The sequence below is a fragment of the Schistocerca piceifrons genome, chromosome 6 (assembly GCF_021461385.2).
Source record: "Schistocerca piceifrons isolate TAMUIC-IGC-003096 chromosome 6, iqSchPice1.1, whole genome shotgun sequence".
Taxonomy (NCBI): domain Eukaryota; kingdom Metazoa; phylum Arthropoda; class Insecta; order Orthoptera; family Acrididae; genus Schistocerca; species Schistocerca piceifrons.
Genome location: NC_060143.1, coordinates 34,225,971 through 34,298,059, shown reverse-complemented (window position 1 = coordinate 34,298,059; position 72,089 = coordinate 34,225,971).

The window sequence follows — 72,089 nt, the reverse complement described above, 5'->3', positions numbered from 1 at the left end:
TCGTATGCAGTCCTGATTGTGACGCTCACCTGCACGGCGCCAAACACGCATACGACCATCATTGGCACCAGGGCAGAAGCGACTCTCATCGCTGAAGACGACACGTCTCCATTCGTCCCTCCATTCACGCCTGTCGCGACACCACTGGAGGCGGGCTGCACGATGTTGGGGCGTGAGCGGAAGACGGCCTAACGGTGTGCGGGACCGTAGCCCAGCTTCATGGAGACGGTTGCGAATGGTCCTCGCCGATACCCCAGGAGCAACAGTGTCCCTAATTTGCTGGGAAGTGGCGGTGCGGTCCCCTACGGCACTGCGTAGGATCCTACGGTCTTGGCGTGCATCCGTGCGTCGCTGCGGTCCGGTCCCAGGTCGACGGGCACGTGCACCTTCCGCCGACCACTGGCGACAACATCGATGTACTGTGGAGACCTCACGCCCCACGTGTTGGGCAATTCGGCGGTACGTCCACCCGGCCTCCGATATGCCCACTATACGCCCTCGCTCAAAGTCCGTCAACTGCACATAAGGTTCACGTCCACGCTGTCGCGGCATGCTACCAGTGTTAAAGACTGCGATGGAGCTCCGTATGCCACGGCAAACTGGCTGACACTGACGGTGGCGGTGCACAAATGCTGCGCAGCTAGCGCCATTCGACGGCCAACACCGCGGTTCCTGGTGTGTCCGCTGTGCCGTGCGTGTGATCATTGCTTGTACAGCCCTCTCGCAGTGTCCGGAGCAAGTATGGTGGGTCTGACACACCGGTGTCAATGTGTTCTTTTTTCCATTTCCAGGAGTGTATTTATCGTTTCTTCACCAGAAGCGAGATGTGTACATGTGCGGCCAGAGGTAAGGCAACGAAAGATTGTGCTCCCTCGGACTTCAACCCCACACATATCATCTTTGTTGGCCTCACACAAAGAAGTGTCAACTATTAAATACCTTTTCACTAGTATTTACTATCGCTCCAATTGCAGAGACGTGGAGGAGTTCGGCATCGTGAGGAAATAACGAAATGATGAGACAATATCATCTAAAAGGTTTCATATCCAGAGAAAAATGGGAATCGCCGCGCGGGATTAGCCGAGCGGTCTCAGGCGCTGCAGTCATGGACTGTGCGGCTGGCCCCGGAGGAGGTTCGAGTCCTCCCTCGGGCATGGGTGTGTGTGTTTGTCCTTAGGATAATTTAGGATAAGTTGTGTATAAGGTTAGGGACTGATGACCTTAGCAGTTAAGTCCCATCAGATTTCACACGCATTTGAACATTTGAACAAAAATTGGAATCGGAGCTCGAATCCCAGTCCAGTACCAATATTTTCAAAATCTCAAGGTCACTTAAAATTAGCTGTGAAGGTCCTATGACCTTTCATGATGATTGGTTCGAGAACTAAAATAATATTATTAGTATAAGAAAGCTTACTAGAGACAGAATTTCTGCAAGGAGCAACTTCCGCCTCTGACAGCCAAAACTACTTCACCTCCGTTCTATTCAGTAGCGAGTGGACATATTTAACCTTGATTTGGAAACGTGACACATTCCTGTGTTCTTTACGTGGCGTTACTGGAGGTGAGGAGGGTATGTTTGTGGCTGTTAAAAACTGGCATCGCATGGTAATCGAACCCACACCTAAGGCACTACAAGCTAGCCTCAGTCCAACCATCCACAGAATTTCACATATATTAGCATCACGTTTTCTCATAATGGGATACGCAGCACATGGTACGAGAAGTGCTGACTTCCAGTTGAGCTGTTGTTGAGAATATCTATTTGTTGTCTAGTAGTGAATGTCATGCAATGCGACTAGAGAGCCGTGATATGAAACCCGCCCTTTTCCTTACTTTTTTAAGCTGTATTCCGCGTATCTGCTAAGAGCATCAGTCTGACAGTAGGTCAGAGACAGTTTCATTCATTTTCTAACAAGCCACTATAAAAAAAAATCTTGTGGAAACGTGGTCTGTGAAAGGGCTCGTTGGAGTCTGTCACGGTAAGACCAATTTCAGCGCCAGCAGCCAGCGGTAACTTGATACAGACTGGTGTCCGCCCGAGCGATCGCGACGCATCGGGCATAGTACCTATGATTTCCAGCGAACTTTCATGCGCTCGAGTTAGGAAGTATAACGTTATGTAACGTAGCGTATGATACAGTACTATGTTTCAGTATGCTCATTGGCGATTTTGTATGGCATGTTGCGATAAACATATTTAACTATGGTCTTATGTTGTTCAAGTTTTTAGTGTAGCTCGTACCACGACAACTTGAATATTTCTCGTTTTTGACGTCACAAGCAGCGTCGTTTATGCATTAGAAAACAGAGTCTAAAACGGAGTGAAGTCTAAAATTTGTGACATCGTGTTCTGTCTGTGTTTAATAAAAGGGTGAAAGCAGTGGAGGCAGTTCAAAACACCTGTACGCTGTGTGTAGTGCGTTTTATCGACAAGTCAAGTTGTACCATTTCAAGTACGATCGTTTTGCGATAAATTAAACATGTTGTACAGGAAGACAAGTAGGCGTTGATGAAGGACGTTTCGGCGACTTACTGCTATGATCAGTGATGGTGTGTCTGATGCTTGATAAGTCTGATGTCCAATGAACCTTCATGCGACACTTACCTTCAGTAGTCATATTGAAGTTAAATGAAGAAAAAGAAGATTACGTCAAACTTCTCGTCGAAAACCAAAACGAGAATCTCGAACTGAGAAAGATGGGGAAGGAAGTCGTCTGTGCCCTTTCAAAGGATTAATTCTGGCATTCGCCATAACGGATTTAAGGTCACTGTTAACCTAAATCAGTGCAGCCTGACTGCGATATGAAGTACCGTATGGTAATTTCATAAGGAGAAAATAGTGAGTAAACAATAACAAACATTATCTCAAACGCATACGTCCAAAAAATGTATTGTTATTGATATACATCTGGTGGCACAAAGAAGATATTTTGTGTTACGAACTGCTTCACACGGCTGTGTCCTTCGCAGCTGGCATTTGTTGCCAACAAATGAGTTGCCTTGGAGTCGCAAAGTAACAAATGAGACCAGGAAGACGACACCAAGCAGCTTGGTTGGCAAACACGCCTACCGCATGTCTTCTAATTTGGCAACCACAGTGTTTACCTATCTGGCCCCTTACCGATAAACCACCAAGAAAGTTAGTCTTTGTTTTCTTTTGTTTGTTTTTGTTTGGCAATTGTACTTAAACGTGACTCAACTCAGATTCAGCAAGTTACTATAAGCATGGGATAAAAAAGCTAACTGCGCGTCATCAGACAGTTTTCGATTACGAGACGGATTATATTGTTGACAATTTCTCAAATATTTGTGTCTGTTTTGTTCTATAACCTAATGGGAAACGCTATTGATATGCGCTACACTAATACAACTGGTGTCATCTTAATACTACACAACGAATGGCTATCTTAATTAAACGTGAAATGTTTCGACATACTCAAGTAGCTTTACCGGACTACAACGCAAATACGACAATGTGGCTGTGAGAGCAATTGCTGAATGAAACACATTTAACAGAGTATTCAGTGATACGATTTCGTTAGCAGATTTGTCCATTTTAAGTAGTATTTCCGCAGTATTTTACGTTTCTTCCCTCTTGATCTAATGGTTCCTAAACATAGCGTTACTAAACATAGCGAGATGCCTTATGACGACAAAATTTCTGAAGATGTTCTGAGTTCGAAGTAGTTGGTTGTAGATCTGTCACAGGAGAGATAAAATGTTATTCTCGCGCCAATTTGGAACTGAGAGCTACTGTCTCTTACTCTCTACAGTGTGGGGACATTTTCATGGAACAAGCGACCAACTGCAGCGTTCATAGCCTCTTTATTGCCCTTGTGATGGCTGATACAGATAATTCGCAATGTATGCAACGAGATTAATTGTAGTTGCTGCCGGCCGTAGTGGCCGAGCGATTCTCGGCGCTACAGTCTGGAACCGCGCGACCGCTACGGTCGCAGGTTCGAATCCTGCCTCGGGCATGGATGTGTGTGATGTCCTTAGGTTAGTTGGGTTTAAGTAGTTCTAAGTTATAGGGGACTGATGACCTCAGAAGTTAAGTCCCATAGTGCTTAGAGCCATGTGAACCATTTTTTTGTAGTTGCTGCATGACAGCAATCTCCCGTGTCTGTAAACATGTATTTAATAAGTCGATAACACATTAAAGTGGAATTCATTCTGAATCTCTGATTGGTATACTACGAATATATCAAGCGATTCTTGCAAAATAATTCTCTGTCTTTCCAGAATGTAATAAAACTATCACAGCGTCACCAGACATGTTCACTATGTTGTCATGACTCTATTACAGTCGTAGCAGGACGATTGAGTTTCTACAGCCCATGTCTTTCTTGAGTGGGCTACCACTTTAGGAATGCGTCTTGTGCAACAACGATGCAGTGGCTTAATAACTTTTCCTACGCCGTCATGATGAGTATTCTAGTATTGATGGTGATGGAGAAGAATGGAAAGTTGCAAAGACCACCACAATACATACGAAAGAAAATATATATAATCCACTGAGCTACAGATCCATTTCATTGACATCGACGTGTAGCAGGATGTGTGTACAAATTATTTGTTCCAACGTTATGAAATATCCAGAAATATATTACCTATTGACATCAAACCAGCATGGATTTGGAATGCATCGCTCTTCTGAAACACAGCTGGCACTTTATTTGTGTACTGTGTACAAGGGCTTTCGGGTTGATTCCGTATTTATAGAGTTCCAAAAAGGCTTTTGGATATCATTCCTCATAAGCGGCTTCCAACAACATTGCTTTCCTGTAGACCATCGTCTCAGTTGTGCGACTGGATTAGTGATTTCCTTTCTGGAAGATCACGGTTGGCAGAAACTGATGGGACATTACCCTGTCAAACAGAAGTGATCAGTGTGATTCCGAAAGTAAAGTGATGTAGACATTCTGCTATTTCTAACATACATAAACTAATTAGCAGACAATCAACATTTCTCTTAGATCTGTGGCAGGTAATACTGCCGTCCAGTAAACTCCTCGAAAGAGAATAGCGTATTGCAAAATACTGTTGACAATATACAGGGTGTTACAAAAAGGTACGGCCAAACTTTCAGGAAACATTCCTCACACACAAATAAAGAAAAGATGTTATGTGGACATGTGTCCGGAAACGCTTAATTTCCATGTTAGAGCTCATTTTAGTTTGTTCTTCCACCCACGCTCAATGGAGCACGTTATCATGATTTCATACGGGATACTATACCTGTGCTGCTAGAACATGTGCCTTTACAAGTACGATACAACATGTGGTTCATGCACGATGGAGCTCCTGCACATTTCAGTCGAAGTGTTCGTACGCTTCTCAACAACAGATTCGGTGACCGATGGATTGGTAGAGGCGGACCAATTCCATGGCCTCCACGCTCTCCTGACCTCAACCCTCTTGACTTTCATTTATGGGGGCATTTGAAAGTTCTTGTCTACGCAACCCCGGTACCAAATGTAGAGACTCTTCGTGCTCGTATTGTGGACGGCTGTGATACAATACGCTATTATCCAGGGCTGCATCAGCGCATCAGGGACTCCACGCGATGGAGGGTGGATGCATGTATCCTCGCTAACGGAGGACATTTTGAACATTTCCTGCAACAAAGTTTGTAACACCCTATATATTCACGGTGCAAAACGTGACAGTTGACCCTAAACAATGAAATGTGTGAGGTTCTCCATATGATTACTAAGAAGGTTTCGTGAAGCTTCGAGGTAAGTATTGGAACAGGGCCGGTACCATTCCAAAATACCGTCACCAACCCCCCCCCCCCCTCCCGCCTACGTATACGCGCTAGACATGAAATGTTTTCATAACACCGTCACCTTTCCAAAGCATCGTTAGTCGACAAGGTCGCACGCAATGTATCCGGCATGTGTTGACTCTCTAGTCTTTATTACCGGCGCGGGGTTGTGACATAGAGAGAGAGAGTTAGCGCCATCTCTCTCTACGCACGCAATGTATCCGGTGGGGTGGTGGAAATGGCTGTATCCAATATGATCCCTTAATTGAGTCACAAGTTCGACTTCTACCAATAGGATTCAACTATCCTATGACCTCATTGTAGGACATATATAGGTTAAGTTCCAGGACCTCAGTCTTGGTCACTCAGTCAGCGGAAGACTAAGAAGAACAATCATGAAGCACCAGTCAACCTCCAGTGCAGTCACTCAGAACAGGATCAAACGGAAATGCTAGCGGTAGTTCTCTCACCCGTCCTATCGATAACGAGGTCGATCAGAATAACGGCGTAATGACTCCCTTAGAATACTCAGCAGTTGCTAGAGCGTTTGAGGGGCGAATCTCTTTCACCAGAATAGAGAATCCAGGCGGGAGGTATCGCGATCCTGTAAGGTTTTTGGAGGCATGCCTCCCCGTCTTGGAGACCGAGCTCCTCAAACTCCTAGAAGATCCGGAATTTAACGCCTTTAAATGCAGTGCTGTGTTATGCTGTGAACTGAGTCACCCCCCTAAACATCAAGGTGACGCGGAGACGGCTACTCTGCATTATATATGGGGTGACAATGGCGTTATTTCTCGGAGCACATCGATTGCTGAGTGGTATCGAGAATCCACCTTGAGCGCTATTATGGCCCGATTTTCCGAGATGGAAGTACGTGGATCAGCTAAAGCGCTCAGCAGTATACCACACCTCGACATCCATATACACGTCTATGATCCAATGAATGGAGGGTCCAGTTATATTAAACTCCCTATAGATATTGAGAAAAAGCAGGCGTGCATTAATGTCCAAAATAACTATGACAATGCGTGTTTTACATGGTCAGTCCTGGCTTGCGAGAGAAATTACAATTACAAACATCATCCCGAGCGTCCCAGCAGTTACAAAGTCAAAGATATTAAGAGACAGTATAACATTGACGGAATAGAGTTCCCTTTAAGAATCCAGGACATACCTAAGTTTGAGGCTCAGAATACCGCAATATCGGTCCACGTTTATGGCCTGGAGAAGAAAAGCAAGTCAGATGAGCAGAACAAGCATACAGTAGTAGGCCCCCTCCATTTCTCAAAATTTGCAGGTGAACGAGAGTTGCATGTCAACATGCTGCTCTTCTCCGAACGTGATAATTATCACTACGTCTGGATCAAAGACATGTCCCGACTCATTTCCTCCCAGTTAAGTAAAAATGATCATTAACGACATATTTGTATAAGGTGTTTGAATTATTTTTCATCTCAAGAGTTATTAGCGACACATCTATTAGATTGTGCATGCAAGGACCCGGTACGTGTTGTTATGCCCACTGAGGAAAATAACTTCATTAAATTTAAAAATTCTCACCACCAGCAGCGTTGTCCTTTTGTTGTGTACGCCGATTTTGAATGCTTGCTGGCTCCTATTACTCGTTGTGAAGGGAATCCCTTAGCCTCACACACAACCTTCACACAAAAACACGTACCTTATGCGGCTGCGTTCCAAGTTGTATGCGCATATGATTGTAAACTTAATAGCTATCAGTCTTATGTAGGGAACGACCCGGCGGTTTGGCTTCTCACAGAGCTTGAAAAACTTTCTTGGCAAGTTCACAAGCTCTACAGCATCAATATTCCCATGACCAAATCAAAGGAAAATGATGACTTGTATGAAAAGGCTGTTAATTGTCATATTTGCGGGCTGGTCTTAGATAGAAAAGCGGAGACTCCTCGTAGAGACCATTGTCATCTTACGGGTAAGTTCCGCGGTGCAGCCCACAATGCATGCAACTTGAAGTATCAGTTACCTACACACATACCCGTCTTTTTTCATAATCTGAGCGGGTATGACGCTCATTTTCTCGTTGAGCACTTGGCTAAGTTCGGTATGAAGAAGGATCAGGTCAATATCCTGCCTGAAAGTGTTGAAAAGTACATTTCTTTTTCAAAACGAATGACGCCGAAAATTACGCTCCGCTTCCTTGACTCTCTACGATTTATGCAAACTTCGCTCCAGAAACTGGTTGAGACTTTACCTCGGAATGATATGCATATCACTCGATCTGCATTTACCGATGAGGAAAAGTTTCAACTTGCGACGAGGAAAGGAGTTTTCCGGTACGAGTATCTTGATAGTATGGCAAAACTCAATGAAACCAGGCTTCCCGACATAACTTCTTTTACCAGTACTCTCACTGGCGATACCATAACTATCACAGATTATGAGCATGCCGTTAATGTCTGGCAGGAATTCAACATCCCCAATTTGGGAGAATATGCAAGGTTATACATGGACACGGACGTTCGTTTGCTTGCAGATGTTTTCGAAAAGTCCCGGAGTGTATGTATGACCACGTACTCTCTGGACCCTGCCTTTTATTACACGGCACCTGGGTTGTCCTGGGACGCTATGCTCAAAAAAACGGATTGCAACATTGAACTTTTGACTGATGCTTCAATGCTTCTATTTTTTGAGCGAGGGATCCGCGGCGGACTTTGTCAATGTGTTCACAGACACGCCAAGGCAAATAATCCGCGGATGGGTGTCGAGTACAACGCATCCCTTGATTCTAGTTACATTTTGTACTTAGATGTTAACAATTTATATGGGCATGCTATGAAGCAACCGCTGCCGGTTGCCGGGTTCCAATGGGTGCCTGAAGACGAATTGAAGGGATTAGGTGGACAGATAATGGGTCTTGCGGCCGATTCTGATGTAGGGTATGTGCTTGAGGCAGACATCGCGTACCCTAATAATTTGCATGGAGAGACAAGCGACTTGCCGTTATGTCCAGAGCAACAAATTCCACGAGGAAGCACCATCCCTAAACTGATGGCCACTGTTGGGGATAAGCAGAGGTATATTATTCATTATCGTAACCTCCAGCAGTGTCTCAGATTAGGAATGGAGCTCATTAAAATCACCCGGGCAATCTCCTTCAAGCAATCCCCCTGGTTGAAGGAGTATATTGAACTAAACACCGAAAAGAGGGCGGTCGCGAGTAATGATTTTGAAAAAGACTTTTATAAATTAATGAATAATTCCATTTTCGGGAAAACTATGCAAAATGTAAGAAATGAACGCGATATTGTTATTAGAACCGCATGGGAAGGGCGTTACGGCGTGAGAAAATGTATAGCCAGGCCAAATTTTAAGCGTGCCACCATCTTCAATGAAAACTTTGTTGCTGTGGAGATGTCGAAGACTGCAGTAGAGTTTATGAAACCCATCGATTTGGGGATGTGTATACTCGATATCTCCAAATTCTACATGTACCGATTCCACTATGAGTTTGCGAAACCTCATTTCGTAGATCCAAAATTACTTTATATGGATACAGACAGCTTTATCTACTGGATCAAGAACTGTGATCCATATGAAGTAATTAGGTGCAATGGTAAAGAATTCGACACCTCTTCTTATGAGATCAATAATCCTTATGGTATTGTTCCACAGAACAAGAAGGTTATCGGTCTCATGAAAGACGAGTCGAATGGTTTACCAATTGTAGAGTTTGTGGGACTGAGATCGAAAATGTATGCATATCGCACAGTAGACGGGAGCACTCTGAGGCGGGCAAAGGGTGTTAGACGGATCGCGTCTCGTGCGCTTACGGTCGAGGACTATTTGCAGTGCCTGTACGGTCGTAGCGTTGAAGGCGCTCATCCACACATGGTTCAACAAACTAGCAGTCGATCACGAGCTCACGAGGTGTACACTGTGCTGCAGTCTAAAGTCGGACTGTCTCCTCATGACGATAAAAGAGTCATTTGTGAGGATGGGGTGGGAACCCTCCCATACTCACACTATTTACTTGAAACGAAAGTAGGGGTGGGGGACTCTGGTTGAGTGATAGAGAGGGAATGAGCGTGTGAATGTTATGAATGTGGGCTGTGCGTGGAAATAGTATGGCTCTTTTATCATAGTGTAAATAGTTGATGAGAGTGTTTTGTTGCGTGTATCAGTTTCCGTGCTTCCATGCATGTCTGAGTGTGCGAATGAGCGCGAACTTGTGTTAAGTGTGTGTGTGTATGTAAATATAATCATTATTTTTTCAAAGAAAATCATAATAAATAAAATAGTCTTTATATCTACATATTGCTGACCATTATTAATATATATATATGAAAAGGCTATAAATTTAGCCAATTAACTTCTGTATGAACAAAAAAAATAATAAAATTTTCTCACTTAATATATCCATCACTTCTAGTCATTATAGAGCTTAGATTTTAGTTTGTAAGTTTCACCTACCGCTAGCCACCCAGTCAGAATTAGTTTTTAAGTGTATGAGTTCCACTAATGAAATTCTTTCTATATGTTCAATTGCTTGTTCTAGCGGAAAATGTTTCTAGACGTCCACTTTAAAGAAAAATATATATGTTCACCTTGTTCTTGTAGTTGAAAATCTTTAAATCGACTTACTTGGAAAAAAAATATATCTTCAATTTGTTGTTGTTCTTTTCGAAAATGTTTAGAGCCATTGACTTGAAGCAAATAGGTTTGGTATTAATTAAAAGTGCTTTGTTTTTCTAGTGGAACTTCATTAGCGATATTAGTTACTTTGTAAGATAGGGTAGTACCTCTGCATTAGCTTTAAAATTATATATATAATTTATCTGAAGAGAATGCTTATATATACTTCTTAATTATATAAAATTGTTAAAAAATTATCTAAAAAGATGTGGAATTTCAGATTTTTGGTTAAAAACCAATCTTATATCTGTAAACTCATATTTATATATAATGTGAAAAATGTTAAATTCTGAATTCAATAATAAACTCAGTTATTTCCTTCTAAAAAAATGTTGTTATTATTTGATACCCTAATAATGATTATTCTTTTTATTAAAAATATTATAAATTTATTTATGTGTGTATGCAGAATACGTACATACAGCCACATCGCACTGCATAAAGTTATAAGGTTTCCTGCTTTTAATCACAAGTGCCGGACTTCTGCTAGTTGTCACGAACACACACAGCCCACTGCAGCGCTATCTCTTACAGTCCCACGTCAACAGATACTTTAGAGATCGTAATCTGACGCATCGCTTTCCAAAGTGGCCGCGAGGCCGGCAACTGGTGCAACCCCCTACCAAGCGTCAGCGGCTGCGCGTGTCTGTCGATTTCGACGGAGGCCGCGAGATCGGCATCCGCGCCAAACTATGACAGTAGGCTCATTCCACGTCAAAGGCCGGGGTATGTGTCTCTCTCGGACAGTTCCCTTCATACACAATATAAAAAGAATAAACTTACAATACTAGGGACGTTGGATGTCATAGAAAGTAAAAACACTCAATCTTATAAATTATTATTTATTTCTAATAAAAGTGAAAAGTAATTTTACATTCTCATATGCAGATACAAAAGCACTTTTTTGGTAATCGTTCTTCAGTCGATGGATGGATGGACATCCGTACCATTCAAGGTCTTGAATAGATGCAAATTTAAATATTTGACGCATCCAGGAGGTTTTGTCCTTTCCCTTCACGTAAACGATGGTGTCCTTGTGATCGAATAATTTAAGTGCGATCACCACATCTTTATAGGGTATGCCGGGATCATCCCAGTGAATTCCATGATAAAAATTAGTTAACCACAATGCACTGGTCCGTGTTTTACAAGATTTCACTTGCGTGAACGGTCTTGGTGATCGAATATTTGCGGAGAAGGTTTCAATTATTCCTGCGTCTTGTGTGTAGGTCACAAAAGCAACTTGTTTAAATACGAACTGTCTTCGCTCTCCATCATGGAATCCTTGAACATCTGCAATGATCTTCACAGGCTGAGTTGCCATCGTCAAATGATCAATGCACAGGACAGCATATTTTCATTTATACAGCTCGTTGCACAACACCTGTGAGCGGAGAGTAATTGATTATTCTGTCGTGTAGGACTAAAGCATATGCAGCGGTGTGTTCTGGGAAATTTGTCGATGATTCAAATTCAATTCGAACGTCTATAGGTCCAGACTTAATTATCTCATTCTGTTTAGAGCAGTCTATTACAATGATCGGTGAAAGCTCTTTGAACTTACGAGGACTCAGTAGACACCCCCCTCCCTCTCCTTCAGCAATTTCATAGTAAGAAGGACGAAACCTTGCATACATGTCATACGCGAGGCTGTATACATTTTCATTCCATTGCAGATGTAGATTGTCATATGGGTAGAATTCTGAATTGAGGTAGACTTTGGCGTTAGTTAACTTGCAGTTATCGAACACGGTGGAATCGTTTGATGTATTTGCTCTTCTATCAGTCTGAAACGCAAGTATAATGAATCTGGGTGTCTCGATATGACTGGAGGTCTTAATAGCCCATGTTTGTCTGCTCGCGGTCGGTAACACTGGATACTCAAAGATCTCCCATGAGCGGAAGGTCAGTGACAGAAATGTATCTGAATTCAACACTTTCAAAAGCTTTAATCGTTCCTCGTCGGATACACTGACGTGAGGCATTTTCCATATTAATTTGTTGATTGTGATCCTATTCTCTTCTTGAGCTCCTTTAATGTACGAGTTATTGTCTGTCGCACTCCGCACGAGAATAAGTTCCTGTTTAGCGTTCATAATAATCTGTCTCATATCCTCAAAATATCCCATAAGTATTTTTAGAGGTATGCATGCAGTAAATCGCTTGTACTCCTGGGGTGTTCTACCCTCCGCATCGTCTATGAACCATCCAGCATTTTCTAAACTGTGCAGATCTGCTGGTGATGCCGAGACGTATGTTTTAAGGGTCGATGTTAGACCAACATTGCGTGTACGATCAACCTCAGAACCATTCAGTTCATAGCGAATCTCTTGGAAGAGGAATGCCAATGCGTTGCGTGTCAGCTTGGACCCCACTGTATCGGTGCCATCAGTTTTCTTGAATGACCCTTCGAGATATATGAAACTCTTGCACGGAAGAGTGAGTGTGTCCTGGTGCTGTATGACAATCCTGATTTCATCATTCTTGTTAAACGTGGTTGAAGAGTAAGATTTATGAGAGAAGTATTCTTGACGTATAATTCTGTCATCATACTCTACTGGAGTTATATTGAGTGATGACGTCATTGCAGGGTTTGAGACGAACTGATTTAAGAAACTCGTAGTTCACAGGTGTTATCAGTTTGCTGTTCAGTAGCGAAGTGGCGCGCTGTGTATTGCGTGCACTTGTTTTATACCGCAAGCCCATCTTGTTTTAGATGTAATCGTGTAATGATTTCCTCACCGCGAAAGTCGACAAGTTTATTATTCTGATCCACAATACGCAGCTCCAAATAGCCCAATGTCTGAGCAGTCACTGGAAGGTATATTGCATTGGCAGGTGTCTCAACAATCTTATACCCTGCCGCAACTGAGGGGAAGAATCCGTAAATAGTGTGAATGAGAGTATCGTTGAGATAGGAATTCGTAGCAATGTTACACTCGACACGTATTGTGCTGACTGGGAGTATATCCACAGACTGATTGGACTTGTAAAATTTAGTTGGATCTTTCTTCAAAATCTGCCCTTTTGTGAATCCAAGCAGGGGTCCTATTGAATGTTTCTGGCTAAAGTCAATCGTTGCATTTAGAGTCCTTATTTCAGATTTAAGTGTATTGATGTTTGCACGTAGTTCAATACCTTTTCCAGACTGTTTTAAGTGTTCGTTTAAATCGTCAATATCGTATGCACCAGATTCTATTTCAAGAATATCTTTTTCACCATTAATATCGAGATGCAGTTTATTGTTAGTGTTGGTGATATTCGGGATGCTGTTGTACGTCTCCAGTCCAATAAATGCAACACTCCATTGACCTGCACTCAAATCAATTGGTGGGAAGCAATTTGCACGCAATACAGATGACCGTCCTTTCAACGTCAAAGTGTACGACATTGCATCTGAACGTCAACTGATGAATGAAGGTTTAAACATCCTGCTTATATACGTTAGTTCTTGTTCTTCTTCTTCTTCTTTGTGAACGCCAAGAGAAAGATGATGCAAAGATGCCCGCAGAGGTATGTATTAAAGTCCTGATACCGTTGATAATTGTATAGCACATGTCTTCTGTGAGTGAAGTATTGCTGTAATTCTTCGGGTGGTTGCAGGTCACCAAAGGAGTCGAAATAGTAGACTACCCCAGCGTCTTTCATAACGTACGCCACCCAGTGGGTGCCAGGACCTCCGACAACATCTAAATTCACAATACCGCATTCACCAGTTTTCCACATAGTCTTAGGTAATGTATCCCTCATAAACACACCACGGAATCTTGGTATCTTGAATTTATGTCTAACAAACTTAAGAAGGTCTGTATTTGTGAGTGGTCGATCTGGTAGGACCGCTATGGGGATTTTTTTTTTAATTTATGAATAGACCAAGACCCTTCTTGTACGGTTTCAAGTATAGGCCTTTTCCAATGACTGCTGCTTCCATCATGCGGTTATGTCTTCTCGCCTCTTCTAACTGGGTTTGCGAGTTTTGCGCATTCTTGACTGTTCGAGCGATAGCTGCAGCCCCACCGGCGAGCGAACCTACCGCTGAGAGCGCGGAGAGGGCTGGGATGAGAAAAGGAATAAAACCGCCGAATCTTTTGGGTATTGGTAGAATGCGAGGTGCTTTAACGGATCTTCTCGTTGGTGATTCTTTGTCCTTCATTGCGTTTTTAGCTGCATACATCGCTGTCAGGATACATTTCTTCAAACAACCCTTCTTGTTCTTCATGTTTAGTGCGCGACGTGCAGCGTTCATAACGCGCTTGAAATTCATCACTCCTAATCCTAACTTGATTTTTCCGCGCATGGTTTTATCAACTGCGAATCCCGCGATGCGTTGACCTATACCAATATCTTTTCTTTTCCGTATCGCCTTAGCTTTATCAGCTAAAATCCTATCTGCAATGTGACGATTTGGTAGATCTTTATTTGCTTCGTATGCAATGTCGTGTTCCATGCACGCTTCGTCAAGCAGACTCACTCCCTTATCACCTCGCGCCAAGCGTTTCTGAAGCTTTGTCCCAGGTCCGCAGTAGTTGTACCCCGGGATGTGTAATTCCAAAGGTAGTTTGTCCAGAACACCACCGCCTCCTCTAATGTGCCCTCGATCGCGCATGTCAGGCTACTGTGGTGGTTGTGGACGATGAATGTTCATTATATAGCAAATCCCTGGCATCAATCCAACTGTTTTGTGTAGCAGGAAAACCAAGCCATTTGACTAGGGCTTTATTTCCAAGTCGTCTTATGACTCTCTCCACGAGAAAAAGATCTGGTTGTGAGCTCTTCTGCATCTCCTCAGTGTAGAAGGAGCCTGCAATTTCTTCACCTTTACTGTCTTTCAATAAATAAGTTCTAGGATTCGTTCGCTTCACATTTGAAACTGTAAATATCTCAGTTGACCAGTTCGGTAGGTATGATTTCTCAAATGCGGTCTTGTGTTTTGAGATACGCACCAAATCACCTACATTAAATTTCTGTTTGCGTGGATCCAGTATCTTAATGTGAAAGTATACCGTATCCATGAGTGTGTTATCACGAACATCAATTGGCCGCATTTTTATTGTGCTATGTTTGGTTCTATTATATTGAGCAATTATTTCTGGGAGGATATCTGTCCATTTGTATGAGCCACGAAGGTTAAACCGCATCAACATTCTGCCTTTTATTGTTCTGTTCAAGCGCTCTACGATACTTGCCTTCAGGTGAGTGAATGTCGAGTAGTGATGTATTCCATACCGCTGCATCACTGTCTTGAAGTACCTATTGTAGAACTCACCACCATGATCGGTTTGGAGATTGTCAGGGCATCGATTGGTTCCTATCTGTAGCAAGCGTTCAAAAGCATCTGCGACATTTGGTCCGGTTTTTGTCTTGACTGGTACTGCCCATGCAAATTTGGAGTATGTATCAATAACAATTAAAATGTATTTGAAGCCATTATTCTCATGTGAATATTGTCGCATATCTACAAGATCAGCTTGCCACAAGTCATCCATCCCTTTAATCATGGACATGCCTGCGCGGGTATGTTTTGCGTGCTGGTTTGTGTAGTTCTCGAACTACGGTCTCCATACTTATTCGATGATACCTCTCTCTCGAAGCTCAGAGATTATGGAGATAACTTCATTCGAATGAGCTGTATTACCTGCAGCAGCTGATGCCATGAGCAGGCGTAGTCGATCTATTAGTTCGTTGGGGTCGTCATAATATATATACTGAGGGACTCGATTGTTCACTGTCTTAAGACCAATGTCAATACCATCTCCGCTGCTGGCACCGTTGTTGTTGTTTTGGTCTTCAAGTATTGGTTTTATAATGGTTTTATACTTCCTGTTGGTTAGGCTTTTGGTGATCTTGTGTACACCAGTCATGTGTAGTATTTGACGGTACGTGTCCTTATCACTAACTGAATAATTTATAGGTTTTTTAGTTGGTCTTAGGAAAATAAGATTCATTAAGCCTGGTGTTCGGTCAAACTGTCTATCAGCTATTTGTATTTTGTCTTCTGTTACAGTTATGGGATGCGTGCCCAACATGTATGGTCTTCCCGGGCTAACGCCGAATGTTCTATCTATCTGGCCTGGTGCGTGACTAATAATGAATTCATCAATGGCTTGACTGTCGTTTTGGGTCGTTTTTGTTTTTGGTGAGAGCTGTCGGAGAGACTCAGTAACGGGCTTAAAGGTCTCTCTTAGTGTTTGCTGACGATCAATATACCCTAACCTAAGCAACCGTAATTTCTCTCGGACTGCTTTACGGGCTTGAATGATTTTCTGTTTGGTCGTCGACATCTCAACGTATACTAATCAGACGTCTCTGCGACATGAGGCTTTATATATCCATTCATTTTCTTCAGCTTCTTAGTATGATCACGATCGCCCTTATCGACAACAATGAGGTCTACATCTATTTTTCTCTGAATATGATCGACCTTTTCAGTTAAGTCGGTTACTTTCTTACTGACTTGATTAACTAGCTCATTTAACTGATTCACCATTCTCAGAAGGGTTTGGTAATAGGTCTCTAGTTCCCTGCGCATACTTGCAACTTTAAGAGCCATAGCTTGAATTTTCGCATCCATGTACAAGCGAATGTTCTGTCTGTGTACACCAATCATCTCAGGTTGAGAGGTGGACATGCGCGCGAATTTGTCCATGGTATGACGTAGACTGATGTGCTAACGTCTATTACCTTGTTATATATGCAAAAATTCTTGAAAGTTTCGTCTGTATCTACCATCATACAGTTTTCTTGTTTTATCAATAACGAGAAACCCATACTGTGAATGGTTCCAACAGTCTGCACATATCTTTAAGAAATCATTGAACGACATATCCGGCCCCACATGTGCTTGGTAAATGTGTCTTAAATTAAGATTGTCTTGCTTGAAGGTTATAATGAGATTTGCGTTATCCCTAACAAGTTGTTTGGGCATTATCGATAGGACGGGTGAGAGAACTACCGTTAGCCATAAGGAAATTACTATTATTACTGTTGCTACAACTAGGAGTCCACCCGATAGACGAATGGGCTGGTGATGGGTGATCGTAATCATCATCATCATTTGCGGGGAGAGGTATACGTCTCGGAACGCATACCTTGCGTGGTAAAAAGGCGTGGATAAGCAATTTTTATAGAGAGAGAGATTCAAAAGGGTAAAAAACGTAAGCCGGAACACACACAGAACAAGTGGAGGAGCGATCTTTATAGAGAGGATTATAAAAGATATGTAGCACTCATACACAGAGTTAAAGGGTGTAGATATCAGAATTCTGAAAATGTACTTACCAGGGTAGAGAGTCAACACATGCCGGATACATTGCATGCGTAGAGAGAGATGGCGCTAACTCTCTCTCTCTATGTCACAACCCCGCGCCGGTAATAAAGACTAGAGAGTCAACACATGCCGGATACATTGCGTGCGACCTTGTCGACTAACGATGCTTTGGAAAGGTGACGGTGTTATGAAAACATTTCATGTCTAGCGCGTATACGTAGGCGGGAGGGGGGGGGGGGGTGGTGACGGTATTTTGGAATGGTACCGGCCCTGTTCCAATACTGAGGTACCGATAACTAAAACAAATTTGAGGGTTATAGATCTAACAAATTCCTCGGGGTTGCAAATATAAACAACGTAACTGGGAAACACGTGTGTTTCGAAGGTGGAACAAATGTTGGGTTATTGACTTAAGCCTTAGAAGATCAAACAAGTCTATTGAGGAGACTGCCGGCACTGTGGTTCTCCGACCTCTTCTGGAATACTGCTGAGCAGTGTGCGATCATTATCTGACGGGCTTTATAGAGGACATCGAAAACATTGAAGAAGTCAGCTTATTTTGTAGTGTAGTAACTTACGGGAGAGAGTGTCGCGGATGTTTTCTCCTTTTCTTCGCTGTTGGAGTGGGCAAGTGGCTTGGGGACGAGTTGGGGACGCACTATTAAAACAAAAGTCTTTTCACTACGGCACGTTATTTCCACGACATTTCAACCATCATCTTTCTCCTCCGAACACAAACAGTTTTTGTTACCACCGCCGCACATAGGACGTTATTACACGCGTAATAGCATAAGAGAAATTAGAACTCGCACATTCGTTTTTCTCAAGCTTCATACGTGAGTGGAACGGTCGAGAAACTGAAACAATTCTGCGATTCCTTTACGAAACACTTAACTGTGAATTACAGAGTAATCGTGTATCATTGCGATGTAATTGAAGTGCCTCAGCAGCATTTATTGTTTCAGAGACGATGTGTATACTTTATAAGTGCTCGAAATGTGTATTATACACAAGTATTTAGCAAAGTTGAAACCAAAACTGTTTACATTTAAAATCCGCTTTGTTATCTTGGTAGAGCACATATGTATTTTCTTAAAGCGAGATCAGATAGAGAACTCTTACAAGAAAGAGTAGTTTCCTACGTCGTGCTATGGCTAGCTAGTTGAAATATTTTGTGGTAGTGACTTTTATTATGAGTGTATTCTTTAACTTATTTTTCGCTAAATATTTGCATGAAACTTTGAACGTAGATGTACCTGCTTACGTTATAGCAAAATAGCTCTAGCAGCATTAGTTTATGCAACACACTTAGGTGTGGTAGATGACACGTTTAATCCTTCAACGGTGTGCTAACTGCAGCTCGCAAGCCACAGGCCAACGAGGTTGGATGGCCGAAAGTCTAGTCGGCCAGTTGCAGCCTGGTGCCGAGGCGAAACCAAACCAAAGCGAGTGAGCTGGCCATTGGCGGGCCAACAACCCCCCCCCCCCCCCCCCGCCCCCTCTTAACCACAAATCACCTGCTCTGGAATAGGACAGCACGGCCGCAGTGTATGGTTCTGCCTCTGTCACTCTTTTTGACGTAAATATGTTTACTTCGCCTCCTGGCATCAGTATAAGAACAGCAAGCAGAAATACATATCGGGCCGTCTGTTGAAATGGCTCACTGGGCGAGGTCAACTCACAACAAGCCGTCACTCCTACTGAAGAAAGTGGACATTCTGTCAGAGAAGCTGGCAGAAGGTATGGCGTGCCACATACCACTGCAACGAGATGGTAGGGGAACTACCTTGAAAGAGCCACTAGCAACAGAGATCCTGGCTCAGGCAGGGAGAGAGTGAGCTCACAGCAGGAGAACAGGGAGCTAGCGTCTATGAACAGAGAAAATCCCTCTCTGAATGCGAAGCAGCAGCGGTGGGAGACCAACTTCCCCAGCTGCGGTGACACTATTCGCCAAAGGCTGAAGGACGCTGGACTGCGCACATGGCGAGAGCTCAGCAAAGACAATATATCAGCTGCCATTTGCAAGCTCCATCTGAGTGTGTCGTGGGAAAATGTCATTTTCACTGGTGAGAAGATCTTTTCCGCCAGTAACGACAGTCCAAGAATCGTTTACAGGCCGCAATCGATTCGCCATTGAAGTATGAGTATTTCTCATCAGTGTGGGATCCGTAGCAGGTCGGGTTGACGGAGGAGATAGAGAAGATCCAAAGAAGAGCGGCGCGTTTCGTCACAGGGTTATTTGGTAAGCGTGACAGCGTTACGGAGATGTTTAGCAAACTCAAGTGGCAGAGTCTGCAAGAGAGGCGCTCTGCATCGCGGTGTAGCTTGCTCGCCAGGTTTCGAGAGGGTGCGTTTCTGGATGAGGTATCGAATATATTGCTTCCCCTTACTTATACCTTCTGAGGAGATCACGAATGTAAAATTAGAGAGATTCGAGCGCGCACGGAGGCTTTCCGGCAGTCGTTCTTCCCGCGAACCATACGCGACTGGAACAGGAAAGGGAAGTAATGACAGTAGCACGTAAAGTGCCCTACGCCACACACCGTTGGGTGGCTTGCGGGGTATAAATGTAGATGTAGATGTAGAATAGGTAGGATAGAAGGAACACTTGATAGTGAACAGTCAGTCCACGTATTAGGAATGTGATGCCTCTATCAGTGCGAATACTGTATGGAGAAGGGTCTTCATGTTGCAAGACGAGCACTCTTCCATTCATAAGTCTGCATTGGTCATTAGCAGCTCTCCACAGTTGGCGTCAATGTCATGGACTGGTCGCCACATGTGAGCTGGATAACACCACAACCTTTACCGATAACTGGCCGCAAAACCAACCAACTAAAGCTGATGCTCTTTGGGACTGCGTTCTTTAAGCCTGGGAGGAAGTTGCTTCTTGAGGTTGTTACATTAAACTGCTTATGGATTCTATGACACGACGCATGGTAGAAGTACAAAATTATGGAGTTCTTAAAACCTTTTGTTATGTCGTCTTTTTCTTCATTGTCCTCTTTGGGAGCCAGTGGAAGATCACCTGGCAACAGATAAAATAAAATATGAGTTAGCTTTCCTCTGAATTGCCTTTTTAATTGAAGTGAGTGTCTTTTGAATATACAGTTTGTTAAATATTCTATTCTTATTTCATTTATACCCTATTTAGATACTTGCACGCATTAGGAACTATCTCATCTATGATAATGTTTTGTAGCATTTGTTGTATCATAGTACTAGTTTACATATCGACTGACTGCCATAATGAGCAGTGATTTCTAATGGTCTCTTGTGGTAATCATTGTGCACAGTTAAACGACTGTACCCCAAGATGTTCGGTGTTTAGAAGACCTGCGAGACAGCTACAATGTGTTGGTTGCATTCAGCAGTGGCCCACATTTTTTGCTGTCTAGTTTACATTCTCAGAAATTTCTTCCTCAAATTGCGGCCTATGTTTGATAGTAGTAGATTTCTTGGGGACAGAAATGCTCTTTTTCCCAGTGTTAGTCTGCTTTTGATGTCCTCCTTGCTCCATCAATCATGGGTTATTTTGCTCCCTAGGTAGAAGAATTCATTAACTTCATCTACTTTGTGATCACCAATCCTGAGGTTTATTTTCCCACTGTTCATTCTCATTTCTACCACTTCTCATTGCTTTCGTCTTTCTTCGATTTACTCTCAGCCCATATTGTGTACTCATTAGACTGTTTATTCCATTCAACAGGTACTGTGATTCTTTACTTTCACTGAGGATAGCAATCTTAACATTGATATCTTTCATCTCTAACCTTTCTTTCATTTCCGTCATTGCTTCTTTGAAGAATAGATTGAAAATTAGGGGAGAAAGCCTACATCCTTGTCTTACACTTTTTTAATCTGTGCACTTCGTTCCTGTACTTTGTATATCACCTGTCTTTCCCTAGAGCTTACCCCTATGTTTCACAGAATTTAGAACACGCTGCACCATTTTACATTGTCGAACGATTTTTCCAGGTCGACAGATCCTCTTGCTTTTTCTTCCGTCTTACTTCCACTATCAACCGCAAGATCAGAATCATCTCTCTGGTGCCTTTACTTTTCCTAGCGTCAAACTCATCGTCATCTATCACATCCTTAATTTTCGTTTCCGTGCTTCTGTGCATTATTCTGTTCAGCATCTTGGGTACGTGACCAGTTAAGGTAATCGTCCGAGTTCACTTGTTGGATCTCGCAGTCTTCGGAATCCTACATCTACATCTACATGGATATTCTGCAAATCACATTTAAGTGCCTGGCAGAGGGTTCATCGAACCACCTTCACAATTCTCTATTATTCCAATCTCGTATAGTGCGAGCACTGATTTCCCTTATTTTATCTTGGTTCCTCCCTATGTAAGTCGGTGTCAACAAAATATTTTCGCATTCGGAGGAGAAAGTTGGTGATTGTAATTTCGTGAGAAAATTCAGTCGCAACGAAAAACCCATTTCTTTTAATGATTTCATCCCAAATTTTGTATCATTTCTGTGACACTATCTCCCATATTTCGCGATAATACAAAACGTGCTGCCTTTCTTTGAACTTTTTCAATGTACTCCGTCAGTCCTATCTGGTAAGGATCCCACACCGTCCAGCAGTATTCTAAAAGAGGACGGACAAGCGTAGTGTAGGCAGTCTCCTTAGTAGGTCTGTTGCATTTTCTAAGTGTCCTGCCAATAAACGCAGTCTTTGGTTAGCCTTCCCCACAACATTTTCTATGTATTATTTCCAATTTAAGTTGTTCGTAATTGTAATACCTAGGTATTTAGTTGAATTTACGGCTATTAGATTAGACTCATTTATCGTGTATCCGAAGTTTTAACGAGTTCCTTTTAGCACTCACGTGGATGACCTCTCACTTTTCGTTATTTAAGGTCAACTGTCGCTTTTCACACCATTCCGATATTTCTTATAAATCGTTTTGCAGTTTGTTTTGATCTTCTGATGACTTTATTAATCGATAAACGACAGCGTCATCTGCAAACAACCGAAGACGGCTGCCCAGATTGTCTCCCAAATCGTTTATATAGATAAGGAACAGCAATGGACCTATAACAATACCTTGGGGAACGCCAGAAATCACTTCTGTTTTACTCGATGACTCTCCGTCAGTTACTGAGAACTGTGACCTCTCTGATAGGAAATCATAGATCCAGTCACATAACTGAGACGATATTCCGTAAGCACGCAATTTCACTACGAGCAGCTTGTGTGGCACAGTGTCAAAAGCCTTCCGGAAATCCAGGAATACGGAATCGATCTGAAATCCCTTGTCAATAGCACTCAGCACTTCATGTGAATAAAGAGCTAGTTGTGTTTCACAAGAACGATGTTTTCTAAACCCATGTTGACTGTGTGTCAATAGACCGTTTTCGTCGAGGTAATTCATTATGTTCGAACACAGTATATGTTCTAAAATCCTGCTGCATATCGACGTTAACGATATGGGCCTGTAATGTAGTGGATTACTCCTACTACCTTTCTTGAATACCTGTGCAACTTTCCAGTCATTGGGTACGGATCTTTCGTCGAGCGAGCGGTTGTATATGATTGTTAAGTATGGAGCTAATGCATCAGCATACACCAAAAGGAACCTAATTGGTGTACAGCCTGGACCAGAAGACTTAATTTTATTAAGTGATTTAAGTTGCTTCACTACTCCGAGGATATTTACTTCTACGTTACTCATGTTGGCAGCTGTTCTCGATTCGAATTCTGGAATATTTACTTCGTTTTCTTTTCTGAACGCATTTAGGAAGGCTGTGTTTAGCAACTCTCCTTTGGCAGCACTGTCTTCGATAGTATCTCCATTGTTATCGCGGAGAGAAGACATTGATTGTGTGGATAATGTTTTTCTGTAAGTCAGATGGTATATGAGCCGTGTTCCCGCCATCATGTATTTTACACCATGCTTTTAACGTACTTCCACCTCACTACTTTAATTTAAATTACTGCTGTCACTGAGTTGCTGCTTAGCCTTGTAGGGAAGCAGCCTACTCACGCCTTATAAATTTCACATCAGTCTTTCCATTGTGTGCCAGCCAGTCCGCTGTAACTAGCTCTGACGTCATAAATGTTGCGCAATACTTTAAAAATGATGCAAATAACCTAAAACGTTTCTAGCATGTCAGGAGTAATACTAAATTAATATGTGTTGAACATCAGTTCGATAACTTTAACCATTTTCGAAATTTTGACGTTTTTCTGTAAAAATCATTGGCGCAACAGAAAAGAGCTGGAGATTTAAAAGTTTATATTTAGATTCTTTTTCCATAATAATTTAATAGAAACAGTACTTTGGATCTCACAAATTAAGATTTTAGTTGAAATTCATGATTTTCTGGTTTTTGTCTTAAAAATTAAGGAAGCGAGATAGATTAAGTAGGCTAATAAATAAGGCTAGGATGTTTAAATTTAAGTAGAATGGAGATCCGTTATAATCATAACGATGTGAGAAGTTTCAACACAATAACTATAAAACTATAGCGATAGTGTATCTCCAAAGGGCAGGTTCACAGCTCATCTACTGTGTGTAGTGTAATTAAATTAATTCTCTCGCCCAAAATATTTAACTTAGCCACGTCAGACTTTTATTATGATTACTTACCTGTGTGTTGAATGCACATTTAAACTGAGAGCTTCATCGGCCATCAGCAAAGGAAGCGATAATTTATTCAATATCGTGGTGCATTACTAGCCCAGCGGCTAGTCAGGAGGGCCGATTTGATCAGGCGTTCCCTTAGCCGTCCGCACCGCGGCTTTATATATAAGAACGCTGCGAGAGGAAGAAAGGCCCCAGTTCTCTCCAAGACGCTGAATAGCGCACCAGCTGTGTCGGGAGTCGCGTCACGTCGCGTCGGTATCATTGCTATAAACAGCCTCGGATGCCGTAATAAGTTACTCTGGATACGCGTAACCATGAAATCATTTTCGAGTGAAGTGTTAATTCTGGGATTTTAATTATCTATCTTCAGTTTGCGTATGTCGTATTTTCACGTGCCGTCGCGGGACAGACATTCTACCATTATTTAGCGTGGCGTTTGATGAACCTAATCATCAAATTATGGCGAGCATCACTTAAGCATTTAATTTGGACAGTTATAGTTGTATCAGCACAGTAGACTCTGAACTGCTCTGTTAGTCAGATTGTGTGGATTCTTCTTTTTTTTCATATGTGACTTTCAGAATATACTGAACTATTTTAATGAAAATCGTTTTTGATTATGAATCCCAGACAATCTCCTAATTTCTCAGAGCTATAAGCTGTAGCTATAAGTGTATTTCTCAGATGAAGTGGGCACTAGGAATTCTAATTACAGGCTTCACGTTTTGCTAATCACTTTCTGGTTGCCAATATTGTAGTTAGAGAGCCAGTGTTGAGAACGGCAAAAGATAGCATAAATAATAGGAACATTTTAAATAAACAACAATTAATCTCCACTCGCCGCCCCACAGCCCGACTGTGAGCTGCGCCAGCAGCGCGTTTCGATATATCCCCTCTCGTAGTATCTTTGCTCGACTTCTATTACTTCCCGGTCGTGGTCTGTTGTAGACAAGTCCGTCGGGCAGTTGGAACGCGTCTGAAGCCCCCACCGAACCTGCCAGTTGGCGAGTTGCAATGCGGCACCGGTGCAGTCGGGTTGGAGCTGTGAGGTCTGCGTCGACATGGCTGACCCGACCACTGCCGCCACACATCACTTGAGCCGGGCCACGGTCTGGGTGGATTGTCGGTCGGTCGACCTACCAGACGCCGCGTTTTGTCTCCCCGATCGTTCATGAGTCGGCTCTGTGTTTGTGCATCGACTCCCGATTTGTCTTTGCGCATGTTTAGTTACTGTTGGGTATCGTTCAGGTCTTCGTGCAAGTGTTTGTCAGGTTGTGTGAGTAGTTGGTGTTGTTCACACTGACGACTATTTTAGACGTTGTCGGCATTCTGAGGGGAGTCAGTCGGTTGCTGCGGACCAGGGAAGTTATCTCCGCGCGGTGCAGTCGGCTGGGGCCACTGGCGGTCCCTGCGCAGTGTCGGAGCGTGTGCGGAGCTGTCCGATCGCTACGAACTCTGTGGTTCACCGACCCAGGACGTCAAAGTTGTGAGTAGTGGTTTCAACTACCCAAGCCACGTCCATTCATGTCGTGGTGGTTCGTTTCGGTGGTTCGCTGTTGGGGAGGTTTTCCTGTGAGCATCGACGAGTGTTTCTATTGCTGAAATTTAGATGCCATCAGGTGCAGTTAACTATATTGGGTGGCAACAAATTCGAGTGTACCAGCGGAAGTTTCTGCCTTGTGGCCGTTAGTGTTCTGGTTATCTGCCCTGGCCACTGACTTAAATTCGGGCAGTGTTCATTTCGGGTGAAGTTAACCATATTGGGACAAGCTGGCGACTATTATGAGGGAAAAGAGAGTGGACTGGGAAACCAGAAGACTTACACACTCATTGTACCTTAATCAAAAAGTTTCAGTTAAAGTGAGAGGAGAAAGTACAAACTGGATCAGACTAGGGAAAGGAGTAAGACAAGGATGCTGTTTATCACCTACTCTTTTCAACCTGTACTTGGAAAATATGATTGACCAATGCTCATTAGATGACAAAGGAGTAGAAATTGGAGGAAGAAGAGTAGGGTGCTTGAGATTTGCTGATGACATGGTCCTTCTAGCCACAGGGGAAAAAGAATTACAGGATTTGGTGGACACCATTGCAACTAACGGAAAAAAATATGGAATGAAAATTAACACAAATAAAACAAAAGTATTGGCAATAGGAGGAAATAAGGAAATAAAAATTGTGCTGAATGGAGAAACACTAGAACAGGTGCAAAATTTTAAGTATCTTGGAAGCAGGATAGACACCGACTGGAAGTGCACCACAGAAATTAAAACAAGGATAGCAATGGCAAAAGAGGTGTTTTATAAGAAAAGGAGAATCTTCTGCAGCGGTCTGGACAGAGAACTCAGAAAGAGACTCATAAAATGTCTTGTATGGAGTGTTCTTCTATATGGCGCTGAAACATGGACTATGAGGAAAAAAAACAGAGAAAGGCTGGAGGCTTTTGAGATCTGGACATGGCGGAAGATGGATAGAATAAGTTGGATGGACAGAGTAAAAAATGAAGACGTACTGAGAAGAGTGGGAGAGAAAAGGCAGTTACTAGATGTAATAAAGAGAAGAAAAAGAAATTGGATTGGGCATATATTAAGAAAGAATGACGGACTGATAAAAACAGTTTTAGAAGGTTATGTAGAAGGGAAAAGGAAGCGAGCAAGGAAGAGATTCCAGATACTGGATGACATGATGGACGGTAAAACTTACAGCAGCCTTAAGAAGGAAGCAATGGATCGCAGAAAATGAAGAGGCAAAGGACCTGCTAATATAGCAGATAACTGATGATGATAACCATATTATCTTGATTCGCAGTTACGTGAATCAGTGGAATTTTCTGCTCTGTGGCCGTTAGTGTTCTAGTTACCTGCCCTGGCTGCTAACATAGTTTTTAGGCAGTGTCTTTTTCTCGCCTGTTGTTGCTGCCCAACATGGTGTGTATGTTTGACAGCTCAGTTCACATACTTGTTTGTTTGGGGATAGTGATACTTGTAACTTTTTGGAGCCTTGAATTCTCGTGTACCTCGTCGTGGCAAGTAAGCGGTTGGTTGGTTGGTCGGTCCGTGACTGTCCCTTGGTTGGGTTCGCATGAATTAAATGTAGTTGGACTCACCACCTGTCTCGCCCCAGTGAACGAGGGCAGACCCATCGACTGGCGGTTCCTGAGTGCTGTTCCTTTAATTATTCTTCGGCAGTGTTAATGTTGTTATATATTTTAAAAGGTTTTTTGGGACTTTACTGTATTTTATATTTTCAGTTGGGCAAAGTTAATTGAGGGCCTTCAGCCCTGGAAACATGTTCTCAGAGTTTCCTTCAAGTCCAAACATTATTGCCTTCTGCTCTTCAAAGGTCTTCTGCCGTAGGCGTTGCAAAAGGAAATTTGTAAACTTAATGTATTGTTTTACCAATTGTTTTAATATATATGTATATTTCCTTAATTTTCAGAATTTAACTTTGTGGCCTTCAGCCATCTTATTGTGTTAGTTTATCTCTTTCTGTGCACCATGCGAGCCATCAGCCGTTTTAGCATCTTAAAACATTGTGGCCTTTTGCCTTCAGTAATGATAGTATATTTGGAAGTTTGAAGATTTAATCCGGTGACCTTCAGCCGCTCCGCATGCTGATCTCATATGTATATGATTTATCTTATTCGTAAATTTAACTGTGTCATGTCTTTTCAAACGTGAACTTATTCTAAAGTATCTGTTTGGAGGTGTTCAGCCGCGAAGCAAATTTCATTCTTTCAAAAGTGTATTTCTGAACTAAAAGATAATAAATTACAATTGTGAAATGAATCCGATCACAACTCCCTTGGCCCTATCCACAATTCTAATTACCTGTTAGCCCTGCGTGATTTAGTGGGCGTCTCAGTATATCATACATGCTGCACACCAACGTGAGTAGTCGTGGGTGGCCGATGACCCAATAGCCCTACAATTAACTGACTCCAACGCCTTTATTGACTGAACAGTCGGCACCAGATAGTTTAGCTGATAAATTTGCTCGTTTGCCTAACCCGATATTGTTGAAACTTCCTGGCAGATTAAAACTGTGTGCTGGATCGAGACTCGAACACGGGACCTTTGCCCGCGAAAGGCGAAGGTCCCGAGTTCGAGTTTCGGTCCGGCACACAGCTTTAACCTGGCGGGAAGTTTCATATCAGCTCACACTCCGCTGCAGAGTGAAAATCTCATTCCGATATTGTTGCTTATTAAGGATATTGAGGAACTGTCCTTGGATTCTGTGACTCAAGTTCGGCGGGTGTTGTGGTTGCTTCAACGCCTTCAGGTTCATGCGGATGTCTTACAGGTTCGTCACCCTGTTTTGCTACCCTTACTTTATCCGGTAACTAAAGGCGGTTTGAGCATACATTGGGCGCAAGTATTGCAGGAACGTGGGTCGTTAGAGCAGCTTAGGCAACGTGTGTTAAAGCAAAACCTGCCAGCGCGTAAGCGCGTTCATTTAGAGCAAGAATATTATTGGAAAGGGCAAGCGCAGCAGGAAATCTTGGTGCAATATTTTGACTGAGTACGCCTCGCTGTCGGAGCAATAGACATGCGCATCCCGGAAGCACAGAGCATTGATCGCCTTATTGAGGGGATGCGGCCACAGGACCGTTCGCGCTTTACCAATGCGAATAAGCCTTTCTCATGGAGTCAGTTGCAAGATCCTGTAAATACGGCGGAAGCTCTCCCGTTTGTTGACAAACAGCGCGTTGCTTCGACAGGTAGTCTGTTAGTGATTCCGTGTTGAAACAGAGGCAAACGCACGAGATCCGACGTTGTTTTCGCTGTGGCGCTGACGACCATTTTGCTCGCCAGTGTTCGAAGCAACGAGCTTCTCGTCCTAATAGTTGACGTTTAAAGAAGAGGGGATCGGCTCTTCGTATGAATTGGCTAGTTAATTGTAGGGCTATTGGCTCATCGGCCACCCATTCCCTCCATTGTACGAGGTGCATTCAAGTTCAAAGGCCTTCGATTTTTTTTCTCTGGACTGGAAAGACATAGAAACATGCTCATTGTTTTAAAATGAGGCCGCGTTCATTGTCAATATGTCCCAGAGATGGCAGCACCGTATGGCAGATGGAATTTTACCGCCAACAGCGAGAATGAGAACTGTTTTAAATACTTAAAATGGCGACGTTTTCCTTACTTGAACAGCATGCAATCATTCGTTTTCTGAATTTGCGTGGTGTGAAACCAATTAAATGGTTCAAATGGCTCTGAGCACTATGGGACTCAACTGCTGAGGTCATTAGTCCCCTAGAACTTAGAACTAGTTAAACCTAACTAACCTAAGGACTTCACAAACATCCATGCCCGAGGCAGGATTCGAACCTGCGACCGTCGCGGTCTTGCGGTTCCAGACTGCAGCGCCTTTAACCGCACGGCCACTTCGGCCGGCAAAACCAATTAAAATTCATCGACAGTTGAAGGAGACATGTGGTGATGGAGTTATGGATGTGTCGAAAGTGCGTTCGTGGGTGCGACAGTTTAATGAAGGCAGAACATCGTGTGACAACAAACCGAAACAACCTCGGGCTCGCACAAGCCGGTCTGACGAAATGATCGAGAAAGTGGAGAGAATTGTTTTGCGGGATCGCCGAATGACTGTTGAACAGATCGCTTCCAGAGTTGGCATTTCTGTGGGTTCTGTGTACACAATCCTGCATGACGACCTGAAAATGCGAAAAGTGTCATCCAGGTGGGTGCCACGAATGCTGACGGACGACCACATGGCTGCTCGTGTGGCATGTTGCCAAACATTGTTGACGCGCAACGACAGCAGGAATGGGACTTTCTTTTCGTCGGTTGTGCCAATGGATGAGACGTGGATGCCATTTTTCAATCCAGAAACAAAGCGCCAGTCAGCTCAATGGAAGCACACAGATTCACCGCCACCAAAAAAATTTCGGGTAACCGCCAATGCTGAAAAAATGATGGTGTCCATGTTCTTGGAACAGCGAGGGCGTAATCCTTACCCATTGCGTTCCAAAGGGCACTACGGTTACAGGTGCATCCTACGAAAATGTTTTGAAGAACAAATTCCTTCCTGGACTGCAACAACAACGTCCGGGAAGGGCTGCGCATGTGCTGTTTCACCAAGACAACGCACCCGCACATCGAGCTAACGTTACGCAACAGTTTCTTCATGATAAAAACTTTGAAGTGATTCCTGATGCTCCCTACTCACCTGACCTGGCTCCTAGTGACTTTTGGCTTTTTCCAACAGTGAAAGACACTCTCCGTGGCCGCACATTCACCAGCCGTGCTGCTATTGCCTCAGCGATTTTCCAGTGGTCAAAACAGACTCCTAAAGAAGCCTTCGCCGCTGCCATGGAATCATGGCGTCAGCGTTGTGAAAAATGTGTACGTCTGCAGGGCGATTACGTCGAGAAGTAACGCCAGTTTCATCGATTTCGGGTGAGTAGTTAATTAGAAAAAAAAATCGGAGGCCTTAGAACTTGAATGCACCTCGTATTTGTACACGCATGGCAACGAACCCGTATGTGCCCTGCTTGATTCGTGCAGCTCGGTTTTAATCATTGTTCAGGGCTGCTATCTGGAGTATCGCGCGTCGATTTTCGGTTCTGAGGCCGGTCACTCAAAGATGCAGACTTGCGGATGGCCAAGAGTTGCGTTTGTTAGCAAGGTGCGCGGCAGTTTAGCGGTGCAGGGCTTTTCACGCCCCATGGAATTTATTATTGCCCAAAACGTGAGCCTACCGGTCATCCTGGGCTGTGATTTTATAAATCGTACCGGGTTAGTTCTTGATTGTGCTGGCGGTACCTTCCGCTCTCACTTCTCGCCTGGCGACTGTTTCGGATTCTGTGCATGCCGTAAGGACAGTGGCATGCACATCTGGGGGCAACATTGATCTTAATCACTTAGACGATCTGCAGCGTAAGTCAACGAGGGAATGGTTGAATCGTTAGCCTGATGTGTCGGACAGGCTGGGCGTCACAACCCTTAGCCAGTGTGATCTCCACCTTGTGGACAGAATTCCTGCGCGCTAGGCGCCCTACAGACTTTCTCCTCCTACGGGCTACAACCGACCGTATGTTGGACGACAGTGTTAGCCGTTATTCTACCTCCCCCTATGCTTCGCCGGTCTTCCTTGTGCACAAAGGGCTGTAGTGGATTATATGGGCCCTGAACAAGAAAGTCGTCCTGGAATCAGTTCCCTTGCCCGACCTTTACATGGTTTTACGGAGCGCGCTTCTTTACCGTTTTGGACTTAAATCAGATATACTATCACATTCCGCTGGCTGAGGACTCAAAGGCGGCTACGGCGTTCTGTACCGGTTGGAACATTTGAGTTCAATCGAGTTCCTTTCGGCGTTGCCACTGGCGCAGCTGTTCTTTCCCGTCTGCCGGATAATGTTCTCGGAGATCTTAATTATAATTGTGTTTATACTTTTCTGGATGATTTGGTTATTTTTAGATCTTCCTCTGACCATCTTGAGCATATTCATCAGGTTTTTTCTAGACCGCGAAGGACTGGGAGTACGGTCAAGCTGAATAAGATCAGCCTGTGCCCGAGCGGTTCTAGGCGCCACAGTCTGGAACTGCGTGACTGCTACGGTCGCAGGTTCGAATCCTGCTTTGGGCAAGTATGTGTGTGATGTCCTTAGGTTAGTTAGGTTTAAGTAGTTCTAAGTTCTAGGGGACTGAGGACCTCAGCAGTTAGGGTCAAAAAATGGTTCAAATGGCTCTGAGCACTATGGGACTTAACATCTGTGGTCATCAGTCCCCTAGAACTTAGAACTACTTAAACCTAACTAACCTAAGGACATCACACACATCCATGCCCAAGGCAGGATTCGGACCTGCGACCGTAGCAGTCGCGCGGTTCCGGACAGAGCGCCTAGAACCGCTAGACCACCGCGGTCGGCAGCAGTTAAGTCCCATAGTGCTCAGAGACATTTGATCAGCCTGTGTCGATCTTGATTTCATTTTTGGGTCATCTGGTCTCAGCCGACGGTGTTAGAATTGATCAAGAGCATACTAGGGCTCTCAGGCAATGACCTCCCCCCAAATATAAGGTTTATTGGCATGGCGAATTTGTTTCTCAAGTTCATTGCTAATTTTGCGCAACTGGCCACTTAATGACCTGCGCAAGAAGCATCGCCCATTTGTTTGCGGAAGAGCAGCAGCATGCCATTGAAGCGATTAAAATCGCTATCGCCAATCCTCCTGTTTTAGCAGTACCTAGCCATAATGAGATTTTAATTGTGCAGACTTATGCCTATGCCTCTGATGCCGGCGTTGCTACTGTTCTTCTTCAAGAACAACAAGGCGAAAGGCATCCCGTAGCTTATGCCTCTCGTCGGCTTCCTTCGGTCGAGGCTAATTATTCCACGAATGCGAGGTTTTGGCGATGTTGTTCGCTCTCGAGAAGTTTAGTTTTTATTTGGAACACCAAGAGTTTCTTCTTGAGACGAAAAATCAAGCCCTGAGTTGGGTGTTAGCGAGGCCTAGCAAGACCGGTCAGATAGACCGTTGGGTGGTCTGGATACCTGCCTTCCGTTTTAATGTTAAGCATGTACGAGGATCTGAGAATGTCTTCGCCAATGCTCTTAGCCGGACGTTTACGGAAGAGTCGGTGGATGGTGGGGAGAATTCTCAGCCGGTTCTCGATGTGAATAACATTCTGAGACACGCAGGCTCTTTTGTGAACCGAAGGCTAAGCAGGGATAAGTTCCCATATGAGGACCCAATCGCCAGCAGAAGAGCGGAGTGCGAAGTACTGCCTGAGTAAGGGCGTTCTATGTAAACAGGTGGGAGCCGGCCAGGAGTTGAGGATCATCCTACCCGGGGATTTGGTACCCACAGTGCTGCACTACTTTCATGATTCTGTTGTCGGCGGTCGTCTCCACTTCATAAAACTCTGAATCGGGTCCGTGAGGGATTTGGGACGCACCCTTGCATCTTAGCATTACACAGAACGCAGAAGAGCCATACTATCAAACATACACAGCTTGTGTTAAACAATTTTCCAAAAAATGGTTCAAATGGCTCTGAGCACTATGGGACTCAACTGCTGAGGCCATTAGTCCCCTAGAACTTAGAACTAGTTAAACCTAACTAACCTAAGGACATCACAAACATCCATGCCCGAGGCAGGATTCGAACCTGCGACCGTAGCGGTCTTGTGGTTCCAGACTGCAGCGCCTTTAACCGCACGGCCACTTCGGCCGGCTAAACAATTTTATCTACCTTACGCAATTTAATACAACAAGACAGCCTGGTGATTAACATCCTCACCACGATTACAATAAAACTTTTCTCAAACCCCTATGAACATTTGCTTAACCAATGTATAAAGCATTGATTAATGTTGCTCCTGGCACAAACATTTAATAAAGCCAGCTTGCCAAATTCCAACCAGCAAGACTATGCTATACAATGACTTCCCTTTGTGAAACTTCCTGGCAGATTAAAACTGTGTGCCCGACCGAGACATGAACTCGGGACCTTTGCCTTTCGCGGGCAAGTGCTCTACCAACTGAGCTACCCAAAGGTAGGAGACGAGGTACTGGCAGAAGTGAAGCTGTGAGGACCGGGCTTCGGTAGCTCAGATGGTAGAGCACTTGCCCGCGAAAGGCAAAGGTCCCGAGTTCGAGTCTCGGTCGGGCACACAGTTTTAATCTGCCAGGAAGTTTCATATCAGCGCACACTCCGCTGCAGAGTGAAAATCTCATTCTGGAGACTTCCCTTTGTAATAAAATTTCATACCAAAGGCATAACGTAAATAAATATTACAAAACCCAAGGAAAAAAAGGTAATTTCTAAAATCTTAACACTGCCTACTGAAGGCAGCCGGTGTGCAAACTTCTGACTAAAGAAGAACCAAGTAGGTGCCAGTACAGATAAACACTAATTAAAATAACAAATAATTAATAAAAGAAATCCTTGGCATTTAAAGATTGCTTGGCAACATACACAAATAAAACCTTACTTCATAAAAATTTAAACCTTCACAACTCACACACAAGGTACAAATAACAACATCCTTAACGATAAAAAAATGACAATTAACCAAGCAGAGCCTTAATGAGTCTGATCGGGCACTGATGACATAGTGCACACAACGTTACAAGATCGAAGTCGTACTTCAAGCCCAAAGCACATACGCCAGCGTGTCGGAGGGATCGGCTACCAAGCTTAACGACCTGACGGAGCCAGAAATGAAGAGCGAAGCAATACTCAAAGACGTGACCGAGGAAGAGGGCCTCCACATGGAGCCAGTCAAACGAATCACAACTCCGTTGCCAACGGCCAAGTCCTCAAGCCCCAGTGTCACGCCCCACTGTACCGGACGAAATGCACTGCGCTCCACGTAACTGAAATATAAATCAACTACAACAGCACACTTTCATTCACACATTCATACTACACAAGACATAAAAGCATAAAATTTAAAACAGTAAAGCTCGCCTAAAAATATGTTTTTAACTGAGAAACTTAGCATTCATTTAAACACCATAACACCACCCGATAGTAACAGCTAAGTTTATTTTAAAGACAAGGCCGAGCAAAACTACATTTTCATGAAACATGATGTGATTTTACGAGACGGTATCGTCTTTCGTTACTCGTCACTAATGTGTAGATACTTGTATTTAGAAAGCAACATACACTCACTAAGGTAGTGTTATAGGTCCTTTGCGTTTACTTATCTATATAAACGATTTGGGAGACAATCTGAGCAACCGTCTTCGGTTGTTTGCAGATGACGCTGTCGTTTATCGACTAATAAAGTCATCAGAAGATCAAAACAAACTGCAAAACGGTTTAGAAGAAATATCGGAATGGTGTGAAAAGCGACAGTTGACCTTAAATAACGAAAAGTGTGAGGCCATCCACATGAGTGCTAAAAGGAATGCCTTAAACTTCGGTTACACGATAAATGAGTTTAATCTAAAAGCCGTAAATTGAACAAAATACCTAGGTATTACAATTACGAACAATTTAAATTGAAAGGAACACACAGAAAATGTTGTGGGGAGGGCTAACCAAAAACTGCGTTTCATTGGCAGGACACATAGAAAATGTAACAGACCTACTAAGGAGACTGCCTACACTACGCTTGTCCATCCTCTTTTAGAATACTACCGCGCGGTGTGGGATACTTAACAGATAGGACTGAGTACATCGAAAAAGTTCAAAGAAAGGCAGCACGTTTTGTATTATCGCGAAATATGGGAGAGAGTGTCACAGAAATGATACAGGATTTGGGATGGACATCATTAAAAGAAAGGCGTTTTTCGTTGCGACGGAATCTTCTCACGAAATTCCAATCACAAACTTTCTCCTCCGAATGCGAAAATATTTTGTTGACACCGACTTACATAGGGAGGAACGATCACCACAATAAAATATGGGAAATCAGAGCTCGTACGGAAAGATATAGGTGTTCATTCTTTCCGCGCGCTATACGAGATTGGAATAATAGAGAATTGTGAAGGTGGTCCGATGAACCCTCTGCCAGGCACTTAAATGTGATTTGCAGAGTATCCATGTAGATGTAGATGTAGATGAAATAATGAGCAGCTCACCAGTCTTGCTTAAATATATCTGCTCATCCTTTATCAAGTAGTAAGAAACCAAGGTGGAATGCCTGAGGCTCGTTATCATGGCATGTGTGACTTAACTTGCCATGGCATACTCGGGGCCAAACTCACACGTATGAGCAGGCGCACGGCCAATCCAGGCAACGCTCTGGCAAGCTCTTCTTCTCAACGTTGACTGCGCGGTGAGCACAAAACCAAACACCTCGCCGCCGTCTCCTGCCGCAGCACTCCACTCGTAACACGCGCAGTGAGCGTGCGCCCCCAAGTGAGCCCCAACCTCCCGACCCCGTAGTACCTCGCGACCGACAGGCCACATCCTGAGGCTGCCTCGACGCTGCAGAGTTAACTAGCCGGACTCGCAGTGAACAACTGACTCACGGCAGCCAAAGGAAAATCGAAAGCAAAGATGACAGTAGTGGGACGGAAGTACAGGCGCCAACCGCGCGACGTATCAGTTTTGTTGCCTTTTCCCCCCAATGATTTCAGACATTCTGATGGAATATTATCAATCCCTTCTGCCTTATTCGATCGTAAGTCTTCCAAAGCTCTTTTAAAAATGGTTCAAATGGCTCTGAGCACTATGGGACTCAACATCTTAGGTCATAAGTCCCCTAGAACTTAGAACTACTTAAACCTAACTAACCTAAGGACATCACACACACCCATGCCCGAGGCAGGATTCGAACCTGCGACCGTAGCAGTCCCGCGGTTCCGGACTGCAGCGCCAGAACCGCTAGACCACCGCGGCCGGCAGCTCTTTTAAGTTCTGGTTGTAATACTGGGCTCCTGTCTCTTCTACAGGGCTATTACAAATTATTGAAGCGATTTCATAAATTCACTGTAGCTCCATTCATTGACATATGGTCACGACACACTACAGATACGTAGAAAAACTCATAAAGTTTTGTTCGGCTGAAGCCGCACTTCAGGTTTCTGCCGCCAGAGCGCTCGATAGCGCAGTGAGACAAAATGGCGACAGGAGCCGAGAAAGCGTATGTCGTGCTTGAAATGCACTCACATCAGTCAGTCATAACAGTGCAACGACACTTCAGGACGAAGTTCAACAAAGATCCACTAACTGCCAACTCCATTCGGCGGTGGTATGCGCAGTTTAAAGCTTCTGGATGCCTCTGTAAGGGGAAATCGACGGGTCGGCCTGCAGTGAGCGAAGAAACGGTTGAACGCGTGCGGGCAAGTTTCACGCGTAGCCCGCGGAAGTCGACGAATAAAGCAAGCAGGGAGCTAAACGTACCACAACCAACGGTTTGGAAAATCTTACGGAAAAGGCTAAAGCAGAAGCCTTACCGTTTACAATTGCTACAGGCCCTGACACCCGATTACAAAGTCAAACGCTTTGAATTTTCGGCGCGGTTGCAACAGCTCATGGAAGAGGATGCGTTCAGTGCGAAACTTGTTTTCAGTGATGAAGCAACATTTTTTCTTAATGGTGAAGTGAACAGACACAATGTGTGAATCTGGGTGGTAGAGAATCCTCACGCATTCGTGCAGCAAATTCGCATTTCACCAAAAGTTAACGTGTTTTGTACAATCTCACAGTTTAAAGTTTGTGGCCCCTTTTTCTTCTGCGAAAAAAGCGTTACAGGACACGTGTATCTGGACATGCTGGAAAATTGGCTCATGCCACAACTGGAGACCGACAGCGCCGACTTCATCTTTCAACAGGATGGTGCTCCACCGCACTTCCATCATGATGTTCGGCATTTCTTAAACAGGAGATTGGAAAACCGATGGATCGGTCGTGGTGGAGATCATGATCAGCAATTCATGTCATGGCCTCCACGCTCTCCTGACTTAACCCCATGCGATTTCTTTCTGTGGGGTTATGTGAAAGATTCAGTGTTTAAACCTCCTCTGCCAAGAAACTTGCCAGAACTGCGAGCTCGCATCAACGATGCTTTCGAACTCATTGATGGGGACATGCTGCGCCGAGTGTAGGAGGAACTCGATTATCTGCTTGATGTCTGCCGAATCACTAAAGGGGCACATATCGAACATTTGTGAATGCCTAAAAAAACTTTTTGAGTTTTTGTATGTGTGTGCAAAGCAGTGTGAAAATATCTCAAATAATAAAGTTATTGTAGAGCTGTGAAATCGCTTCAATCATTTGTAATAACCCTGTGTATAGACTTCTGTTTCTTCACCTATCACGTCATCAGAGGTCTTCCACCGCATAGAGGCCTTCTTCCACCTATCTGCTCTCTCTCTCTCTCTCTCTCTCTCTCTCTCTCTCTCCCCCTCTACATTTAACAGTAAAATTCCCATTGCACTCTTAATGTTACCACCCTTGCTTTTAATTTCACCGATTGTTCTTTGTACTTTTCTATATGCTGGTTCAGTTCATCCGATAATTATTTTGACTTTTCTAGATGCTGAGATAGTCCTTCTGACAATCATTTCATTTTCGATTTATTCACATTTTTCATGCAGCCATTTCGCCTTAGTTTTCTTTCTGACTTTTATTTCTGTATTCCATAATTTCCTTGAACATTTTTTTACTTCCTTCAGTCATCGATCAAAATGAGGTAATCCTTGTGTTACCCTTGGTTTCTCCACAGTTACCCTTTTTGTACCTATGTTGTTCTCTTCAACTTCTCTGATTGCCGTTTTTGGAGACGTCCATTCCTCTTCAACAGAACTGTCTACTGAAGTATCCCTTACCACAGTGTTTATAGTCTCAGAGAACTTCAAGCGTGTCTCGTCATTCCTTAGTAATTCTGTATTTTTTATTTATTTAGTTATATTTATTTATTGATTTATTTAACCTGGCGCGTTCTGTATCCCATTTCTTTGCGCATTGATTCTTCCTTACTAGTCTCTTAAACTTCATACTGCTCTGCATCACTACTACATTGTGATCTGAGTCTATATCTGCTCCTGGATACACATTACAGTCTAGTATCTGGTTTCGGAACCTAGTCCTGACCATGAGGTAATCTGATATCTCACTGTATCTCCCGGCGTTTTCCAAGTACACCTACTCCTCTTGTGATTCTTTAACACAGTATTCGCTATTACTAGCTGATATTTATTACTGAACTCTGTCCTCCTCCTCTCTCATTCCTAACACCAACCTCATAGTCTCCCATAACCCTTTCTTCTACTCCTTCCCCTGCAACAATATTCCAATCCCGTGTGACTATTAGATTTTCATCTCCCGTTACATACATGAACATTTTTTTACTTCCTTAATTCATCGATCAAAATGAGGTATTCCTTGTGTTACCCTTGGTTTCTCCACAGTTACCCTTTTTGTACCTATGTTGTTCTCTTCAACTTCTCTGATTACCGTTTTTGGAGACGTCCATTCCTCTTCAACAGAACTGTCTACTGAAGTATCCCTTACCACAGTGTTTATAGTCTCAGAGAACTTCAAGCGTGTCTCGTCATTCCTTAGTAATTCTGTATTTTTTATTTATTTAGTTATTTTTATTTATTGATTTATTTAACCTGGTGCGTTCTGTATCCCATTTTTTTGCGCATTGATTCTTCCTTACTAGTCTCTTAAACTTCATACTGCTATCCATCACTACTACATTGTGATCTGAGTCCGTATCTGCTCCTGGATACACTTTGCAGTCTAGTATCTGGTTTCGGAACCTAGTCCTGACCATGAGGCGTTTTCCAAGTACACCTACTCCTCTTGTGATTCTTTAACACAGTATTCGCTATTACTAGCTGATATTTATTGCTGAACTCTGTCCTCCTCCTCTCTCATTCCTAACACCAACCTCATAGTCTCCCATAACCCTTTCTTCTACTCCTTCCCCTGCAACAATATTCCAATCCCGTGTGACTATTAGATTTTCATCTCCCGTTACATACATGAACATTTTTTTACTTCCTTAATTCATCGATCAAAATGAGGTATTCCTTGTGTTACCCTTGGTTTCTCCACAGTTACCCTTTTTGTACCTATGTTGTTCTCTTCAACTTCTCTGATTGCCGTTTTTGGAGACGTCCATTCCTCTTCAACAGAACTGTCTACTGAAGTATCCCTTACCACAGTGTTTATAGTCTCAGAGAACTTCAAGCGTGTCTCGTCATTCCTTAGTAATTCTGTATTTTTTATTTATTTAGTTATTTTTATTTATTGATTTATTTAACCTGGTGCGTTCTGTATCCCATTTTTTTGCGCATTGATTCTTCCTTACTAGTCTCTTAAACTTCATACTGCTATCCATCACTACTACATTGTGATCTGAGTCCGTATCTGCTCCTGGATACACTTTACAGTCTAGTATCTGGTTTCGGAACCTAGTCCTGACCATGAGGCGTTTTCCAAGTACACCTACTCCTCTTGTGATTCTTTAACACAGTATTCGCTATTACTAGCTGATATTTATTGCTGAACTCTGTCCTCCTCCTCTCTCATTCCTAACACCAACCTCATAGTCTCCCATAACCCTTTCTTCTACTCCTTCCCCTGCAACAATATTCCAATCCTGTGTGACTATTAGATTTTCATCTCCCGTTACATACATGAACATTTTTTTACTTCCTTAATTCATCGATCAAAATGAGGTATTCCTTGTGTTACCCTTGGTTTCTCCACAGTTACCCTTTTTGTACCTATGTTGTTCTCTTCAACTTCTCTGATTACCGTTTTTGGAGACGTCCATTCCTCTTCAACAGAACTGTCTACTGAAGTATCCCTTACCACAGTGTTTATAGTCTCAGAGAACTTCAAGCGTGTCTCGTCATTCCTTAGTAATTCTGTATTTTTTATTTATTTAGTTATTTTTATTTATTGATTTATTTAACCTGGTGTGTTCTGTATCCCATTTTTTTGCGCATTGATTCTTCCTTACTAGTCTCTTAAACTTCATACTGCTATCCATCACTACTACATTGTGATCTGAGTCCGTATCTGCTCCTGGATACACTTTACAGTCTAGTATCTGGTTTCGGAACCTAGTCCTGACCATGAGGCGTTTTCCAAGTACACCTACTCCTCTTGTGATTCTTTAACACAGTATTCGCTATTACTAGCTGATATTTATTGCTGAACTCTGTCCTCCTCCTCTCTCATTCCTAACACCAACCTCATAGTCTCCCATAACCCTTTCTTCTACTCCTTCCCCTGCAACAATATTCCAATCCTGTGTGACTATTAGATTTTCATCTCCCGTTACATACATGAACATTTTTTTACTTCCTTAATTCATCGATCAAAATGAGGTATTCCTTGTGTTACCCTTGGTTTCTCCACAGTTACCCTTTTTGTACCTATGTTGTTCTCTTCAACTTCTCTGATTGCCGTTTTTGGAGACGTCCATTCCTCTTCAACAGAACTGTCTACTGAAGTATCCCTTACCACAGTGTTTATAGTCTCAGAGAACTTCAAGCGTGTCTCGTCATTCCTTAGTAATTCTGTATTTTTTATTTATTTAGTTATTTTTATTTATTGATTTATTTAACCTGGTGCGTTCTGTATCCCATTTTTTTGCGCATTGATTCTTCCTTACTAGTCTCTTAAACTTCATACTGCTATCCATCACTACTACATTGTGATCTGAGTCCGTATCTGCTCCTGGATACACTTTACAGTCTAGTATCTGGTTTCGGAACCTAGTCCTGACCATGAGGCGTTTTCCAAGTACACCTACTCCTCTTGTGATTCTTTAACACAGTATTCGCTATTACTAGCTGATATTTATTGCTGAACTCTGTCCTCCTCCTCTCTCATTCCTAACACCAACCTCATAGTCTCCCATAACCCTTTCTTCTACTCCTTCCCCTGCAACAATATTCCAATCCTGTGTGACTATTAGATTTTCATCTCCCATTACATACTGAATTATCTGTTCAATATCTTCATATACTTTCTCTATCTCTTCGTCATGAGTTTGCGACGTCGGCATGTATACGTGAACCATCGTTGTCGGTGTTGGTTTGTTGTCAGTTCTGATGAGAACAACCCTATCACTTATGGGCAACACTATTCAAAGAAACTTCTTCCACGTGCCTTCAGTCCAATGGTAGCGTCGCCATGACGGGAAATCAGCCCTACTATGCGCTCAAACAATTGAAGCGCGCGAATTTTGGCCGAGTCAGCGTTCACTACTATCGATATTTGAACGTCCGCCACAGATGTAGCCTGAACGACATTACCTTGTACAATGGCGATGTAACGTTCATACCGTCCTAAAGTGGCGAACTTCCTGGAAAGCGCCCAAGGGAACAGTCGTTTGTTTGTAGTCACCGATGGTACAGTATGCAGTCACCATGATGAGGGTGAGGATCTTTGTACAATACAATTTGTAGCGAGCTCAATACCTGCTGATACGGCACCTAGATTTTGTCTTTTTCTTCTATCCCGTATCTTCATGAGTTGGGCAGCTTATAATAGCTTTGCTTTTTACACCGTTAATTACAGAGATTGGCCGGATGCCTTTCCTGCCGTCGCTTAGTTTTTATTCCAGTCTCGCTGTTCTGCGGCCACATCACGTGTTATTATGGCAACATTGCTGTCTGGGTTGATTTAGGAACTGTGTGTTTGTACCTTCAGTGACGGAATCTTGTGGCACTGATAGTATAAACGTACCACTTACAAATACAGGGTGATTCAAAAAGAATACCACAACTTTAAAAATGTGTATTTAATGAAAGAAACATTATATAACCTTCTGTTATACGTCATTACAAAGAGTATTTAAAAAGGTTTTTCTTCACTCAAAAACAAGTTCAGAGATGTTCAATATGGCCCCCTCCAGACACTCGAGCAATATCAACCCGATACTCCAACTCGTTCCACACTCTCTGTAGCATATCAGGCGTAACAGTTTGGATAGCTGCTGTTATTTCTCGTTTCAAATCATCAATGGTGGCTGGGAGAGGTGGCAGAAACACCATATCCTTAACATACCCCCATAAGAAAAAATTGCAGGGGGTAAGATCAGGGCTTCTTGGAGGCCAGTGATGAAGTGCTCTGTCACGGGCTGCCTGGCGGCCGATCCATCGCCTCAGGTAGTTAACGTTAAGGTTTCATAACTAACCTTTTTCGTAGGACTCTCCATACAGTTGATTGTGGAATTTGCAGCTCTCTGCTAGCTCTGCGAGTCGATTTTCCTGGGCTGCGAACAAATGCTTACTGGATGCGTGCTACATTTTCATCACTCGTTCTCGGCCGTCCAGAACTTTTCCCTTTGCACAAACACCCATTCTCTGTAAACTGTTTATACCAACGTTTAATACACCACCTATCAGGAGGTTTAACACTATACCTCGTTCGAAATGCACGCTGTACAACTGTCGTCGATTCACTTCTGCCGTACTCAATAACACAAAAAGCTTTCTGTTGAGCGGTCGCCATCTTAGCATCAACTGACGCTGACGCCTAGTCAACAGCGCCTCAAGCGAACAAATGTACAACTAAATGAAACTTTATAGCTCCCTTAATTCGCCGACAGATAGTGCTTAGCTCTGCCTTTTGTCGTTGCAGAGTTTTAAATTCCTAAAGTTGTGGTATTCTTTTTGAATCACCCTGTATATGACGTACTTATGTGCAACTCCATTGTGGAAGGCGCAGTTAATTGGGAAATCATTTACCATGTTAATTAACATAACTTTTTATGTCTTAATGAACAGTAAATATTGCGGAGCAACATTACAAAAAGCAGAAATAAGACTACATCAGGATGAGCGACCATCTCGAAACTAATCACAGTATTTAACACGAATGAAAATAAAGTCATAAGTTGACGTTTAATTTTTGCTTAAAAATAAAGAAGTATCGCTTAACAATCATCTCCTTTCCTTGGAGGCAATATACAGGGTGAGCCAGGAGCTACGCATCTCTAAATTCAAAAAGTTCAATTCTTTATTAATGTACTTATACCGTATACACGCAACACATATCTTCTCGTAACAGTTTACGGAAATGTCTTCCATGTGCTACAAAACACGCCTCAACACGTTGCTTCATGTCAGCTGACACTTTTTGATGGTGACTACATTTATGGTGCATGTTTCATCTTTGCTGTGCTTCAGTTGGAGTGGGGGTTTTCCTATAGGCCTTATGCTTCAGATGTTTCCAAAGAAAAAATTCAGCTGGAAGTAAATATCGAAACCTAGGTCACTTGAAATGAAGTTTCCGGTAAAGAATTGCAGCAGTATTACCATGATGCTATTCCCGTGTGTGCTGTTGCACGATCTTGCTGCAGCCAGCAGCGCCGTTTATCATCCTCTGTCATTACTATGAATTACATTCTGAACTGCAGTATCTGAGGTTCTTCCTGTTTACATAGCCATGCTTCGTTAGAGTACAAAACATAATCCAACGCCCGAACAATACTGCGAATAAAATGCAAGAACCATTTACAGTAACGCACTTCTTTTCCTCTATCAGCTTCTCTCAGCTCGTGCACAACGTGAATGCTATACGGACGAAGCTTACTTGTGGTTCTGTGGACACTCCAGTAAGAACTTCCAGTTAGCTGACACAGTTTTCGCATCGACTTTCTCGGTGAACGTAGCAAGTAAGCGCACATATTTCTCAATGAGGCATGACTTACACCGAAGGTCGACCGGAACGTTCACATTCATTCACACAACCAGTTTTTTTTTTTTCTGAAACGGGTGATTACGTGTGGAATCTATGATTTGTTAGGTACTCTTGTTTCAGGAAATTGTATCCCGACTTCTTCCTTAAATTTTAAGAAAGATTGATATTTGGAGTAAATTTTAAGAATGAACACACATCTAGCCCCCGAAAATTGCGCGTTTGTTCGCTTACAGCTAATTCAACGCTGACATCAAAATGGGGGGAAACATTTGGATACCGCGTGATATGCTACTCTGACAAGTCCGTCTATTGCCAACACATGCATTACCGCCGGTAAGAAATTCAGTTTCCCACCACGCTATTTTTTTTTTAATTTTATAGTTGGCTGACTACTGGCTCACCCTGTATCTTAAGATGCTGCTGTTACAGTTAACAGTTGAATGTCAGAACAGTTAATTAGTAGATCAGGTAATGGTCTAATGGAGAATAGACTACACGGTTGACGTTTCTATTTAGCGAACACATTAACCTTCGCAGTTCCTCTTAGCAGTCGTGCATGTAGACAACAAACCATTTAAAACCTTTATTCGTTGTCTGAAGAGAGGTGGAAGGTAGTCAGCCCAAATGTGACAGCAGATGTGGTTTTTAGATCCATGAGTTCTCTGTTGGAAACTTTTAGATTCATTTATATCTTTTCGGTGGTATTTTCTGTGATTTGTCCTCAAATATTGCGAAATTTTGAAACGTATCTCCGAAACTAACAATAATTCAACGATTCTCTAGGTATTTAGACCCTAAACAGATTAATTTTTACTTTTTTGTATATTATGCAATATTTTTGTTATACGAGGTGTGGCTAGAAAAAACCGGACTGATGCTGGAAAAAACATTTATTTACAATTATTTACAATTTCATGTTATCTCCTTCAATGTACTCTCCTCCTCGGTCTCTACACCGCTCCATACGAATTTTCCACTGTTCATAGCAATGCTGCAGATCATTTTAGGTAAGTCCATACATTACTTCCGTCGCTTTTTCTTTTACTGCTTCAACAGTCTCAAAGCTGACTTGACTTTAGGGAAAAGAAAAAAGTCACAGGGGGCCAAATCAGGTGAGTAGGGTGGATGATCTATGATGGGAATGTTGTGTTTTGCCAAAAACGTCTTCACTGACAACGCACTGTGAGCTGGGGCATTGTCTTGGTGAAGGATCCATGACTTTTTTCTCCACAAATCGTTCCGTTTTCTCCGTACTCGCTCACGTAGGGTAGCCAGGACGCTAATGTAGTAATGCTGATTCACTGTTTGTCCCTCTGGTACCCAATCAATGTGCACAATCCCTTTGATGTCAAAAAAAAACAATCATCATTGCCTTGAATTTCGATTTTGACATTCGTGCTTTTTTTTGTCGTGGAGAACCAGTAGTTTTCCAATGCATCGATTGGCGTTTAGTTTCGGGATCGTAAGTAAAAAACCACGATTCATCGCAAGTAATAACATTTTGTAAGAAGGTGGGATCACTTTCAATGTTTTCCAGGATGTCAGAACAAATCATCCTTCGGCGTTCCTTCTGTTCAATTGTGAGACACTTTGGAACCATTTTTGAACACACTTTGTTCATGTTGAAACTTTCATGAAGAATCTGCCTAACACTTTCGTTGTCAACTCCTGTTAACTCAGACACTGCTCTGATTGTTAAACGGCGATCTTGTCGAACAAGTTTACCGATTTTTTCAATGTTTGCATCAGTTTTTGCTGACAATGGTCTGCCAGTGCGAGTGTCATCACTGGTGTCTTCGCGGCCATCTTTAAATCGTTTAAACCACTCAAACACTTGTGTTCGCGATAAACAATCATCGCTGTACACTTGTTGTAACATTACAAACGTTTCACTTGCAGATTTTCCTAGTTTGAAACAAAATTTGATGTTAACACGCTGTTCTTTCTGTACACTCAACATTTTTAGACGCACAGACAAAACGTCAACTACTTAAAACAGACGCCACGGGCAGACTGAGTGCAGGAGGCAGATGAAACTCGAGCAGTAGGCGGAGCGAGAGTCACGTGACAGGCCACGCGACTTTCAGCCTTATTGCATTCGTTTTATTGTTTCACCAGTACTAGTCCGGTTTTTTTCTAGCCACACCTCGTATATGCGTAACAGCACCATTTTCAACGCTTTAAATATGGTGAACCTCATATACATATAACAATTGTTTCCCTCCGTGTACTTAGCAGCTATCTTGATTGACACTATTTGAGATTTCGCTATCCCTTCTTCGAAAAAACGCTTACAGCTTAAGTCTCCGGGATAATACTTCGTTTAGTAATTTATTGAACAAAGTTCTTATACTGGGAAAAGTTGAACAGCTTTGGGAGCCGTTTAAGGTTGTTGTAAATAAGAAGTCGTATGGTAGACATCCCGTGAACTGCAAAACATACTGGTTAATGTGCTTGATGATAGCTCTCGCCATAGTTTAGTGAAAGCTTCTGCATGGCCGTTTGCAGAGAGAGGTACAGGGAACTCTGTAGCACAACCAGTACTAATTCGTAAAATTAGTAAAAAACTGTCTAGATCGTAAGGCTTATTTTATTTAAAATGATTGGTTTCGTCCTGGTCTTAGACCATCTTCGGAATAGCACTGTAAAGAACAGATATCTTGCTAGTTACATAAAAGAGGTCAGTGACTTAAAGTAATTTATTAAAATCAAGGAGTCCCAAGTACATTGTTTTTTTGCGAAAAAATAGAAAAAAATAGTTCTGTAAAAAAAGCAATATGTCCAGTATTCCAGTTTTATCATATGATCAGACGCTATGTTATATTCAGATTTTATACGTGGACGTAATTTCTCCACGAATAACGGTTTATTGGCTTCCAAATACAACTGTTCTTTTGTAAAACAGGTCTGTATTATGAGTATGACTACCTTTTGTTAGCAGCTTACAGAAAAAAATTGTACCGACACCACTTCCGAAGACATCATCCTGATTATCTTTGACATCAGATGCGATCGACTTCAGTCGTTATGACAACACACGGAGTCCATGATTTACATCTTTAATATTTGCTGGCCATCTTACTATGACGTATCCATGGCAATGGCGGCCGTAGAAAGTAAGTTCAAGCCAGCAGAGTGAGACAATGTTCGCTGCGAACTGTCGTTTTCGACCTCGAAATGTGTGATACTCGACACCCACCCCCTGATCCTTTTCGTGTCGATTCTGAACGATGATCTGTCTGAAATGTTTTCCTCGGCCACCCATTTGAAAACAGCTTGATTGCAGCACTGCGTGTCTCGCTTGTCACCTCCGTCGCTGAGGCGTCAAAAAAAAAAACAAAAAAAAAAAAGGTTCAAATGGCTCTGAGCACTATGGGACTTAACATCTGTGGTCTTCAGTCCCCTAGAACTTAGAACTACTAAAAACCTAACTAACCTAAGGACGTCACGCATCCATGCCCGAGGCAGAATTCGAACCTGCGATCGCAGCAGTCGCGCGGTTCCGGACTGAAGCGCCTAGAACCGCTCGGCCACCGAGGCCGGCGCTGAGGCGTTAGAAGATGGAGTGAAATTGGAGTGAAATGTGGGAAAGAGGGGGAGGGGATGTCGATGCCCTTCCTATACTGTGACACGTGTGTGGGGGGGGGGGGGGGGGGGCGGTTGGGCAGATTTGAGGTGAAAGTTGGTGTCAACGTGTCATCATTAACCCTCATTAGAGCTCACACGAACTTCTGAGCTGCGACCTTTTCTTTCCTTTTATTTTAGGGCGACGTCGCTAGGTGCGATGCTTCTGCACCAACACAAAGGAAGGTTGGAGGCACCTATGAGCCAAATTTCAGGCTTTTGCGTCGGAATGGGAAACAATTACGAGGTTTCGAAAAGGTGTTCGTTTACTTTTGTTGCGCAGTCTATTTATCAACTTAGTCACCCTGGAGACGCATTTGTCCTTGTTGACGGGGCCACAACCTCACCTCTGCTTGCACCGATCTTCACTATCAAAGCGAGGTCCTCGGAGGTAGATGAAAATCGGATGGGGCAAAGTTGAGGGTAGCACCACTGTTCCCTGCATTATGAGCACGAACAGCACATTACAGATGTCGATACAGCCATCACCGTACCGGCTTTCATTCGTCTATGGGTTTCAATTGGAATGTTCAAATGTGTGCGAAATCTTATGGGACTTTGTAACCTCCCCACCGTAATTTAAAAGAAAAATGAAATACTTAACACAAATGGGAGCCGAGTGTAACCTCCCCACAATGAAATTTGAAAGAAAGAAATATGACAATATTTAATTATGAATGCTAATGGACATTGCGCTAAGCGTAACCTGCCCACAATGAAATGTACTGACAATGGCAACAAAAATGTGAAATTCGCAATCTGACTCAAATATAAATTCCTCATGAAAAATTAAAGTCCATTCAGTGATAAGAAAATTTAATTAAACCGAAATATCGGTCTTTGGCCCTGTGTAAAACAATCAGAATTAAAGTCTTACCTCAGAATAACTGGATGTCACATTTCTGCTCTTGTTGTTGCGCACCGCTTGGAGGAACTGCATTGCAAATAATAATATTCTCTTTTTTTGTGATTTTAGTGGAATTTTTCTTCAAAAGAAGTGGTATGAAATGGGAAGTGCAACGAAATCTTTAGTTCAATAAAAAATTAAATTTTTGAGAAAATGCTTTTGAAATAAAAATTATTATTGGGGGACTTGTTGGAGAATAATTACAATAAATAAATTTTTACATTATCTAATGATTATATTAATTAATGGTATACCTTATTCACCATCTTGACCAGTGTTGCCGACCGCCTACATCACACAACCGCACTGGGCTGCTACTACTGACCGACTGCTCTGCATGACGACTATTAGCGTACTGCACGCGACGACTACTGACAGAGTACTGCTCTCAACTAGACAGAGCTACAGACTCGCAACGACTGACTGACTGACTGAGAACCGCTCGCAACACTCGCGCGGTCAAGCGCAAACTCTCTGGTCACAGATGCTACAATGCCTCGCCATCGCTGCTATGTTACATACGTGTTTCATAACCCTCCACTGGGGGGGCAAAAATTTGGCAGCGATGGTGAGTCATTTGGACTTGCCAAGCGCGGCAAAATTTTTCTTTAATTAACAAAATCCTACAACTTACAGAATATTTAAATGTTGTGCACACGCACTAAGTACAAAATATATCAGACAAAGACAAAATGTGAATACAAAACATAGTAGCAAATCAGAAAAATGTATATACAAATTTTTTGACAGATAACAAAGTGCACAGGCACTGAAAAAATTCTTTAGCATATTCAGAACAAATAAACAGACTGGCAAAAAATATTATGTTGACAAGTGACATGAGTGCACATGCACTGTAGTTCAGAAAATAAAAAATGTATATACAATATAAAAGACAAAAGTGCACATATACTGTACTTCAGAACAAATAAAAAAAAAATGTCTTTAGCATTTTGGTAATAAATAAACATAATAGCAAAAAAATCATGTCCAAAGTGCACACGCACTGAAAAATGTCTTTAGCATTTTCACAACAAATAAACATAATGGCAAACATCATGTCGACCAGTGACATAAGTGTACTCGCACTGGAGTTCAGCGAATCGAAAAAAATGTATAACCTACGAACAGAAATGATGTTACCAAAAAAATGATTTTCATTATGTGACAAGAATTAGGATAGGAAAGGGAAGGATTGCATCATGGTTGTAGCACTTTAGATTGCACACAGCTGTTCTGAAAGTCCATATCTTTCCACAGAAGTACAACACCAAGTGACACAACTTGAAGTTCTTTTCCCATCAGAATTTATCAGTGTAGCCAAGACACTGAACTGTCGTAGTAATGTTCCATGTTTTCATTTTGGCAGTACATTAGGTACACCAAACAGTGGGACCATAATAACGTCTTCATTGCTCACGGTGGTGGACAGCATGTCGTGTCAACACCACGCTCTTACAAGGCACACCCACGTAGAATTAGTGCAAAACCAAATATAGTGCTCCATGATCAGTAGGATAAACAGGACAAATGGACATTGCAGTAATTCAGGGTAGTTAGCTTATGAGGTGAAGGACATCAAGTCACATAATATTGACAATTACAGACTTAATTAGCAGTTTGTGGCATTCATAGCCCAGTTATTGAACATTTCTGTACCAAGTATGTAGTATTACAGAAAAATGTTCATTAATTGTTTTACAGAGAATCAGTAGCCTTCTTTTCCTGGTTACAAAGCATTATGAAATAATCGCATTCTTTTCAGTTACAGAGTATAATTAAGAATCATTAACCTTCTCCTAATTACAGTTAATTAATCATTTGTCATTCCAATAATAATCATTAGCCTTTTCCTAATTACAGTTAATTAATCATTTGTCGTTAATTAATCATTTGTCTAATTACAGTTAATTAATCATTTGTCGTTAATTAATCATTTGTCTAATTACAGTTAATTAATCATCTGTCGTTAACTAATCATTTGTCTAATTACAGTTAATTAATTAATCATTTGTCATTCCAATATAGTAAGAATTATTAGCCTTAATTAATTACAAAGCATTATTAAACAGTACCATAGTTAATTAATTATGTGTCATTACAATCTATTAAGAATCACTAGCTGGCATCATGGGTAATCGTATTACAATAAACAGTGGCGGTCCTTGGCCAGTTACAAAGTATATTTAGTAAGACAGAATAATGTTCATCAGAAGCCTTAATTGAAAAGGAGAGTCAATTATTGGCCTAGCATTAACATAATACATTGAGTGATACAAATTATTGGCACTCCTTGGCCATTAACCAAAACATGAAAACTCAACATGGAAAAAAAGGGCTAATTAATGGCATAATTAATAACAATTCTTCAAGTGACATTAATTATTGGCACTCAGTGGCCAGCAAGTATTGAATAGAATCATCATTCAGTATTATTCAGATTATTACGAAGTCATTATTAAAAATCAGTTAATTACAGTCAAATCATTAATAATCACAGGCATTATAAGTAGTATCATTACAATAAACAGTGGCAGTTATTAGCTAGTGACAAAGCATTATTTTGAATATAGTCTCATTAAGAGGTCATTACTCAAGTGACATGCTATTCAGAGTTGATCAGTATTATTCAGAATTATCATAAACTAGTGACATTATGTGGGATTGGTAATACATTTTTTTGGTAGCAATGCATTGCGTTGGGATCGATAATTAATTGCTGAAACATAACACTATTTGCTTTTTGACCTATTGCAGCAAATGAGGATAGGTAACGTCATTCGTCATGAGTCAGCTGTAGCAAGATTATGTAACAAGGCAGTACATGTGATCACATTTATAAACGATAGACACAAATGGGTAAAAATATAAAAATGCAAGTACTAGAACAGGTATAATAAGTAACAGGTTTAGTAAGTATCATGAAAAACTTCTCCTGGAAAAATTACAAAATGGATTATTGACCTGAAAGAAGAAACGCACACTATGCTGAAAAGTAGTGAACTTCGAATTAACAGGTAGCGAAATGTGTATAAAAATGTGTTTCATAGCTGTCCTTTCCAAAACTTTCCGTCATCCTACTATGCAATATTACACCTGCTGTCAAAGCAAACTGCAACAAATACTTAAATAACTACATAACATAAATACATAACTTCAACATTATCCTCATCTGTAAAGAAAACTTCATTATCCATATCATCATAACTTCACTATTATCATCATCTGTAAAGAAAAACTTCATTATTCATAATACCATATCCTTCATCATTATTCATCAGTATTCATTAACATCTGCAAAAAATCACTTCATTACTCATTATACAACTATTCCTTATCTCTAGCATATTTCATCACTAAAACTAAGATGTGTAGTTCAGTCTGACAGCCTGCATCAATCACCTTGTATTCTGAAAGAAAAAATTAGTTAAGACTGCTATTCTGTGATGAGTATAGTATAGTCTTGTTAATGTTTGTTAATCCTGATCCATTTACTCTTCCTCATAAAGTTATTGCATCTTCTTTCGTTTATTTCGTAGGTGAAATTCCCATTTCTGTTGAATTTATTTCTTACAAACATCATTTCTTTCTGAAATTGATGAACAGAGATTAATGTCTTGCATTTAAATCATATACCCACTAAATAATGACTGGTTTATGGTGACACAATTAACCATACAGCATAACATGACAGAAAACGTAATATGTCAAAAACATTGACAGTGTTCAAATGCAAAAATATACACAGAATAATACAATGCAGCAGCAAAAAAAAAAAAAACGTAAAACAGTCGCGATCTTGAGATGTCATAGGGCAAAAGAATGTCAAAATCAACTGGTGTGTTATACCTTAACTATTTCACAATACATACAAACAAAACTGGAGTACAATCATATACACAAAAAAGTGGAAAATGTGCACGGTCTGATGTGTAACGACAAGAAAAGCGACCTGCTAACCTTACCTTGCCGGGCACTTGCCAAGAAAAAATACGATAATCATCAGTAATTAGTCACGTGAAATAATTGCATTAGTAAATGGCATCATAGTGTGTTGAATCATACAGTGGTTTCACTCAATAAACGGTTTAATGTTTGAGATATGGTGATTGCCTTTCGATTTTCTGGTTCTCAAAGTTTCGACGTGTACAACATTGGGGTGAGGAATGCTGCGAATCCGATATGGACCTGCGTATAGAAGTTCAAATTTACAGCACTTACCTTTTAATTTACTGGATAAATAGTGTGTACGTACCAATATCTTCTGTCCAACGTGAAAGTCGCGGCGTGTACAAACCTGTTTTTGCTGTCTTCTCCGGCGCTCTGCGGCACGTTTGATGTTGTTCAGCGCAATGTCAATTATTTCGTGGTGTCGTAATCGACGAGATGTAGGAAATGTTATTAATTCTTTAATTTTGTTAGGTGGTTCAGCATTTTTCAGTATAACAGACGGAGATAGCATAGTGGATTCATTTGGTATGGAATTAATTACATCTTGGAATGAGAATATGTGTGTGTCCCAATCAATATGTCTTTTGTGGCAGTATATTCGGCACAGTTTACCAATTTCTTTCATTAATCTTTCACAAGGGTTCGAAGAAGCGTGGTACTTGGATATATAGATCGGAGAAATGTTTCTGGCTCGTAACATGCGTGTCCATACGCTACTACGAAATTGAGATCCATTGTCAGAAATTACTTTCATTACATGCCCTACATGAGATAGAAAATGTTTTACAAATGCTTTCGAAACAGTTTTAGCAGTAGCTTTGCGTAATGGAGTGAAAGTAACAAATTTTGAAGTAAGCTCAACAGCGACAAATATGTAGCAAAAACCTCTGTTAGTTCTGGGAATCGGACCAAAAATATCTACAGCGGCCATATGTCTTAATTTAACAGGTATAATGGGATATAATGGAGGAATATGTGAAGTGGTGTCTGATTTAGCTTTCTGGCAAATTTTACAAGACGCTAAAACTCGTCGTATACGTTTCTCCATGTTGGTAAAATAACAGTTCTGTCTCAGTATAAGAAAACATTTTCGTGCTCCGTAATGTGCGTAGCTTAAATGAGTGTACCAAATTAATTTGTTGACCAGTTCGTCAGGAATGCATAATAACCAATTGTTGCTGTCAGGATGAGAGCGGCGAAACAGAATGTCATTGCGTACTGTGTAGTGGTTCCTAATCGTAACATTTTTTCTATCTTGCCAAAGGTGTTTAATTTCTTTCCACACATTGTCTTTATTTTGCTCTTGCGCTATGTCCTGTAGTGACGATGAAATAAAGTTTTCAAATGCAACTTGCTGAATGTACATGACACTGAAATTTGTTTTGCAGAAGTTGGTTGCTACGTCTTGCTGATTGTTGCCGAGAGAACGCGATAGTGCGTCTGCTATAACATTTTGTGTGCCGGGAATGTGAACAATTGTAAAATTAAATTCCTGTAAATAAAGTTTCCATCTACTTAACCTGTCGTGAGTAAATTTAGCCGAGAGTAAAAATTGTATCGCTCTGTGGTCTGTGTAAACGGTGGTATGTCTGCCATAAAGAAAGTGCCGAAATCTCGTAAAAGCCCATACAACACATAATGTTTCAAGTTCTGTAACGGAGTAATTTCGCTCAGCAGGTGACAGAATGCGGCTTGCAAATGCGATGTTTTTAATTACTATTGAACCATCTTCTTCAATTTCCTGGAAAATATGTACGCCTAAGGCGGTGTTGGAACTGTCGGTGGCAATGGAAAAATTTCTAGTAAGATCTGGGTGCGATAATAGTGGTGCATTCAACAAAGCATGTTTCAGGTTCATGAATTCAGAGTGTGCTTGCTTATCCCAAGACCAAATACTGTTTTTACCTGTTAATTGGCATAGTCTAGGCGTGTCTAAAGCAGAATGGTGAATAAATTTACGAAAAAAGTTAATTAAGCCCAAAAAACTGCGTAATTGCTTCTTCGTCGTAGGAACGGTAATGTCACGTAGAGCTTGAAGTTTTTCCGGATCAGGTGCAATGCCTTCTGCTGAAATTACGTGTCCAAGAAATTTTATGGAAGTTTTGCCAAAGTGCGATTTACTAAGATTGACTGTAAGTCCTTGTGCATGAAAAGTTTGTAACAGTTGTTCAAGAATCAGATTGTGTTCGGACCAGTTAGCTTCTGCGATAAGAATGTCGTCTACATACGTCGTAATTCTGTCTTTAAGTTCTGTCGGAAGTATAGTGTTCAAACCGCGAATAAAAGCTGCAGAAGAAATAGTTAAGCCGAACGGTAGTTTGCAAAATTGATAACAGTCGCCGAAACAGAGAAAAGCTGTATATTTTCTGCAGTTCGGATGAAGTTGAATTTGCCAAAATCCCGATTTCAAATCTAGTGTAGAATAAATAGCTGTACCATGAAATTTCTGTAAAAGTTCCTCTAGTGTCTGTGGTCGATCTGTTTCGTTAATAATAATGTCATTAATGTGACGCGAATCAAGTACAAGGCGAAGTGAGCCATCTTTTTTCTTAACAATATGTAGCGGGTTTATGTATGGACTAACTGCTGGTTCAATAATTCCTTGATCAAGCATATCCTGCAATTCTTTTTTAACCTGTTCTCTGTGAATGTATGGAATAGGATAATGCTTTGCTTTAAATGTGTCGTGCTGTTTGACTTGAAATTCATACATAAAGCCGGACATAGTACCAGGAATGTTGTCAAAAACTGGAGCTTGCTGTAAAAGAATTTTGTGTAATTGCGTTCGTTCGTCGTCTGTAGTTGCACTGCTCTCTTTAACCTTATCAGAAATCAATTGCATTACGTCGTAGTCAGTTACGTCTGAAGTATTATAGTTGTGTACGTACGTATCAGTGAACAATGTGGGATTACAGTCTATGTTACGTGATACGGAAATGACTTCTGTGCGGTTAATTGTTTGCTCTTCCGCAGATAGTGAATGCTGAAATTCTAAAGCCAGTTGTACATTTTCATCTTTTAACATTAAATAAGAATTCTGAAAATCAATCACTGCGTCGTGTTGCACCAGAAAATTCGTACCTAAAATAACGTCTGTTGTCAATAAAGGAACAATCCAAAAATTAGAATGAAAAGTATGACCTCCAATACAAAATGATAAATGCGTCTGTAATTTAACGTCTACACCTTTACTCGACACTGCTCCTTTTACTTTCATTTTGCTTAAAGGTAATGTCGGATAAGTATTCTCTTTGTTGCACTCATTAAAAGTCTCCTGATTTATTACTGATATAGGTGATCCGGAATCAATTACTGCTGAGAATTTCGATGAACCAATTTTAATTTCGATAACAGGATGTGAAATGGTTTTTTGAATAACTGGTCTTTCCTGTAAAAGAGTGTCTCTGATGTCGTCAAAAGTAATTACATTTTCGTGAACAACATTTTGCATGTCTAAGGTAGTGCTTGTATTATTGGAAGATGCGTCCTGTACATTATCTAGTCAGATTCTATCTGACGTGTTATTATTATTAGGAGGATTCTGTGGCATTTCGACTATTTGAACTGTCCTATTACTTCTTCCAGACGTGTTACGCTCTGGATGGTACCTACTGTCGGGTTCATTCATGACAATATGTTCTTGCGTATGATTTTGCTGTTGGTGAGACCGACTGTTATTATATGTACGCAGGTAATTGTGCTCATCGTTTTTACGTCTGTCGTAATAGTCATTCCTATACGGTGTATTGCGATGGGAATTGAAATACTGTCTTCTTTGTACATAGTTGTTTCTCTGCTCCCGTGCGTTACTATTTGTTGGACCAGGGGCTATACGTCCACGCGGCGAAACATTAAAGCCTGGTTGACCTTGTGTATTCCATTGTTGGTTAGGTATGCTAACCGGCTGGTTTTGATGTTGTTGTTGTGAAACACCTCTATTGTTACCAAAGTGTTGTTCCTGTTGCTGAAAATTTTGACGGTATTGATAATTAGAATTTTGCCTGTTATTAAAGTTTTGGTAGTTGTCGTTCCTAAAGCGTCTGTTATCTTTCCGATTGAAATTACGTTCCTGATCATAATTGTAGTACTGTTGTTGACCTTGGTTGTTACACGAAAAGTTTTTGTTTACAAAAGAATAATCGGATTGCTGTACCTCCAAGAGCTGTAAAAGATCTCTGAATGCTGAAATGTTTTCTTTTTGCTGGCCCGTTAGAAGTGACACTCGTAATGACCGTGGTAATTTAGAGATGCATAGTTGTATAAGTGCGGATTCACTGTACGGTTCACTTAGGTACTGGTTTTGTTGTACCATGTGCTCAAAAAATTGCGTCACACTCGGAAAATTTGAGTTCTCGTAATTTGGCAAACTAATCAACTGATCTTTAATTCCGCGCTGTGTCGTCTTCGACCAGTACGCTGACAGAAAAGCATTCTGAAATTCCTCTACCGAGTAACACTGTCTCGCGATCGGTCTCATACGAGTTGCCGGTTCGCCTTCCAAAAAGCTGCAAATAAATTCAAGTTTGTGTGTTACAGGCCAAGTCGGTGGAAGAGCAAAGCTAAATTGTTGAATCCAATCCAATGGGTGAATCTGCGTTCTATCGTTTTTGAAAACCTTAAACTTTCTCACTGACAGAAAATGTTTGTAGTCGAAATTATCATCTCTGTGTGATGGAACAGGTTCAGGATCGTAAGAGAATCTATTGAACTGTGGTTGATCGGAACCTAAGTCCCGTACTCTCTGTAGATTACCCAAATTATACGCACTGCGTGAGTCTGACTCATGTTCAAAAGGTGGCGTCTGTTGTGGCATGTTATTAACTGAAATGTTTTTGATCTCTGTTACTTCTTGTTGTAAATTTGACAACTTCCTCCGTAACGTATTGTTAGATGAATCGATCTCATTAATTGTCTGCTGTAAATTTTGAAATTCAGGTGTTTGGTTAAATGAAACCGGTGCAGTATCGTCTGATTTATTGTCATTAGTATTTTCGATGACATCAATACGGCTGGCCAATTCATCACATTTTTCAGACAGCATTTTAACCTGATCATCGGTTTTAGAATCAGACGCATTAATCTGTTTTTGCAACTTACGCGTAGTTTCGCTCAGTTTTTTAACATCAGCTTTGATGACATCGCAATCCTGTGTTAGATCTAATTGTTCGAATCTGTCTGTCACTGTTTGAATATTTACTGTGTGTGTATCTGTTTTTGATTTAAGATCAGAAATTTCATCTCGTAATTCCGCGTTCAATTGTTCTATGGTATTAATTTTGTCGGACACTGTAGTAATATTATTGTCTACATACGTCTTCGCTTTCGCGAATATTTTACGTTTGTCCTCTTGTCTTTGTGCAGTGATTGTTTCCATGACTTGTCGTTTTACTTTGTTTTGATCCTGAATAAATCTGCGGAAACGCGTATCACTGTTCTGAATGTGCTGATTAAAGCGCTCGTTAATCTGAGTGTTCTGCTGTTCGAATTTCGCGTCTATCTTTGCGTCCATAGTGCGCGAAAGTTCTACCGTCATTGCTTTAAACTCGTCCCGTAATTGTGTAGCTTTTTCAGAGCACTGTTTGGCGACTCCGCTAATTTCGTCTCTGAGTGTTTCTGTTGCGGCTGTTTGCATTTCCCTTAATTCTTGCGCAACAGACTTAATTTCTTCGCTATTTTTTTGTGAACAAGCCTCAATTTCCACGCGCAACTGTTCCTTAGTGTCATGGCACTGCGCGGCAACGTCTCTAATTTGTTCACTAAGCTGTCTGGAATTGTCGTCTAATTTTTTATTAAGTTGTTTGAGATTTTCGTCATTATTGTCAAGTTTCTCATTAATTTTATTAAATTTTTTATCCTGTTCACTAAATTGTTGTTTGATATCTTCACTCTGTTGTTTGGAATTTGCAGTAAGGTCGTTCTTAAACTGTAGCATTATTGCCATAAATTGATTCACATCAAAAGTAGCAGTTGCATTCTCAGTGCTCTGTGATGGAGTACATGCAATTGTCACGTTCTGTGTGACCATTTGGTCATTCCGTAACTTACAAAAAGGATTATCAGTCGGACCTACACTGTCACTCACTATTTCGGAATTAAATAAATCCGTCGTACTTTGTGTATCCTGTTCATTTTCATTAGACAAATTTGTCTGTACATTACTTGGATTTTCTAAATCGGGTGTGTTAAGCTCGGCAGCGCTCATTACTATAGAGCGTCCCGCGTCATCAATTGTCGTCAAATTAACAGACGAGACAATTGAGTTCGTTTGTTCATCATTAAGGTGAAAGTCATCATTAGTGGTTGGAATGCATTGATTGTCAGTGAACGCAGGATTGTCATCATTACACTGCGTGTCACAATTACTATTGGTCACGTTGTTTAAGTCGGTAATTTCGTTCATAATACCTCGCGATACACTATTCACAGTCTTTCGCGGCATTTTAACAATAGTCAAAATTATTCACAAACAAATAAGCACAAATGCGAAAGCAACACACAAATACAATAGAGCAACGAATTGCCGTTGACCTGTAGAAAGAAAGTCACAAGTTAATAAAAGCGTAGCGCCAAATCCTAATTATATCTAAGCAAATAAGAGCAGATATCTGACTGTTGTTCAAAAGACTCTCAACGAAATACGATCCTGGACTGGGTGTCGCCAAGTGTAACCTCCCCACCGTAATTTAAAAGAAAAATGAAATACTTAATACAAATGGGAGCCGAGTGTAACCTCCCCACAATGAAATTTGAAAGAAAGAAATATGACAATATTTAATTATGAATGCTAATGGACATTGCGCTAAGCGTAACCTGCCCACAATGAAATGTACTGACAATGGCAACAAAAATGTGAAATTCGCAATCTGACTCAAATATAAATTCCTCATGAAAAATTAAAGTCCATTCAGTGATAAGAAAATTTAATTAAACCGAAATATCGGTCTTTGGCCCTGTGTAAAACAATCAGAATTAAAGTCTTACCTCAGAATAACTGGATGTCACATTTCTGCTCTTGTTGTTGCGCACCGCTTGGAGGAACTGCATTGCAAATAATAATATTCTCTTTTTTTGTGATTTTAGTGGAATTTTTCTTCAAAAGAAGTGGTATGAAATGGGAAGTGCAACGAAATCTTTAGTTCAATAAAAAATTAAATTTTTGAGAAAATGCTTTTGAAATAAAAATTATTATTCGGGGACTTGTTGGAGAATAATTACAATAAATAAATTTTTACATTATCTAATGATTATATTAATTAATGGTATACCTTATTCACCATCTTGACCAGTGTTGCCGACCGCCTACATCACACAACCGCACTGGGCTGCTACTACTGACCGACTGCTCTGCATGACGACTATTAGCGTACTGCACGCGACGACTACTGACAGAGTACTGCTCTCAACTAGACAGAGCTACAGACTCGCAACGACTGACTGACTGACTGAGAACCGCTCGCAACACTCGCGCGGTCAAGCGCAAACTCTCTGGTCACAGATGCTACAATGCCTCGCCATCGCTGCTATGTTACATACGTGTTTCAACTTAACTGCTAAGGTCATCAGTCCCTAAGCTTACACACTACTTAACCTAAATTATCCTAAGGACAAACACACCAACCCATAGCCCGAGGTGGGACTCGAACCTCCGCCGAGGCCAGCCGCACAGTCCGAGACTGAAGCGCCTTGGACCGCTCGGCTAATCCTGCGCGGCTGTTTTAATTCGAGGCACGATTTCTGCGGTCAGAAATTCGATTACAGCACACTATTTCTAGCGCACCGACGTACTTAGGTTACACATCGCCATGTTACACGCAACAATCTCGAACCCCTCTAGCGACAGAGGTTTGCAAATTGGATCAGCGGAGCTTGAAAGTCGACCGAGTAAAACGCACGACGTGTAATACCTCAACCGACATTGAGAACAGAATACAAATTTCAGAGGCATTACTATTCTGCACGCTCTCGTAGTTTACTTGATAGCGGAATGAGCGGTAGAGAGAAATTGTAAGAGGAGACAAACACTAGGCTGAGCAAAACAAATTTTAGAGAATGTTCGTTATAGCAGTTATGTGGAGATGAAATGATTACCACTACGTAGGAAAAGATGGAGGACAGTATCAAAACAATCGAAAGGCTGATAACATTAATACAGTTACGACGTTATATAGTAACCACGCAGCCACAATAGTGGTCTATATTACATGTACTTTTGGAATGATTGACGGCCATCGGTATTCGTATGAGAGAAATCTCAGGCTATCCGACGCATTCTCGTGTATCTCTGTATGCACAGCCATCTTTCACTGACTGGAATGGAATGAGTAGAAAGATTAGTTTTTATCACTCTTCTAACTGACATATTTCTCATTTGTTCAAAATCTCCTAATATCAGAGCAACACTAGCGCCCAAATACTATATGGTTCAAATGGCTCTGAGCACTATGGGACTTAACATCTGTGGTCATCAGTCCCGTAGAACTTAAAACTACTTAAACCTAACTAACCTAAGGACATCACACACATCCATGCCCGAGGTAGGATTCGAACGTGCGACCGTAGCGGTCCCAAATACCATATTCCGATCTCTGTCGTGCCCTACAGTTTTTACCCTCCACAGTTCCCTGCTGGACAATGGAAGTCATTTCCTGATGTTTCAACACATGTCCTGTCGTCCTGCCCTTCTTCTTGTTAGTGTTTTCCATTGGTCCTTTTCGTCACCTATTTTGCAGAGAACCTCCTCCTTCCTTTACCATGCCATTCTACTTCATTTAGAACACCCTTCTACAGCGTTACATCTCAAACGCTTCGATTCCCTTCTTTTACGATTTTACAACACTCCATGATTCACTACCATACAATGGAGTGCTCTAAACCCACATTCTCTGTAATTTCTTCCTGAGATTAAGGCATATGTTTGATACTAGCAGACTTCTCTTGGTCAGTAACGCCCTCTTTCTGCGCTAGTCTGCTTTTTACGTCCTCCTTGCTCCGACCGTCATGTATTATTTTGCTTCCAAGGTAACAGAATTCCTAGTTCTTGTACTTCGTGGTCCCCAACCTCGATGGTAAGTTTGTCGTTAAACTCATTTCTTTTCCTCCTCATTACTTTCGTCTTTCTTCGATTTATTCTCTGCCATATTCTCTACTCAATAGACTGTTCATTCTATTCAGCACGATCTGTAATACTTCTTCACTTCCACTGGTGGTAGCATCTCATCAGCGAATCTTATCCTTGATATCCTTTCACCCTGAATTTTAATCCTCCTCTGAACCTTTCTTTTACTTCCGTCATTAGGCGTACTCCTTCGATATGCAGATTGAGCAGTACGGACGAAACACTGCTGACCTGTGTTACCCATTTCTAGTCCATTCTTAATGCGTTACCCAGAAAAGGATTCTGTGAGACATTTTGGAGTTATGTAATGGCGCAAACGTTTAATTTCTGTGTCAAACATAGGCCTTAATTTAAGGAAGAATTCTCTGACAATGTACGTATGGAGCACACTATTGTATTGCACTGATACGTGGACTATGGAAAAACCGGAACAGAACATATTCAAAGCATTTGAGACATGGAGTTGCAAAAGAATGTTGAAAATTAGGTGGACTGATAAGGTAAGGAAAGAATAGGTTCTACACAGAATCGGTGAAGAAAGGAATACATGGAAAACACTGACAACGAGAAGGGACTGGATGATAGGACTTCTCTTATAACTTCCGTGGTATTAGAGGGAACTGTAGAGGTTAAAAGCTGTAGAGGTAGAGATTAGAATACGTTCATCAAACAACTGAAGACGTAGGCTGTAGTTCCTCTGTGATGAAAAGATCAGCACAGGAGAAAGATACGTGGCATCAAACCAGTCAAAATACTGATGACTCAAAACAAAAATCATATAAGTGACAACATCCGCACAACAAATAAAAATTTGCTTCCATGCTTTAGAAGTCCTGCGGTATGCTTCTCTCAGTTTATTGTTAAGAATTTAGTATTATCAGCCTCTGCTTGCCATGATATTTTAGACATTTGCATAGGTCCACAAGTGTCGTAGGAAGAAAATTAGTAGTGGCCTACTTAAAAGAAGTAAAGGCACTCACCTGCAATGACGTGCGGAAACTACGGTAAACTTAGCCGGACGATGATCCAAACTCCGTTCCTCCCGAATACGGGTTCAGCGCCTCGAATCACTGGGTCACTTTGTTCCATTATAAAACTGGTTTTTCTACGGATAAATATGAATCATGGGCCTTCATCATGGGAAATACAAAGATCTTTCGAATTGACACTCGCGTAGTAAATGCTTATGTAAAAGATAAGCTTGCACGATTTTATAGTACACGAGTGCGAGATGTTAATGAAGATTCTGTTACAGACAGAATTTAGTGACTGAACAAGTTGCTGTGATGTTTGTTTCAGATGACGGCAACACGCCCTGTGGTTGCCTACGAATGACACCTTCATTAGCTTTGCGTTCAATATGCTGGCTGACACCGATCGATAGCTCCCCCTCCCCCCTTCCCCGCCCCCTCCCCCTGTCCAGGGAACAAAGGAGTTCCAGCGTCTGGTATGACAGACACAGGCCAGTTCCGTTTTACATTCTTTACAACAGAGCTAATACCGTCAGAGGCTGGTGATCTGAAGCACTTGTTGCTATCCACACTCTCACTCATATTTGATGAGCTGCCGCTTATTATGTAAAACTACAGAGTAGCGATACATGAAAAGCGCACGTTGCAATAGAGAATCATGTGTCCAAAGTCTGAAAAATATGGTGAGTGAGCGATATTTGAAGTTTAGCTTTTTATCGCTATCGAGGCCAAAAGGGGCCACAGGCGTAACTACGGTACGGCAGGCGCGGCGCGTGCCCTGGGTACTGTTTTCATGCGCGTGCAATTTTGTGGCAGGCAAAAAAATAAGGAAGAGCGATAGAAAACGTGAAGCGGGAGGGTGAAGCGGTAGCGTGAAGAAGAAGTAGACGAAGAAGAAGAAGAAGAAGAAGACGAAGAGGAAGAAGACGAAGAAGACGAAGAAGAAGAAGACGAAGAAGAAGACGAAGACGAAGAAGAAGATGAAGAAGAAGAAGTAGGAGGAAAAGACAACAGTTCCCACCTATCTCACTCTGTTGCAAGAAAGCTTATTTCTTGTTTCGGTTATCTGACGAAACAGCACTGGTTATACCGAGTTAGCCAAGACAATGAAAGTGTAAAGGGTACACGTTCAGTTTGGTTTGCATGTTACGACTTTGCGCTGATAGGTAATGAAATATCTACATCTTTTAGTCATCAGTCTGATGGGTTTGAAATGGCCCCCCACGAATTCCTGTCCTGTGATCCAGGTGCAAGTTTTCAGAAATTTCTTCCTCAAATTAAGACCTATGTTCGATACTAGTAGACTTCTCTTGGCCAGGAATGCTCTTTTTTCCAGTGCTAGTCTGCTTTTTATGTCCCCCTTCCTCCGTCTGTCATGGGTTATTTTGCTGCTACGCAGAATTCCTTAAGTTCATCTGCTTCGTTGTCATCAAACCTGATGTTAGATTTCTCGCTCCTCTCATTTCTGCTACGTCTCATTATTTTCGTCTTTCGTCGACTTATTCTCAGTCCATATAGTGTACTCATTAGTCTGTTCATTTCCTTCAAGAGGTCCTGTAACTGTTTACATTCACTGAGGACACCAATGTCACCAGCGAATCTGAATACTGGTATCCTTTTACCTTGAACCTTTCTTTTATTTCCGTCGTTGCTTCTTCAACGTATAGATTGAAAATTAGGGGAGAAAGATTACTTCCCTGTCTTAACCATTTTTAATCCGTGCACTTCGTTCCTGTCTTCCATTTTTATTGTCCCCTCTTGGTTCCTGACAGACACCCGTCTTTCCCTACGTTTCCCAGGATTTCGAACTATTTTACGTTGTCGAACGCTGTTTCCAAGTCGAAAAATCCTAAGATCGTGTCTTGATTTTCTTCACTCTTGCTTCCATTATCACCCGCAACGTCCGAACAGCCGCTCGGGTGACCTTACTTTCCTAAAGCCGAACTCACTATCATTTAACAGATCCTCAATTTTCTTTTCCATTGGCCTGTACATTATTCCTGCCAGCAATTGGATGCATAAGCTGTTAAGATGATTGTGTGGTAATTCTCGAACTTGTCGCCTCTTGCTGTTTTCGGAATTGTGTGGATTATGTTTTTTTCCGAAAGTAAGATGGTATATCGCCAGTTTCATACATTCTACTCACCTCGTTTTGTTGCAACTTCCCTCTATGATTTTAGATATTCCGATGGAATGTTACCCATCCCTTTTGCCTTATTTGCTTTTAAATCTTCCAAAGCTCTTCTACATTCTGATTCTCATACTGGATCCCCTATCTCTTCTCTGTCAACTCCTGTTTGCTCTTCTATCACGTCCTCTAAGATCTCTCCCTTATAGAAGACCTCAACATACTCTTTCCACCTATCTGCTCTCGCATTTAACAGTGGAATTCCCATTGCACTCTTTATGTTACTGCCCGTGCCCCAATTTCACCGAAGGTTGTTTTGACTTTTCTATATGCTGAGTCAGTCCTTCCGACAGTCATTTCTTTTTCGATACCTTTACATTTTTCATGTAGCCATTTCATCTTAGCTTCCCTGCACTTCCTGTTTCTTTCATTGCTAAGTGACTTGTATTTCAATATTCTTGAATTTCCGGGAAATTTTTTGTAATTCCCTCTTCCATCGATCAGCTGAAGTATTTCTTCTGTTACCCAGGGTTTCTTCGTATTTACCTTCGTTGTACCAACGTTTTTCTCTCCTGCTACTCTGCCCTTTTTTTAGCTGGCCATTCCTCTTCAACTGAACTGCCTACTGAACTGTTCATTTCCGCAGTATCTGTAGCCTCAGAGAACGTCAAGCGTATCTCTTCATTCCTTAGGACTGCCTCATCCCACTTCTTTGGGGACTAATTCTTCGTGACTTAAACTTCAGCCTACTCTTCATCATTACCAAATTGTTATACGAATCGATATCTGCCCCTGGGTATTTCTTACAAGCCAATATCTGATTTCCGAATCTCTGCCTGACCACGATGTAATCTAACTGAAATCTTTCTGTATCTCCAGGTCTTTCCCACGTATACGTCATCCTTTTGCAATTCTTGAACAGAATATTCTCTGTCAACTAGCTGAAAGTCATGGCAGAAATCAATTGGTCTTTCTCCACTCTCATTCCTATTATAAAGCTGGTGTTTTCGTGTAACCCTCTCTTCTACTCCTTCCCCTTCAACTGCATTCCAGTCCTCCATGACTATTACATTTTCATCTCTCTTTATGTACTGAACTACCTGTTTTATATCCTCATATACTTCCTCTATCTCTTCATCTTCTACTTGTGCGACATCGGCACGTATACCTGAACTATTGTTGTAGATTATGGCTTGCTGTCTATTCCGGCAAGAACAATACTGACACTGAATTGTTCACTGTAACTCACACACTGTCCTACCGCCCTATTCATATCGAAACTTCTAGCCGTTGTATCAATTTCTGCTGTTGTTGATATTACCCTATATTCATCAGACCAGAAATGCTTCTTTCCATTTCGCTTTACTGAAGGCGACTATATCTAGACTGAGGTTTAGCATTTCCCTGCCACTTCGAAACTTTTGACATTCCAAGCCTCGACTCGTAGAACGTTATGCCTTCAGTGGTTATTCAATCTTTTTCTAACGGTCACCTCCCCCTCTGCATTCCCCGCCAGATGATCTGAATAGGGGACTTGACCGGAATCTTTTGCCACGGAGAGATCATCATGACGCGTTTTAATTAACGGCCACATGTCCTGTTGATATACGTTATGTGTCTTTACTGCAGTGGTCTCCATCTCCTTTGGCATTCTCATGACGCTGCTCATTGCTGACTCTTCTCAGGGGCATTTTCCCACCCAAAGGGCCAGAGAGTGCCCTGAACCTCTGCCCACTTCTCCATCATTTCTGACAAGGCCGTTGGCAGAATGCGGCTAATTTCTTGTGCCCGATGTCTTCGTCCACCTATGCTAATTTTTATTCAAAATTTAAGCAGTGGGGGGAGGGGTGTTCGAACCCAGCTACATCTACATTTAAACAGCTACGTCTATACTCGGTAAAATCACTGTGAAATTCGTAGCAGAGTGTTCTTATTTGCTACTACATGTTCGGGTTTTCTCTCGTTCCAGTCGAGCGTGGTGCGTGGCACAAATGACTTCTTAAATGCCTCTGTGTGTTCTATAATTAGTCTGATCTTGCTAATCTTGTCATGTGAACTCTCCAGAACCCACATGTAGCGGCTGACAAATGTCTCTAGATTCTTCACTTGACCACTTTGTAACATGGGTTCTTATTCTTGAAATGAGAACAACTGTGTAAGTTGAAACGACAAGTTTAATTTTGCAATTTTTAGCACGAAACTTACAGCTTTTACACAGTTTTCAACTCGATGACATAAAAACAGCACAATAGATAATGCAGCTCGCCAACACCAAAAAGTGAAATAATCCTATACACAACACTATTAAATATTAACTCTCTGAAAGAACATTAATCCTAAGCACAATAATATGAAAGTTTAATTGGAAGTTTCTTTACAAAATTGATCCTACACATACGTTATAATGTTGGTCAGTACTACGAAACTGTCCGAGTCCGGATCAAAATTCGGTACTATTTGGGATAACAATCTAATCTATGGTGGATGGTTGGTTATGTGACAAATTTGAGCGTAAGATTACCAAAGGCCGCTCGAGTTTACTCTGGACGCAAGCTGGTGAACCAACAAAGTTTACGCCTCTGCACACGGTATTTACCTTAAGCTGTGACGAGCTGCCGACTGTAAGGCCGCTCTCTCCTACTGAAATTCCTATAAAACTATTCAGACCTTTGCTGAACATTCCAGCAGAAACTTTCCCTATGTTTCTCGTTATGCGAGAAAACATGCACTCAGTCCTAGTCTTAGTATGTGGCGATATACACGCGCATGGTTGGAGCAGCGTGCATATTATACTGCCCTCTCAGTTCTCACAAGAACAATTAACTAATTTGGCTGGTCTACAGCAAATCTATAGCTAGATTGTAACCCCTGTGAACGCAGTGTCCACACAAATTTCCTCTGTGCATCATACAGAGCGATAAGCGCTCCGTTCTGCACTTGACGCCAGTTCAGAGAAGAGTTCCCGAAAATTTCTCTCTTGTCCTGCTAATGGCAGAACTTCCTCCTCCACTTGGGTTCATTCGTTCTTCACGTCACGACCTTTTTTGACCAATAGGAGCGTTCCTCTTATTTTGTGGAAACTCTCTCTGCCAGTCGCAATGTCCCTTCTATGGAACTGCATCGAAACTTCAGTATTTTTTCCCCTTCCTAGCGCGTTTCTGCCAATCGGACGGTTTGTGCCCATTCTAGACGTATAAAGTATATTGACCTTTCCGTGTGTCGCATTCGCTGGACATGTGATCGAAATGTGTTACTAGTTTTTGTTCGTATCCCATTGGAATTCCGAAACGCAGCTTTCTAAAACCTTTTCTCTGTCCATTGTGGAGATGTGCCGCTCCACGTGGTCCTCCTTCCTGAATCACCTCGTTTGGGTCGCTGATCTTCCTCCTGCCACCCCTTTAAGTGGTTTCCATCATAACACCTGCAGTGCGTCTTCGCTACACCGTTGTCCACCTGGCTTTTCAAACTAAAAACGATTCACGTTGCCTGTTCCACCTTCCGCTCAAAGACATGCATTGTATAGGTATGGTGTGTTAATTACCATTGATTGACTGTCATCCCTTTTTGCATTACATACTGACAGGCAAATGTGCTCATAACTGCCGAATTACGTTAGATTTCATATTCACATTCTCCTTGCAATGTATAAAGCTCTCATGTAAGATGCGAATCTGACCTATTCTGCCACCTTACAACCTATAAGTTCGCTTTTGTAGGCTTTGCCGATTCAGATTTTTCTTCTTTCCTGTGACACTCTACTAAGACAAACATACGAGTCACCATTCGTGCAGCTATTCTTTGTTTATGGTCAGTGTCCCCTTCTGTCCCGTCTGGTATGGGTCCCATACATTTGACCAAAAATCCAAGATGGGAGGCACAAATGATTTGTAGACAGTCTCCACTGTAGACTGACTATATGTTCCCAGTATCAGGCCAGTGAGCCGAGGTCTGCCGTTTGTTTTCTCTACAACTGAGGCTACGTCATCACTCCAGAAAGTTTTATACCTGGCTATTTGTGCAAGTTGAACAATTCCACTCTTCATATCAAGATTTTAATGTAGTTCAAAGGTAAGCAACTTGCTTTAAAAGTTCAGAAATGTAAAACTGTGCACTTAACATAACGCAAAAAACGTTGTACTAAAACTAGTGTCAGTGACATACTACTGGAATCAGTCAGGTCGTACAATTACCTGAATGTTACACAGTTGGTGCGTGGGATGGCGGGGGGGGGGGGGGGGGGCGACGAAATAAAACGATAAACAGTCACAGCAAGCGGGTTGCAGAATTTGGTTCATTGATGGGATATAGGAAAAAATGCTGGGAGATTGCTAGATTGCTTGCAAAACATTTGCGCTAACCATTCTCAAGTGTGTGAAACCAATTGCAAATAAAGACTAACAGAGGACCTGTACAAAGATGGGCAGCACGAATGGTCGCAGAGTTATCTCATTGACGACAGAGTGTCCTGGATGTGCTGAAAACTTTGGACTGGCACATTCTTGAAGACATTCGTGGCGAACGTACGAGGGCTCGTCGATAAAATATCGTCTTTTGTTTAACTTATCTTCACACGTCCTCTTAATTTTGATGGACCTTCTCAAAATAATCTACTTTAGATATGATGCACACAGGCCAACGTTTCTGTCAGTGTCCAAACACACGCTGGAAACCATTTTCGAGAGGTCCTTCAGAATCGCCTCCGCTACTGTTTCTGATGACGGAATATTCCTCCCACGAAGGTGTTTCTTCACGTTAGAGAATAGAAGAAAATCGCACGGGGCTGAATCCGGACTATAGGGTGTGTGAGGGATTCACTTCACATGGATTTTTGCAGGTCATTCAATAACAACATTTACAGAATGTGGTCGTCCACTATCGTAGAGCATTTTCCAGCCTATTTCACCGTATGGGCTGTGCAAAGTTCTCACCCCTGTAGAACTGTCCAGCAATTAGTCGATCTTCTCTCACAATGACAGCAGCGGTGTTGATGTTTTCTTTCGTAAAAGCGGTAACTAGAATCCCGGGTCGATCTTCCATTGAAATTTTTTGTCTCCTCCCCTTAAACAATCTAAAGCATCTTCCGAGTACGCTGTAGGGAAAAAAAGCCTCCTGAGACTTTGTGCAGGCATCAGCTGGAGATTTGCAGAGACGAAAGCTGAATTTCAAAGCTGCATATTGTCCATCGCGCGTCACCTCCTTTGTTGCTGCAGACGAAACTGAGCATGTCTCAGCTCGCGCACCTCTCACAGACGGGAACTAGGAAGGCCAACAATTAAACTAGTAATGCGTATTTGGCACGTAAACAGCGAACAGAAAATCACAAGGTTAAATTCTAGCGCGAGACATTACGACCGTACAAATGATGATCATTCTTTACTGAGCAATCCTTGCGTGATTATGTTACAACCATCTACGAATCTCTTCCGATGGGACCGCAAATATTAGAATAGACTTATTACAATGCGCACAGAAGCATTTAAACTGTCATGCTTGTCGCAGTCCTTGTGCGAATGGAACGGTAATAAACCCTAACGTTTAGTACAGTGGATAGTACCCTCTCACACATAATTCACAGTTGTTTACAGATTATGCATATAGATGTTGATATAGACATTATTTATATACATTTTTTATTTACTAGCTGACAGAGCAGGGCCATAGTGCTCAGATTCTATTGTCCTACGCACCGTAGGGTATGTGGTGCAACATGTCCATCCCACTCACCAATGGAGACCACAAAGAATGACTTCTTACCTATGTTAGTTGGCAGGGCTCTTATTTTACCATAATGATCGTTACGTGATATTGATGCGATACGCAGAAAAATAGAGGTTTTCTCAGCGAGCAACTGCGAGATGTACATTTTGAATTGCTATATGAGATAGGAAAAAAGGCCAGTGGATCAGGGAACCGACTGGAAAATGTAACTATGTCCGCAATGAAAATGGAGGGAGACGGATGTGTGACGATGCGAAAGTTCTTTAATAGGTTCTAGGAGATAAGAAAAGATTGACGTGACAACCTAAAGATGAGTAGGTAGAATTAGAAAACATGCAGGAGCAACGTGGATGGGCATAGATGAAAACTGTAATGCTAGAGAGGCTTATATTCGGCACTGGATACTAAACGGATAATCACGTTAGCAATGAGCAGATGAATTTTTCTGAGTGCCGAATGATCTATGAAGTATATTGTTGTAAAGTAATGATTCCATTAGATATTAAAAATCAATAGCATGTAAAAATTTTTAAACTACTTTCAGTTGTTAAAAATGCATGTTGACTTGAAATAGCACGATACAGATTGTAAAATGATTAATTATTTGGGTTAGATAGAGCAGCAAACAGTCGTGGAATTAAGTTGCTTTAATATGACATTTATAGTCACAACGCAGATCAGATTCGACCTGTGTCAGGTCATTATCAATGCAGTGCGGAATTGTAGCAGTTGTTCGTGCTCAAGTGAATGCTTACACAGTTCAACCATGGTTGATTCCAGTATTACAGCTCTGTGTGACTTTGTGACTCTTTAAAATGGCTAGTGGTATTACAATTTAGTTGGAACTTTTATATGTGGTATAAGTTTGTATCTTCTCTCACTTTCCCTTTTAGGGGAAGCATTAGATAAGAGTAGAAACATCATACCCTTCAAATTATTCTAATACAAGACAAAGAGAATGGTTAAGTGAGATTCTAGAGATCAATGAGACACTCACTGGTGCAGTTAATTACGCCGTGTGTAGACTTTTTGCAATGAAAAGTCATTATTGTTATACGCAATTATTTAAGAGAGTGAATATACATATACAATATACGTTTTTTAGTCATCTTCTTGAGTGATCTGTCTGATTTGTTGCAGCCCGCCGCGCTAACAGAACTTCTACCCTACGCTCTCAATTACTTGTTGGACGCCATCCAGTCGCTCTCTTCCTGTACAGATTTTACTTCCTGCAATTTCCTCTAGTATCTCGGAAATTACTCCCTAGTT